General features: G+C 38.4%; 1 protein-coding gene across 1 annotated transcript; it reads left to right on the plus strand.

Annotated features, from left to right (window-relative positions):
• The first annotated feature begins 53,774 nt into the window (after positions 1–53,774).
• On the plus strand, positions 53,775–57,246 carry LOC144708863 (dynamin). The gene is made up of 7 exons (XM_078582311.1): positions 53,775–54,090; positions 54,897–54,985; positions 55,068–55,143; positions 55,625–55,674; positions 55,759–56,064; positions 56,659–56,697; positions 56,951–57,246. Exons 1-7 carry the CDS (start codon positions 53,952–53,954, stop codon positions 57,104–57,106), a joined length of 855 nt encoding a protein of 284 aa, XP_078438437.1. The 5' UTR covers positions 53,775–53,951; the 3' UTR covers positions 57,107–57,246.
• The last annotated feature ends 3,702 nt before the right edge of the window (positions 57,247–60,948 follow it).

Genomic DNA, 60,948 nt, shown 5'->3' on the forward strand with positions numbered 1-60,948 from the left:
GTAGAAACCGGATCAGTTACAAAAAACTGTAATGGGTGGTTTTGAAAACTGATGGTCATAGGAGGCCTATAAATTTCTTGGTTATGGTCCCTGGATTATGCAAGGACGTGAGACCCTCCAGCCCCCATCTGCTTGAAGAGGAATTCAGTCTCCCCTGCATTGATCCAGAAGATTCACTCCAATCCATTACAAAATTGACTTTGGGCTCGAGAATAATTTTTTATCAATCAAAACTTTTATGTCACCCACTATTTTTAAATGCTAATAAACGCAGCAGTTCTGGGTCGTAATAATATATATATATATAGAGAGAGAGAGATATATATATATATAAAGAGGCACATTGTCAACGCTGAATCCAAAAAATTGCCGTTTAAAGAGGGAACTATTTGCTCCAAGTGGCTTCTCATGAAATTGATGGATGCAGTTCAAGTGATCGGAAATGCTTAACCACCTTCCCTCTCTCTCCTCTCTCTCATTCCCCTTTTTTGACTTTTCTTCCCCCTCTCTCACGTTCTTTTCTCTCTACTCACTCAACTTCTTTCTTTGACTTTTCTTCTCCACTTCTCCTCTTTCTTTCTATCCTTTCTCTCACCCTCTTAACTGTCCAACTATCCTTTCTTTCTGTCCTTCTCTAATTTTATTTCTCTCTCTTTTCAACAACTTCGGAATCGACTTTTCTCCAACCTCTCTCCTTCAACTTTCCCCACAACTTCCTCTAAGTGAACCACCATTCTCCCTACCACTTTCTCTTAAACCACCATTTCGAATTGACAATTTTTTTTCTGTGTAACTGCATATTTCTTTTCCTTTAAAAGGGCAATGAGCCTGCTTTTATGAACACATTTGCTTGATAATTATTGTGAAGTTGTTTGTGAGAAAAGAGTGATTCCACGGTGATTTTCTGGCGATACGGTAATGGAGCGTCAATGGAATGATTACATCAGCTTCTCTTCTTCGACATCCTCAATTCCTCTTGAGTTCCTTCTTTCCCTTCGCCATACTTTATCATCTCCATCATTTCCCTATCATCTTATTCCCATCGTCCCCATCATTGTACCATCCCTTCATCTCACCTCATCATCCCTATCTAGTTCTCATTTTCTCCCTTCTTCTTAACTTTATTAATTCCTACTTCATATCCCATCTAAGTTGTAAATCACTCTCCACACTTCATCTCCACCTCTTTCACATTACACATCAACATCCTCTCGTGCTGATCAAATCTCACATTTCCTTTTATCCACTTTTCCACACATCCCCCTCTCTTTATTTGCACCCCCGTGGAGCTGCAAATCAACGTCAATCAAGGCCATTCGACAACTGAACATTCAAGCTATTATCTCCTATCTCTAAGAATCATTGTGTATCCTTAACTTTTAGATAATTGTGGTTCATCATAATGGTTAATTTGCTCTAAGTGATTATTTACTTTAAAGTTATTGCGTGCTAAACTTTGATCGTCTATTTCAGATCTCTTATTCCCATTAAGCTAGGAATATCACTAGCATTACCGCATTCTATTTTGTTAAATTATTTTTCCATTGACATCATAGAAACTCAAAAAATGAGGTAGGAAGGGAATAAGATAAGTTGTGTCATCTCCAAGGAAACATATGGCTTTAAGATATTTGCCTAGAATTTCTATGATTTATAAGAGAAACTCTATGCTAGACTTAAATATGTATGTTTCAAGGCCGACTTCTGAAGCTCTTGTTCTCCACATTTGTGCTTTAAAGGTATTAGGGTCAAATCAATATACTCTAGATTAAACCAAATCAACCTTATAGAATGGCGTAAAGATGTGTGATGTCCCTCATGTGGAAGTCTTCCATTTGTAGGAATAGATGTCAGTTTGTTGAAACTTAAATGAGCAACATGTTGGGAGCAAACAGAATTGTGAGAACTGATGCGGCTATGTGGAACAAGATGACCCATGGACTGATGAAGAAAGTAAAGGAAGTGAGCGATGCCCAAAATAGGAAGGTGTGTAAGCAAAGGTATCATCAATGGAGGATCAATTTTTAAAGAACGCAAAGAGATTAGAGGCAAGAATTCAGATTCAAGGGAGAGTTTGTTAGGGATGCTGAATCACAAACTTACCTGTGTCGGTTGAGGATTCACCGATTCATTTTGCCGACATATTTTACCGACATAAGTTTTTTTATTTAATATTTTTGTTAGTCAGTTCATATCCTTATAAATAGAAAAGAAGATGTAACATAATAGTGACTCCCCAATCTATGTTTATCTTTTATTAGAATGGTTGTGCTCTATAGGTTTGTGTGGAGCCTCTCTATCTCAATGGGAAGTCCACGAGACATTCACAGCTCTAGTGTATCTTGTTTGAATAATATCCCAGTGCATACTTCCTCTGTTTTTTAATCATCATATTGGACATGGGAGTTAATCAAGAGGTTTATAATACCTTGCGCCATAAAAATCTCATCCTCTGATTGTCTATTTTTTAGAAGTCACATCTCAATATAATGTAAGAATTTCATGATTTGACTTATACAATTGATCAGGAATGTAACATTCTTGATCTTCAAGATATGAAGATCTGAATGTGTCTTTATCTTCCTGAATACCATAATCGTTCTAATATGCTCCTAAAAATCTCTTGATAAGCCTAAAAATGCACGTAAATATGTCATTGATTTTGGGTTTAGACGTATACAATAAAATTTATAATTTCACTTAATTACTAAATATGGAATATAGAGCAAGTAAGGAGTCGAACCACAGGAAGGCAACAATTAAGAATTTTTATCCAATTTTAAAGAATCAATTCAAAAAATGAATTAATTTTGCAATTAATAAATCTTAATTATCCTCAATAATATTCTTTAATTAATCAAAATTAAGTAAAACTTAATTTTGATTTTTAATATTTCGGTCAAAAAATTCAAGATAAGAATATTTTAATTTAAGCTCAGATTAATTCAGATTGTTAATTCCCCAATTATTATAAAATTTTAAAACAATTTTTATGAATTAAAATTGGGAATTAAATAATCAAGAAAGGGATTTTTAAATTGGACTTCAAGATGGATGAATTTTTTATTCAAATTTTATTTTTAGGTTTTTTATATGTTGAATTAAATTTATAAACAATAAAATCTAGAGAGAGAGAAACTAGACATATTAACCTAGAGAGAGAAAGTGATGAATTTGGGGAAAAGATGAAATTCGACCCTAAATTAAAAATCTAATGAAGCAAAAATGTTTTAAATTGATGTAGAATTAAGGATCAAAAATCATATCTTTAATCGGAATCAAAATGAAGTGCTAATTTCATTCAAAACAAACTTCTAGGGCATGTCCATTTCGCCCATGCCTTGGCGTTTTAGAATTGTTCAAGAAGAAGATTGAAATACAAATCAGAGACTTACAAATTTGAGTTCAGAAGCGAAATCTGTCGACTTCAAGAATCCCTCCTGTGTCCTTCCTGGACAATTGCTTGGGGGAGAGCATCCAAAAGTGTTTTTTGCCCTTTTCAGACCTCCAGTAAAGATCCAACCATCTGGATTATAGAGGGAGAAAAGACAATCCTACCCTCAAAATTTCAGCCCAATCGGACGTCTAGATCTTAAGATATCAAGGTTTTAGTGATGATAAATCTAGGCCGTTGGATCGTTTTATCTCTCCTCCAAGAAGCTTGGAAACGGCATTTTCTGATTGGTTGCCATATTCTTTCTCATTTTCTGCTTCCTCGGATCGCATTTTGAGGCTTCGTTGTCTGCGTTGGCCGCCCGTAATGATTGGAGATTGATTAGCCTTTTTCAATGGCTATAGAGAAGCCACGTCACCCTGTATATATAAAAAAAATAAAAAAAACAAGGCCAGCCGCAATTGTTTTACCCACGTGCGCCGTAGCCGCAATGTTTGACTTTTCTTTTTTATATATAAAAGAAGGGCTGTGAGATTACCTTAAAATAATAAGAAAAAACTCTCACTCTCTCTTAAAATATATTTAAATCGTATACCCGTGATGTTTGACTATTCTTCTCTCTCTATTTAAATATATTTAAATTGTATAGCCGCAATGTTAGACTATTCTTCTCTCTCTTTTTAAATATATTTAAATCGTATAGCCTCAATGTTTGACTATTCTTCTCTTTTATTATTAATAATAATTATCCACTCATTCGCCCGAATTTCGGGTGAATGATTGTGGATGCCCTTTAATATATAAAAAATATAGTATAAAATTCCAAATAAATTAAATATGTATTATTTAAACATATAAAAATCATTTCTTGGCTATATAATGGTCAAAACATTAAATAAAAATATGGAAAAATTCCAGAAAATCATGAAAACACTTATCAACCTTAAGCCAAGTATTTAAAGCCCTGTAAAAAATATTTCTTCACTAAAATGAGGTTAAATTTGATGTGATAAATGATAAAAAATCAGAAAAATAATAAAATGAAAGTGTGACTAATTTATTTTTATTTTAATATGATAACATGCAAATATAGTCATTAAAATACATAAATATAATGTAAAACTCATTAATTAATCATGTTAATTTGCAAGTTATCATCTCTCTCATAAATAGGTTTGCCACATCATTCACATCATCTTCACGCTCATCCTCATACTATTTGTTTTTTTCAATACACGGATATTCACCTGGTAAAGTTGATCCCATCTTGTTAACATGTTTAACTTAAATTTCCTTACCAGTTACTCGTGTCTCCATCATTGTATTCTCAATCCAATAATAAACTAAGATAATAGGATGAAACATATATTATCCTTGAACAGTCCCAACTAGAGTATTGATCAAGTGTAATGATTTTCCAGCAATAATAGACGCAGTCAACACTTTGACTCAGGAATCGCTCCATGTTGCAAATAGGGTGGTTGAGGAATAGGAGAGAGGTGTTTGCGAGGTAAGCTAGACAAAAGGATTATGGAAGAAGAAGATGAAGCGTGGACAGTACAAAGGTCACAGCTTGCTAGGATGACAGTGTCAAGCTTGAAGAGGACGGGGGGAAGAGAGTTCATGACTGAGAAGGAGAGAGTATATATGTATATATATATATGGAGAGAGAGAGAGAGTGAGAAAGAGAGAGAGTGTGTGAGAGAGAGTGAGAGAAAGAGAAAGAGAGAAAGCGAGAAAGAGAGAGAGAGTAACTGCTAGGGCTGCTTATATCTCAATTCCTCACAAGCTGGAAGGCTTCATAGGTCTTCGTTCTGGCATGTTTCTTGGCATATCATCTACATTTTATCTGACTTCAATTCATATTTATACTTCTCTTTATATTACAAGGCTAGAAGGCGGCAAGCTGAATGCGGAGTGTATAATAAGCTCATTTTTTGGGTGTCAGTAATTGGTGCGTTAATGAGACATTCGATATTTTTTTTATTTAACCATAAGCACTTGATACAAATTATCTTAGTAAGGGTTCCATCCACAAAAGCAAGGTTTAATCAATCTGACTGTGCTACGGTCAATAAAAAAGTAATAATGTGATAAAATTAAGTAAGAGATAAAGAAGAGGAAATAGAGAGAATGTTGAAATTACCAAGAATATCTTAATCTTCTTCCAAGTATCAGGACAGTATATATCCACATTCAAGGAATATAATAGTTTGTGTATAGGAAAATAATATTTAGCTAATTATTGAATAAAAAGATACTGACCAATATTTTTTTATTTGTACACTTAAATCCTATCAATGATAGTTACTCAAATATTCGTTCAATCTAGAACCCATACATTTTTCCTCAATCATAATGACTGATAAACACAAATGAATAAAAATAGGTAACAAAAACTGAATATAAAATATTTTTGAACAGTAGTGTTTATCTCAAGCCAATCATTGATGGGCAACACTCAAATATGATTTACAATTGATAAACACTCCTCATATCGGGGTTTGGACCCAATACAGAGAGGAACTCCTGATACTTGATTATACCTTCCGAAGGATACCCCCCTATCTGCCTTGAGCTCCACATCTCTAGGAGTTTTGATTGACATGATTTAATGACGCTAAATTTCCATGTTCATTCATTTGGTACAATGGCGTAATGAGACCTCTTCTGATTCGCCTGCCTTTCCTTGTACCTGCATACAAACATGAAAAGATCAATCTGCTGAGATGTGCGATCAGCACATGTGAACTCTATTCAGAAAGGTGTATCAATGTGAGTTCATTTCAATGAATTCTATTGAAGTATTAAAGTAAGCTAAAAAAATTCTAAAAATGAAATTAACCACTAATTTATGATAAGATGCATCTTAAAATAAATAATACATCCAATTCAATGTAATTTTATCCTTTGATTTGTGATCTGGAACTGTGGTCTTGCTTGTGGTCACGTTGGTTGGCTTATAAATCTCTTTCGTTTTTGTCTGGGTGAATAAGATTGTGACTGCAGTCGCTGATGCTGCTGCGTTCCTACCATCTGTTTTATTTTTGTCGCAAGTTTTAATCCTTAAAACCTGCACTTGATTTTGAGCGTTTAAACAAACGAATAAATCCTCATGTCTTGACCTAAAAGGTTAAGCGTTGCCATTGAAAACATAATTTATTTCTTAAAATTGATATATTATTAAAATCATGAATGGTCTTGCTCTAAGGTTAAATAAACACCATATAACTGTGATGGCAGGTCTAAAACCTGAGTGAACTTTGTTAAAGAGGCATAAATGCATTCTTGGATCTTCACTGCTGAAGGTTCAGAATGACTTTCTCCCCTGTTCAACATAAAGCTAACAATGAGATAGCAAGCATTTAAAAACAAGATGACAAACAAACAGTAATGAAGGATAAAAATATCTTTTAGATTAAAAGGTTCAGATTTCGGCAATATATCAATTTAATTATGCAGAGATAAAAATATGTTGAGATTAAGATAATGATAGAGGGATAATAAACCTTGACCTAAATATATAGAAATACATATAGAATAAAAAATGAACAACATCATTCCAATACACACTGACCAGATAGATATGAATACTGAATAAATTAATAAACAAATCCTGATCAAGAATGATGTAGAAATGCATGAATGAACTAAAAATCCAACATTAAAATAAAGTTTTCAGAGATCTAAATGAATCAGATTAATCGAATGAAAAAATGGAGAACTGTCATTCAAGTTTTCAGAGATCTAAATAGAAAGAAAATTTCAAATAGGAAAAAAAAGTCCAACTCAGAGCAATCGAAATATACATAAATCATACAAACTGTTAAATGTTTTTCTAAGATTCTGATCTGTAAAAATAGATTCTTAGACATGAGGAGTTGGGGAAACTCATTGAAATTTTGATCGATTCAACTAAATATAGACAAAGATGGGACATATTTAGAGCTTAAAGTAAAGCAAAGGTTGGAGAGCAGGACCAAACCTTCGAGAATAGTAACAGATATCGACAGTGAATAGTTTGGAAAACTGAATGGTAATAAATGGAGGCACTCCATAAACTATATTGTCTTCTTCTTTTCACTTTTTTATATATCATCTTTATTTATGTGTATGGATTCCCCTTTAATTAAGCCATTCATATTTATAATGTTTTTTTAATTGAAGCTTATTAAATGGTTGGATACACAAATATTATATCATGTTTAATATATGAATTCATGATATGTGTCTAAAAAAAATGTAATTAGAAGGCCACTAAGCTGTGATAAACTTTATTATGATTCTAGCTTACTCCTGACATTGACCTTAGGATGTTGACACCATCTAGGTATGGTAGTTCCCTTTTAACATCTTTCACCCTATCTTTTATATTATTACAAAAGAAAAAAAACACTATCCATGAGATCAAGAAAAAACTGTAAAGAACAATTCATACATAAAAATTTTAATGCACAAAAAAATTATGATGCAAAAAATCAAACTTCACAGTGACAATCAATTCAAACACTATTTGTTCTAAATAAGATTTTGCAAAATAGAGATTAATAATGATCACACTAGTCTGTGTATCCTAGTTATTTAATAAATGTATACATAATTTCTTGTACCATAAATGAAATTATGTATTAGCTGTTGAATTTATCATGTACTTAACCATATTATATGAAGCTTTTGGGACTTTTCTACTTATATTTCTTGACTTATTTCCACTCAATCTTATTATCAATGTAAATAGTCCATTCATACATGTGCCTACATTTCAAAGAATTAATTTGGAAGTTAGATGGGATTGAGCATTCATGTGACTTTCAAAGGCATTGGGCCAAGTTACTATAATCTCAGTTATGGGCTTAACAGAGTAATTAGAGGCGGATGGGCCGAATCTTATATCCCTCTAGAATTCCCTATGACTCCCTTTTTAAAATGAATCATACAATTGAAATGGTAGAGATTGATAAGTTCAAAATCAACCAATGAGAAAAGTTAAACTTATTGAAACAAATAAAATGGTCCATACCCTATTTATATTTCAGTTCTGATGGCACGGAGCAGCCAGAGTTCCGAGAAGCATCTTTGGAGACGTCAACAACATCACCAGCATCACCGCTGGTTTGTGTTCAACCCGACTGGCACGCCAAAGCGACCGTGAAGGCGCTCGAGTTCAAATATCCCGGGTGAAGGCACATTCGTACCTACCGATTCCACTTGGTTTTATTCCACTTATTCGTTCTTCAATTTCTTTCAGTTTACGTCACCATTTTCTCATGTGCATACCCCCCTCTTACTTCGTTTTAGGATGGGGTTGGAGCTTGAGCACTTGGGCCCCTCCCCATCCCTCATTCCCTTCCTTTTATTTTATTTTCTTGTAATTGGGAACCCACTCTATAAGGGGCCCCTTAGCGGATCAGTCCTTCCCCTGCCCCTCCTTTGTGTCCTCTAGGAGCCCATTTACCCCTCCTTTATCAGGGAACAAGGGTGCTCTAAGAGGAGGCAGACTTGTTTTATCTAAGAATTTGTGTAGTTGAAGAAGAGTGCAGGTCCGGCCTCCAAGAATAAGAAGAAAGAGGAGGCTGTTGGGAAGTTGGCATGATCAGAAGAGGCGGTTCTAGGAGGAGAAGGAGAATGCATTGGACTCCCACGGCATTGCCCTGCCTCCCTCTCCTTGACCGTGACTCTTCCTCCATCCCATCTGTGCAACGTGTGCGGTCGTGACTGGAATCATTTCGGCTGTCAACACAGTATCCCTATCTGAACACCAACAGCAAACTCCCGCCTTGACCAGTTCTCACCCCTTCCGAGACGCACGACCGACCATGGGTCGGGGGAGACAACAGGATGGAGTCGACTGTTCGTGCGACGACCAGGTTGTGAAGGTTGTTGATCGCAGACGTGAAGCGTGATTTCTTCAATTGACTCAACACCGATCATGAGGACCCGTGGCCAAAAGCCTGATCTGAAAGAAACTGAAGAGAAGATCGAGAGACGTAGAGGACTTGAAGCAGATAAAAGAGAGAATGTATGATCATTAAATGATAGAAGAGAAAGAAGAGGAACGAGAAGAGAATCCCTTAACTATCAGTGAGGTCGAGTGTCGAATTTATAGAGAAGAGGAGTAGAGGAGATTTAATGTGGGATAAGTAATGATGGCATAGCGCACATCATCGTGAAGACATGTATCGAGGGGCAGGCATCATGATGTGCACTTTGTGTCTTGCCACCTGCCATGTCTTCTGCAAGGTTAGCAGATATTAATAGCCTTTGGAGTCTTTTGCAGAGCTGCGGCATGTACGGATGGTGGCATTCCAACATTCCAACGTACTGGCCTGCGTACGACCGCCGTTAGGATAGTCTCTCAAGACAGATAATCTTGACAAAATCCTTCTATCGACAGATTGTGTTTATGGGAAGTGTGTACTGCTGGGGACATCATTATGGTGGTGTCAGTGTGTTGTGTCAGTGTGTGGTGTCATTGTGTGGTGCTCTGGGCCGACTGGCAGAAGCTTCTGGAACATGTGCTTTAAGAGCCCCCCCGCAAAACGAACGTGGGAAGCACATTGAGTTTTGATCTGATGCAATGAAATCGGTTCTTCCAAGTGACTTAATCAAAAGATATGCACGTTGATCATGCGTAAATAAGAAAGAGACTCTAGGTACACCAGAAGAGACACGTTCGCGAACAAAATGAAAAGCAATTTCGATATTTTTTGTACGCGAATGAAAAACAGGAGTCTTTGTAGGTTATGTGATTCCAAGATTATCACACCATAGTGTGGGAGCTGAGCCAGGATGAAAAGAAATTTCATGAAGTAAAGATTCAATCCAAATTAGTTCAGTGGTCCCATTGGCAACAGACTTATATTCAGTTTCAGTACTCAAAAGAGAAATTGAAGTCTACTTCTTAGACGACCAGCTGACAAGGTTGGGTCCAAAGTATACTAAATAACCTTGTTGTGAGCGCCGGTTAGTGGAATCGCCAGCCCAGTCAGAGTCAAAGAAGAGATTGATACTCATATTTGTAGACCGAGTGAAATTAAGAGAAAAGTCAATAGTACCTTTTAAATACATGATAAGATGTTTTACAGCATCCCAGTGTACACCCGTTGGAGCATGCAAGTGTTGACATGCTCAGTTTACCGATTAGGTAATATCAGGGCGAGTAAGAGTAAGATATTGAAAGCTATCGACTATTTTTCTATATATGGTTGGATCAGGTGAAACTAAATTTTGACAAGAGGAGTTCGACGCACTAGATGGTGTGGACGTTGGTTTACATGTATCCATTTTAGAAGTAGTTAGTTTGATTAAGATATTTAGATTGCGATAGCTGAATTCCTGTTGGAGTTTTGATTAGTTCAATTCCGAGAAAATACTGAGCTGGGCCTAAATGACGAACAGGAAAAGTTACTTTACGAGCATTTATTATTGTAGAAACCTCGTTAGAATTTGATCTTAAGATTAAAATACCATCGACATAGACAAGGAGAAATAAATGCGAATGTGAGAAATTTTTTATAAAAAAAGCGATGTGTCGGTTTTAGAACTTAGAAAATTTAATTGATGTATGAAATTTGAAAGTTTTTGGTGCCACTTTCAAGCTGCTTGTTTAAGTCATAGATAGATTTCTTTAAGATACATACATGATTAGGATACGAGGAATTAACAAATCCTGGAGGTTGTTTCATATAAATTGTTTCACTAAGATCCCCATGTAAGAATGCATTGGAAATGTCTAGTTGTTGTATACACCAATTATTAGAGATAGCTATGGACAATAAAAGACGAATCATAGTCATTTTTACTACTGGACTAAAAGTATCATGATAGTGTATACCTTGAGATTGACTGAAACCTTGAGCAACTAATCTAGCTTTATACCTTTCAACCGTACCATTCACGTTGAGTTTAGTTTTGAATACCCATTTGGAGCCAACAATATTTGCACCTTGAGGTGGTATTATGAGGAGCCACGTCTGGTTGCGGTTTAATGCACTCATTTCATCTTCCATTGCCTTTTTCTAGACTGGTATCCTCAGCGCCTGCAAGAAATTAGAGGGTTCAAGTAAAGACAATGAGATGGAATTTGAACTCACCTGTGCATGATGGCACTAAGCCTTGAAAGAAGTCATTTTTACTACTTTGTAGCATGTGGAAGTTCCAATAGATCATAGATATGCCACATTTTTTGAGGTGGAAAGGACTGGTTCATTGGACTGGCAGATGTGGGTTCATTGCTATGTTCGGGTTGCTGTGAGGTGGTGGTGTAGAGGGTGAAGAGGCAGGAGCATGGGTTTCCTGTACTATAGTAGTAGATGTAGATGAATTTGTATAACCAGATGTATGAGTTGAGTGATGTTCGCTAGGAGGATTGTTAAGTTTATTTATTGTGGTATATTCAACAAGTGATGATCCTAATATTCCATCTGACAAGCGAGCAGTCTGGAATGAAGGTGAAAATGGAAAAACCGATTCATCAAATATAATGCCGATGCATGCGGAGAGAAAGACACATATATCCTTTATGCAGCAAACTAAAACCAACGAAAATGCATCGTTCAGAACGAGATGATTATTTTTTTTTAGCATAAGGACGGAGACTTGGAAAACAAAGCATGCCAAAGACTCTTAAAAACCTATAGTCAGGTACTGTAGAAAGTAACACTTGAAAAGGTGATTTTATGCCCAACAAAGGTGAAATCATGCGATTAATGAGATATGTTGCAGTTGCAACAGCTTCATCCCATAATTTATCTGGCATGCAGGCTTTTTGTAGCATGCAGGGTGTGGTCTCAATAATATGGGGATGTTTCCGTTCCGCTGTCCCATTTTGCTCAAGCGTATGAGGACAGGAAACTTCATATTTTATACCACAAGATTGAAAATATTTATGAAGGGGTTGATACTCACCGCCCCAATCAGGCCGAAGTACCTTTATTTTGCTAGAGGATTGGCGCTCTACCAACTACTGAAACTGGATGAAAGTAGAAAGAATATCGCTTTTGGCCTTAAGTGGGTACAGTCAGGTGTACCTGCTGTATTCATCAATGAAAGTGACGTAATACCAGTACCTAATATATGACTTAATCGGCAAAGGACCCCAAAGGTCTGAATGGATTTTATGAAGAGGTAAAATTGAAGAGTTTTTAGAGACTGAAAATAGAAGTTTACAAGCCTTGCCTAAGCAGCATGCTGAACAAGAAGATAAAGCTAATGTTTGTGATAAAGGAAGACCAAAATGTTTAAAAGTCTGTCTTAGAGTACGAAATGCAGGGTGTCCCTGACGAAGATGCCACACGTCGTCAGTCTCCATGCACCAAAACATGCCTTCGCTTCATCAGGTTCAATACAGTAGAGGCCTTCACGCACCCGTCCAGTGAGAAAAAGATCCCCCGTCATGCGATCCTTTACATAACATACATGAGGATGAAATTCAATGTAAACTTGATTATCATCAGTTAGTTTTTGGATAGACAAAAGATTTTTTGAAATATGAGGAACATGAAGAACATTATGAGGATGAAGAAAACTATTATTATGTAGAGAAATGGAAGACAATTCAACCAAGGAGATAGCCAAACCTGTTCCGTCACCTATGTAGAGTCGGTCTGTGCCAGTGTATGGAGCTAGTCCTTAGAGATTATGCACGTCTGTCGTGACATGATGTGTTGCCCCGCTATCAGGATACCATGTTATATTATGTTGGAGGGTAACTAGAGAAGGAACAAATGGGCACCCTTGATTTCCATGATGAACAATGTACCCTTATGGGAAGTAACTTGGTGTTGATCTAGTATGAGGAATTCTTGGAATGTGCTGCGATCGACTTTGCAAGATGGATCAACACTCAGGTGCACAATGACCTTGTTTGAGGCATAACTGACATCTGGGAATGAATCTTCCACCATGTCCATTGCGTCCATGTCCATCTCCAGGCCTTCTAGAGTACCGATACCCTCGAGTATGAAATTAAGGAGTGTAATAGCTGGAGTTTGAGTTCGAGGCTTGACTTATATGAGTTCTTCAGACTTAATTGGCCATAGGTACAGTCGCTGAATCCAAAGGGTCATCATCACTATCAAACTTGTCCAACGCTACTTCAGAGAGGAGAGCAGCCACGGTGTCATCAAATGAAAGATTTTCATTGGCGTTGTTATGACGGTGCAGAAGGAGGAAATTTGGATCCAAGCCCACATGGAAAACCAAATTTTGCAGTGCGCTCAGCAACAAACTTACCAACATTGGTTAGTTCAGAAACTAACTTTAGAAACTCAGATTTATATTCATCAAGCAATCGGTTCCCTTTATTAAACGAATGGAACCGAGTAGCTATTTCCATTATGTGGGATTCCAATGCAGACGAAAGTTCTGATGCAGGTTTTTCCTAAGCATCGCGAGCTGTAAGACAGCCAGTGACTATAGGAAGCAGTTCAGCAGACATGGACAAAATGATAGTCGAAAGTACCTGTTGCTCATTATGCTTCCAAGGTGTATTTTCATTGTCTGTGTCGGTCTCTTCAGGAGGAGGTGGATAAATCAGGTATTGACCAAGGCCTTATGAGTTGATGAATAAATAGTTACTTTTTGACAATTTAATTGTCATTCATGGAGGCGGAGGGGCAAGACACAAAGTGTCCATCTGCTTGCAAGCTGGAGAAGATGGCTCCTATATCCAAAGATGATGGCTTAAAGCCAGATGTTTCCTCAGATATGACACAACTTATATTATTGACTCCCTAGTTCATTTTTAGAGTTTCTATTACATCATTCTTTTTACGAGGGTATCTACAATCTGACTTTATGATATTCCTATAAATTTATGTTAGATTCCTATAAATTGTTTATTGAATAAATCTCTAATTCTAAACTGGGCAAGAAGTACAACCTGGAACCTGCACCAACTGACAACTTTTGTAAATGGTTTTTTGTCCAGCTGAGTGGGGATCTGATCGGTTCATAAACTAGTTTGATGTTCCCACGGCACAAAAAGATTTGTCTTTCTCATATACTCAGTAATTGATAATGTCTTTCTCAATTAACTACGTGAATTTGATAAATTAATGCATATATATATTTAATCTTGTGTTCCTTGAGGATAATCCAAATTTGGTTTAATCCTATAAAGGGGTCTAAGTTATTGGAAAAAAATTTACCAAATAAAATTTGGTAATACTTATGATATTCTAGCATAATAGGAATAAGAGATTTGAAACATGTGATCAAAATTTAGCAGACGATAACTTTAAACTAAATAATCACTTAGAGAATATTAACCATTATCATGAACCACAATTATCTCAAAAGATGTAGCTTAATAGGAATAAGAGATTTGAAACATGTGATCAAAATTTAGCACATTATAACTCTAAACTAAATAATCACTTAGAGAATATTAACCATTATCATGAACCAAAATTATCTCCAAGTTAAGGTGACACAACGTCTCTTAGAGATAAGAGCAAATAGCTTGAATGTTGAGGTATTGAATGGCCTTGATTGACATTGATCTGCAGCTCCATGTGGGTGCAAGTAAAAAGAGATGGATGTGTGGGAAAGTGGATAAAAGGAAATGTGAGAGGATGTTGATGTCTAATGTGAAACAGGTGGAGAAGAAGTGTGGGATGATGAGGTGAGATGAGGGAATGGTTCAATGATGGGAACGAAAGGAGTAGGATAATAGGGAATTGATGGAGATGACAAATTATGGAGAAAGGGAAAGAAGGAACCCAAGAGGAATTGACGATTTTGAAGAAGAGAAGACGTTGTAATCGTTCCATTGATGCTCCATTGCCGTTCTCGTCAGAAAATCACTACGGAATCACTCTTTTCTCACACAAAACTTCACAATAACTCTCAAGAAAACGTGTTCATACAAGTAGGCTCATGGCCCTTTTAAAGGAAACTAAACACGCAGGTACAAAGAAAATAAACTGTCAATTCAAAATGGAGGTTTAAGAGAAAGTGGTAAGGAGAATGTTGGTTCACGTAGAGGTAGTCGGAAAAGGTGAGGGAGAGAGTTTGGAGAAAAGTCAGTTCAGAAGTTATAGAAAAGAGAGAGGGAAATCTCTACTATTATCATAGGAATTGGTGTACCCTTCTAGCCTCTCATTGGCTGAAAAGGGAGTGAGAGAGAAGGGAGAGTGAGAGAGAAGAGGGGGCCCGCTCGCAGTTGGCGACAAGCAGAGAAGAGGGGAGCAAAAAAGGTCGAGACGCGTACAGGAAGGGAGGATACCACACCGGTTGCCCCACAACAGGTTCGCATCCGGCCACTACATCGCACAGAGGAAGCTCAGCTGGGGCTATTTCTCCATCGTTTGGCTTGCTTACGAACTCCGCACCAGCGTACGCTCCCTGTTATTCATCCTCTTCGTCCTATTTTTTATTCTTTTAGAATTGTTTGAGGTGGCCAAAATTGTCATTTTCCCCCCACTTTTCTGGTTTAATCTGGATCAGTAACTCTTTATTCACTAATTTGGTGTAATTGGCGATCAGAAGGGCATCATCTTGACGTTCTTCACAGAGATGGGTAGGTGCCAAATGAATACACTATTAACATGGTGATGTGCAGTCTCTGTAATTCCCAGAGACTTGACAAGGCCATGGATTTGTTCTAAGAGATGAAGACGAAGGGGATGATGCTGATGGATATGATCGTTTTACACGTTGATGACGGCCATAGCAAGAAAGGGTTGATGGAATCAGCTATTGATCTCATGGATGCCATGATCAGGCAGGGACTATGCCCCAATCAGGTGAATTTCAACACCCTAATTCATGTATTTTGCAGGGATGAGAGATTAATGGAGGCGAACAAGGTGTTCAGAAGGATGAAGGCTGATAAGAACAGTGCAAACACTCTAACCTACAACACTACGATACACGGTTACAGCCAGATTGGAGATGAGATAGGTTTAACCTTGCGAGAAGAGATGGTAAGAGCTAATATTTCAGGTGATATCATCACCTACATTGCGCTGATTTTGGGGCTGTGCAAGGAGAGGAGAATGAAGAAGGCAGAGGCTTCGTTAAGAGAGTTAGAGAGAGAGAGAGTTTATCTCAAAATGCCTCTACCTTCTCTTCATTGATTACAAGACGATGTACGATGTAGAACTCTGAGAGGGCATTTCAGACTTTCATGATTATGCAAAAGAGTGTTCATCAACTTTATTCTGAAATCTTTCATCGGCCCATATCTACGTTTTGCAAGAATCATGATTTCAAAGGAGTAGTGGAATCGCTGGGAGAGATGGTGCAGACATCAATTCGACCCCAGGAAAGCATGATGGTTTTTGTAGCCCAAAGGCCCATTTACTAAGGCTCATTTTCAACTTGTGGCCCAAGAAAGAGATTCTTCTAGAACTAACATGATGTGCAGAAATATACCTAGAGCCCCTCAAAATCTTCTTACATCATTTCTCTGACAAGATCTTCTGACAGGATTTTCTCTAACAAGATCTTGTGACAGGATTTTCTCTAACAAGATCTTCTGACAGGATCTTCTGACAAGATTTTCTCTAACAAAATCTTCTGACAAGATCTTCTGACAAGATTTTCTCTAACAAGATCTTGTGACAAGATCTTTTGACAAGATCTTTTGACAAGATTTTCTCTAACAAGATCTCCAAACAGAATCCTCAGCCAGACTCTTCTACTACCAGGATCTCTGCTCTAACTTGTCAGAGCTGCATATCTTTTGTTTTGTCCCATGAGGATCTTCTTGAGCCACACAAATATCTTTTGACTGCTTCTATAAGCTCCATGATCTGCAGGATATCTCTAATCAGGCCTATCAAGCTGCTTATCCTTTGTTTTAGCTTGTCAGAATTGCTTTCTCAAAGTTTTGACTTGTATTGTCATGGTTACAGTCATTATGGATGACCCTGCACTTCTTGTGGCCTATATAAGGCCCCCATGTACCCCTGAATGAAAATTATTGAAATCTATTGTCTTGTTGAAACTATTGTTTCTCCCCTCTGAGTGTTCTCTTTGTTAGAGATTGCTTGTGTGCTTGTGGATTCATGTACAACACCTTGTAGACTCAAGGGTTGGAGAAGTTAGTTCTGTGGATTCAGGACTTAGCTCCTCCAAGTAGGGAAAGGCTTCTGGACTCAAGTCATGTTCCTACATCATTTGTGTACTAAGGCTGTGTCACTAGTGGAAGTTATTGAATGGCTCCAGCGTCGATCAAAGATTGGTCAGCAGATAGTCATTCTGGAAGAAGTTAGAAAGCATTTCCAGGTTTCTTAAAGGCAAAGTAATAAACTTCCAGGAACACTATTGTCCATTAGGATTATTTTTAACCTGTCCAAGTGATTTAATTGCACACTCTATTAAAGGTACATCGTGATGGAGTTCTCATATTTATGAATGCTGCTCAATATAATGTCAAGATAAGTTCTTTGGTGTTTCCCATTGTGCTTCTAATGCATTCCAGAATTGACTTTTTTGTCGGGAGATCAGGCAATCTATTCAGTGCCCTGATTGCAAGGTGATAAGAAGCTAGATGTTCTTATCAGGAAAGAGAGAGGAAGGATAATTGTAGGAATGGGCTCATGAGAAATGTTATCGCCTCAAGCGAGAAAGAGGCAGAGTGGACATTGCCTGAAGAGAGGATGTGGCGGTGGGAAAGGATTCGCCAGGATGACGTGAGAGCAACTTTTAGGCTGCCCTCTTAGAGGAAAGTTTTTCCTATTAAAAGGAAAACATTTTGATAAAGTCCTGTCAATACTTTTCACAGAATATACATTCCATGGAAAAGTTATAAGTACCCCCTTGTGAATACATTTGATTGACCTTTGTATGAATGAAAAATGAGGTTTTCCTGACACGATTAGCTGTACCCTACTATGATGTAATATGATGAGCGTGTCGGGATCGGACGGCTCGTATTACGTCATAGGCTAAAGATGAGTTAATTCATAATTTTTTTATGGAAATGAATGCACGTCGATAAAACACTTAATGAGCAAGGGAGGCGTCACCGAAGAGGTAGGAGGATCAACGTCATCCAATAAGGAAGATATTGATCGGATTAGACTCCTGATGACCCTTGGGACCAACTACGACGTATAAGGAATGAGGAGCGTTTAGCGGCCCAGAGATGTCCAGCGTCTAGAATCAACGATTAATCTTACCGCAAGAAATTCCTATCGCTCAACAAGGTGGCTATCGTATAACGACTGTTGGAATAACCCAGGGCAGAGGAAGAGATAGCGGGCGACGACACTGGAAGACGTAATAATACTGGAATAATGGAGAGGAGACGAATAAGTACCTGAGTCATTGTCCACGAAATGAGGCAGGACTCAGAGCTGCTTGATCGTCGACGAATCCTCGTAATGGCGCTAGTCGGTGGAGGAGATTGTAGCTCGGTTGCAGGAGAGATGGTGGACAGCCGCTGCTTCAAAGAGCGGGCGGATCGTTGGTGGGCGGCGAGAGCGATCGGCAGGGCCGGAGGCTCACCATGAACAGCGGCGCGCTGGCTGGAGAGATAGGCGACGGAGTTTCCGCAGGCGCGGGCGTGAGTGAGCACGCGAAGGCACGGCGTGGGCGCAGGCACTCGTGAGAGCCTGGTGCGGCCGCGCGCGCGGGCACAGCGAGTGAGCAGACTCACGTGCGGGTCCTGCGCGGGCACGCGTGTAGGCACGGCACGCACGTGGTGCGGGTCTGGCACAGGGCCCACGCGGGCGTGCGCGGGGCGCGCGCGTGGACGCGCGCCAACCGGGGCGAGGCAGCACGCTGGGGTGGTGCGCAGGGCACGGGCAAACAGGGGCACACGCGGGCGCGTGTAGACGAGGGGCCGCGCGGGGACACAGACGGAGCAGGGCATTGACAAGGACATTGAGACACATCGTCACGGAGTGATCTCGACGTGACGGCGCGGGCCCTAATCATGGAGTAATCTCAATGTGGGCAAGGTTAGCCACTCCTCTCGATGATCTAATTCCTATCTACGATAAGGTGGAGACACAAGTTGGAACTTTTCTTCAACAAATGACTCTACCCTTACTTGGGCATGCTATCCCCTCATATAATGAGGATAGGTGCCAAGTGAGATCGTGGAGAGGACGAACCATCGTGAGACGTGGTTTGGCCTCTCTTTAGCATTTACAATCAAAAGAAAAAATAAGGCAGACGAGGTCCAAAACACCGGCCCAGTCCGTAAAATCCAAGAACGAAAACAAAGCAAAGACAGAACAAATAAAAGACAAGGATAAGATGCTTACGCGGAGTACTTAAACCCCGGGTGGCGAGCGTCGGCGCGAGCAGCTCGGAGTGGCTGGAGTCGTCCCGTCGTGGCGTCCACAGGATGGTCCCCCATCATACTATCCTTATGGAAATACTGACTTGGGATGAAGAATCTCCTCTTGATAAGGATTCCCATGCAGCCAAAACCCAAAGAGATCTGAATTTTAGACCCCTTATGTGCAAGTTGGAAAAATCCATTTTTGAAAGACAATTTTATTATTTAGTGGGTGCGAAGCTGCAGATCGTGGTGAATTTCTGAGGATCTGATCTTTTATGTGATAGATTTTGATTCGTTGTAGTTTCATCGATTTACTTCATTAAGAGGCTATGATTCTTTGCTGATGTTTGCTAAAAGCTATAGCTAATAGCAAGGGTGCTACTCCTCCTCTTTAAGCAGGATGGTGTGCTTCAACATTTTCTGATACAGGATGGTGTGACTGTCCCAAAAAATTACCTTTTTAACAGGTTTTGAACTTGCAACGTGGTCACACTGAATGAACAGGTTGACCCATCACACAGATGAATCATTTATTTAATTGTTTTGAAATTTTCAATCGGCAATCACATGCCCATGATGTGGGCACAAACAGTTTTTCTAAAGCGTAAGCGTTTCTTTAAATAGGGGATATGCCATTTCATAAAAAATTTGGTACATACGTAAAATGTTTAAAATTTTAAGTAAATGGGTTCAATAATTAAGGATGATGCATCGTAGTTCAAAGGCTTCAAAAACCGGTTCGATTGAAAACCCCAAGCAAGCATTTCCAGCAGGTTCCCTTAGTAAAATTAGAAAAGGAAGAGAATGGTGGAATAGTCAACGATAGTGGACAGTTAAGAAAGTGACATAAAGGATAGAGAGAAAGAGAAGTGGAGAACAAAAGTCAAATAAAGGAGTTGAGTGAGGAGAGAGAAAATAACGTGACAGAGGGAGAAGAAAGTTAAAGAAGGGGGCTGAGAGAGGGGAGAGAGAGGGAAGGTGGTTAAGAATTCCTCCGATCAATATCACAATAAGCCACTTGGAGCAAACAGTGCCCTCTTTAAATGGCAATTTTATGGATTCAGCCTTGATATACTATATATACTACATATTACGTACACTTTTTATATACATATTATATATTAGGACCCATAATTGCTGCGTTTATTTGCATTGTAAATAATGGGTGACATTAAAGTTTTGATTTGTATAAGGGTAAATAGCACAGTACATCCCAAACCATGTCCAAAATCTGCGAGTTAACCTAAACTTTTTTTTTGGCATGGTATATCCCAAACTCGCTAAGTTGATGGCGACATATTCCGGTGACGACGTGGAATCCATCGTGCCTGCCAGGTGGATCTCCAGCCAGATTTTGACCTGGCAGAACCCACCTGGCAGCCACGCTGGATTCCACGTCATCACCGGGATATGTCGACCTGCCAAGGGTTTTCCCATAAGAGAGAGAGAGAGAGAGGCATTCTAGAGAGAGAAGAGAGAGAGAGGCGTGCTAAAGAGAGGAGAGGAGAGAGAGAGGTTCTAGAGAGAGAAAGGTTCTAGAGAGAGAAAGAGATGTGTTCTAGAGAGAGAGACGTGCTAGAGAGAGAAGGAGAGAGAGGTTCTCAAGAGAGAAAGAGAGGTGTTCTATAGAGAGAGAAAGGGAGAGAAAGTGCTTCTCTCTCTATAGAATGCCTCTCTCTCTAGAACACCTCTCTTTCTCTCTCTCTCCTCTCTCTCTCTCTTTCTCTCTCTCTAGAATGCCTCTCTCTCTCTCTCTTTAAGTTAAACCCTTGGCAAGTCCACATATCCGGGTGACGTGGAATCCAGCGTTGCTGCCAGGTGGGTTCCGCCAGGTCAAAATCTGGCCGGAGATCCACTTGGCAGCCACGATGGATTCCACATCATCACCGGGATATGTCGCCGTCAACTTAGCGAGTTTGGGATATACCGTGCCAAAAAAAAGTTTAGGTTAACTCGCAGATTTTGGACATGGTTTGGGATGTACCGTGCTATTTAACCTTTGTATAATCATTATTAGAAGACCTCTTTAATGCTACGACGGATAGTAATTAAGGGATGATGGGGTCAGATGATAGTAACGACAGAAATTTAAAAGAAATAGAGATATATTTATGTTTAAAGATAGTGAAACAACCTCCATTCTTTATTTCTAGGCTTTTCGAAATGTTTTTTTCCAATTATTAGTTAGTCATCACTCTCTTTCTCCCTTCTATTGTTCTGTTCGTGTCTCTTAGCTCTCTAAACACGAATTCTTACTCGATAAACTTGCAGGTAGTTTCACCTCCTCATTTAATGTTTCTGCGGACCACCCCACCTACTACACTGACCCTGGCTTTCCTTTCTTGCGCGCCGAAAGGATCAATAATTTAATTGGATGACAGCTAAGCCCACAAATGTGAAGCCTCATTCCGGCATAAGAACTCTCCCGCAGATACTGCTTTCTAACGAACTGCTTTGTAAGGATCAATAATCATTCTGAGTTTTTCTGCATGGAGACCTGGGCAATAGGGTTCTTTGTCTCGTGCATTACACTGGCTATCTTTCTTATACAAAGGCCACGAACACGACAAAGTTTGCCGCCAGGGCCGTCATCCATTACCATTATAGCTCATCTCCTCTGGTTTTCAAGGACGGTGTCCGAGTTTGAATTCTATCTCAAGAACATATGGGCCAAGTACGGGCCCCTCGCGACTGTCAAACTTGGCCCTTTCGCCATGGTTATGGTTGCCGACAGGCATCTCGCCCACAAGATGCTCATCGGCCATGGCGCCATCTTCGCAGACAGGCCGCCACCGCCTCTCACAGTTGAATCAATCATGGGCCGCTTTCGCAACATAGCAATTGCAGGCTATGGCCCCTCATGGCGGGTCTTCAGGCGAAACTTAGCCGGAGTGAGTACCCTGCCCATCGCCAAGAACGCCAGGGCTCTCCAGTGGTCTGTACAGATCATGATTGAAAAACTCCGAGGAGCCCAATCTGAGTCCCCCGGTCACGCTGTTCAGGTCAGGGAGATCTTTCTGTTAAGGAGTCAGCACCAGAGACCCCGTGCGCCAACTCGGCGAGCCAACGGAACTGCAAGTCTGTGCGCCGTCTCATCGAGTCAACGGATCTGCAAGCCAGCCAACAGTTAGGATCATAATCCGGATTAGATAGTAAAAATCAATACATATTGTATACTCGTTAGAGATCTAGATGTTAGGATTAAATATAAGATCACATAGAGGGCTAGGATTAAATCTAGAGTAGGATTATAACGGCCAGGATCTAAAGGGACCACAGCACCGATCGAATGACTTCGATCGGTGCACCCCTTAGTTATAACGATTGGGATATAATCAATCCAACGCTACCAAGGAATAACAACGATCAACTCTGTCTCTCTTCTTGACTTGTCATCTCCTCTTTCTCCTTTCTCTCTTCTTCTCCTTCTATCTACTTCTTCTATCCTTCTATGGAAGATTTCTTCACATGGTATCAGAGCCAAGCGGTCAGAATATGGAAGAAGAAAGGCTCGCCTCCTCCATCACCGCGGTGCCGTATGCTGCATCTGCAATATCGGCAATAGGGCATGTGCCCATAGTCATTTCGCCTGGCACAACAGTTGCCATCAAGCTGGACTCCACCAACTTTCAGATGTGGAAAAATGTCGTCCAACCTCTCCTAAACGGGTATGGTTTAGACAAGTTTATTTATGGAGCAATTTCTCCACCCTTTTCTGTTACAGATTCTCAGGGAAACATTTCTGCCAATCCTGAGTATGAGAAGTGGTGGAGGATTGATCAGCAAGTCCTCGGATTCCTCCAATCCACCATCTCCGAATCTGTCCTTCCCTATGTTATCAAAACAAAATCTGCAAAACAAGCATGGAAAGCTCTGGAGAAAAAGTTTGCTACAAGAAGTCAATCAAGAATTATCGAATTGAACAGGCAGTTTGCAAACATTGAAAAAGGTACATTGTCAATTGATGATTACATCAAGAATTTCAGGTCAATTGTAGAAGCTCTAGATATTGTTGGGCAACCAATCAACGAAGCCGCCCAGATCTACACACTCCTCAGAGGACTTCCCACTGAATATTCATCTTTCGTCGTTAGCATCAATGCTAACCTCGATCACCTAAGCCTCGAGCAGATCGTTACGAATCTGAAGGCACACGACGACTATCTGAATCATCACAACAAAGGAAGTGGAAACGCAACTCCTCTGATGGCCAACAATGCACAAAAACAGTCCTTCAAAGGTGGCGATCAAGGGCGTGGAGTCAGAAATGAGAATTGGCAAAGCAATCAGAAGAATTCAACCGATCAAGATCGGAACTCGCGGTCTGAGAACTGGCGTCAACAGCTGGGCTCTAACAGATAACGAGGACGAAACCAGAACTACCAGCCTCGCTGTCAGATATGTACACAATACGGACACAGAGCCAGAGAATGCCAGGAGTTCCTCAGACTATCAAATGCTCAGCACGCTCGGCCAAGAAATCCTCAAGCCTATTCTGCTGAACATGGAGCTAGAGCTGGAGCTCCTGGCGAGGATCGACAAGGATGGTACCCCGATAGTGGGGCAACCCATCATGTTACTGCTGATTCAAGCAATCTTCATCAAACCCAGAGCTATCAAGGGCATGACCAACTCCACATAGGTAATGGAGCAGGTTTGCACATCTTAGCCATTGGCAATTCTAAGATCACAACATCAGATAGAACTTTATTTTTAAAAAGTGCACTGCATGTTCCATCTATAACCAAAAATCTCCTCTCTATTCAAAAACTTACAGCAGATAACAATGTTTTCGTAGAATTTCATAAATCCTTTTGTCTTGTGAAGGACAAAGCAACCAACAAAATTATCCTTCGAGGAACCATTAGAAATGGGCTCTACTACTTGGACAGGCTCAATTCTAAGGAAGCCTATGTTGGAGAAAGAGCCTCAGAAGAAATCTGGCATTGGAGATTAGGACATCCCCAACTCAAGACTCTAAAGTTTCTGATTAACAAATATGGACTCCCACTCCTTCATCGTCAAAAATTACTTGTTTGTGATTCTTGTAATGCCTCCAAGTCACATAGATTACCCTTCTCTTTGAGCTTTCACAAATCAACCAAGTGTCCTGAGCTTTTGCATTCAGATCTATGGGGACCATCTCCGGTCATATCTCACTCTGGCTTCTCTTACTATGTTGTATTTGTGGATGACTACAGCAAATACACATGGCTCTACCCTCTTAAGAAGAAAAGTGATCTTCTGAGTGTTTTTGAGTCATTTCAAAAACAAGTAGAAAATAAAATTTCTTCCAAAATAAAATATGTTCAATCTGATTGGGGAGGGGAGTATCAAGCTCTTCACTCATATCTCAAAACCCAAGGGATTGTTCATAGAGTTTCCTGCCCTCGCACTCCCGAGCAAAATGGGACTGCTGAACGAAAACACAGACATCTGATTGAAACTGCCCTGTCTCTTCTTCATCAAGCCAAAATGCCTCAGAAATTTTGGGATGAAGCTGTAGTCACAGCCGCTTTTCTCATTAATCGCTTAAACACTCCCATTCTGCAAAACAAAACACCTTATGAAATGATGTTTAATCAAAAACCTGACTATGCCATGCTTAAAACCTTTGGATGTTTATGTTACCCATTTACTCGTCCTTATGCTAAAAACAAACTGGAGTCCAGATCAGAAAAGTGTGTTTTCCTCGGATACAGCGCACTACATCTTGGATATAGATGCCTGTCTCTCCATTCAGTTAAAATGTTTATCTCTCGTCATGTTATATTTTTTGAAGAGTCTTTTCCCTTTTCACTAACCAGTTCGAGTCACCAAGACACATGAATCCTAGGATCATTTCATACAGCTCAAAATTATCATTCCCCTTCGATTCCTGTTTCTACAGCAGACCCCGTGTTGCCTGAAACAGTCAACAATACCAGCTCCCATGAAACCACTGTAGACACCCAACTAACTGAAGATCACTCACCTTCTGATGAAATGCACGTTCCATCAATACAAACAACAAGCTTCCCCTCTACTCAGAATTTCGATCCACTTCATCCTTTGGACTCCGAAATACCCATTCTAAATACATTTGATTATTCTCCAGAACCTAGAGATATTTTGAAAACTAGACCTCTAGTCGATGTTTATCATCAAGACATCATATCCGAACAAACACAACGGCGCATGTCCTTCACTACAGTGAAAGATCCACTACCTCTTTGTCTCTCTGTCATTTTATCTCGACCTGATGAAGCTAAGTCCTACAGCACTGCTACACTAAATCACAACTGGATGACTGCTATACATCAGGAAATGCAAGCTCTCATGAAAAATGAAACTTGGGAGCTCGTCCCAAGAAATCCAAATTACCACGTTATAGGATGCAAGTGGGTCTATAGGTTGAAGTACAAACCCAATGGGCATATTGACAGATACAAAGCTCATCTTGTAGCTAAAGGCTACAATCAGCAGGAAGGGTTCGACTTCTTCAAAACCTTCAGTCCCGTCATCAAACATACTACAATTAGACTTTTACTCTCCATTGGTATAAGCTGTAATTGGCTCATACACCAGTTAGATGTCTCAAATGCCTTCTTGCATGGGGACCTAACTGAAACCATCTTCATGGAGCAACCCCCTGGATTCAAAAGCTCCACATTTCCTCATCATGTATGTAAACTGCGTAAATCAATATACTGTTTGAAACAATCCCCTAGAACTTGGTTCACCAAATTAACTTCCTTTCTTACCACTCTAGGATTCACTGGATCTAAAACTGACACCTCCTTATTCTTTAAATTGTCTTTCCCAAAACCAATATTCATTCTAATATATGTTGATGGCATTCTTCTCATTTCACCCTGTTCTACCACAATCAGCTCTCTAGTGTATAAGCTACAACAAAGCTTTGCAGTGAAAGATTTAGGTCCTGCATGCCACTTTCTTGGAATTGAATTAATTAAACTACCCTCGGGCTATCTTTTGTCTCAGTCCAAATACTTAACTCAAATACTTTATGACGCCAACATGGAGAATTGCAAGCCCGCGCTCATTCCCTGCAGTCTGGCTATAACCGACTCTTCCTCTGATTCCTCCACCTTCCCTGATCCTACACTGTACCGTAAAATTCTCGTCTCCCTTCAATACCTTACCTTAACAAGGCCTGATATTTCCTTTGACGTTAACAAAGCCTGTCAGAGAATGCACACTCCCACACTTAATGACTGGAAAATTCTAAAACATCTCCTTCGATATCTTAAAGGTACTATTTTACATGGATTATTTATTAACCGTAACTCAAGTCTTTCGATAAGTGCATACAGTGACGCAGATTGGGCAGGCGACCAAACAGACCGAAGGTCAACTGGAGGATTCCTTGTATATCTCGGCAAAAATTTAATATCATGGAGCTCCAAGAAGCAACAAACAGTCGCTCGATCCAGCACAGAAGCTGAGTATAAAGCCCTCACCAATGCTGCAGATGAAATTATATGGATTCAATCACTTCTGCGAGAACTCAAACTCAACAACAACACTGCCCCTACTTTGTGGTGTGACAACATTGGAGCCACTTACCTTGCAGCCAACCCCGTCTTTCACGCAAGAACCAAGCACATTGAGATAGATTTTCACTTCGTTCGGGAGCAAGTTGCAGCTAAAGCTCTCTCTATTCGCTTAGTCAACAGTGACGGACAGTTAGCTGACATCCTCACCAAGTCCCTGTCTTCTCCAAGGTTCAATGCTCTTCATGACAAGCTCAACGTGTCGGCATCTGTCTGCTCGTCTGCGCCAGTTCCTCTCCCGCTGAGCTTGAGGGGGGGTGTTAAGGAGTCAGCACCAGAGACCCCGTGCGCCAACTCAGCGAGCCAACAGAACTGCAAGTCCGTGCGCCGTCTCACCGAGTCAACGGATCTGCAAGCCAGCCAACAGTTAGGATCATAATCCAGATTAGATAGTAAAAATCAATACATATTGTATACTCGTTACAGATCTAGATGTTAGCATTAAATATAAGATCACATAGAGGGCTACGATTAAATCTAGAGTAGGATTATAATGGCCAGGATCTAAAGGGACCACAGCACCGATCGAACGACTGCGATCGGATCACCCCTTAGTTATAACGGCTGGGATATAATCAATCCAACGCCATAACGGATGGGGCACACTGCACCGATCGGACGACTGCGATCGGTGCACCCATTGGGTTATAACGGCTGGGATTAAGTCTCAGTTTAAACATAATATATCCGTTGTAAACTGTTACAACGGATACATTCGAATAACAGAATTTACTATTATTTACCATCTATTCAAACTATAAATACCAACCGATGTTCACTTAATTTCTTTGCGGGAATAACAACGATCAACTCTGTCTCTCTTCTTGACTTGTCATCTCCTCTTTCTCCTTTCTCTCTTCTTCTCCTTCTATCTACTTCTTCTATCCTTCTCCGGAAGATTTCTTCACACTTTCAACACTCGCTAATCTTCTTTACGTTTGTTTTATGCTTTGGCGAGAAGCCGGATGCGGAAGCCATGAGAAGAATAGAGGACGTGGTGAGGGGTTTTTTGCGTTTCGCCTCCGGGCTCAACTTGTTAACCATGGTTGACAAGTTCTACGCATATCTCTTCAAGGAGAGCTACAATGACCCGGGCCAATATTGGCTGCTGCTGAAGGATACCTTCCTTCCTCTGATAAGATGTCATTTAGAGAAAAAAGAAGCCGGGCTCTTGGGGGAGAACAATCTAGGCGTCTGCTACCTAGATCGCCTTGTCGACCTCTGCATTGAAGACAAAAAAGTCTAACTGAGCACGAGATTCTTGTGTTAGATTAATTTCTTAATCTATGGACAATTATATATATGTATGTATATAATTGCATATTGTTAAGCTATCGGTTATAAATCCCACTTTATATGTGATTCACTTAATGATGGGATTAAGACATTTATAACAATAAGTGTGTTAATTAATTGTGTAGAGGCTAAGCCTGTCTTAATTATAATGATGGGATTAATTAAGATAGGCTTAAGAGGCTTAAGTATCTCCTCTTCATATAAATAGGGGCCAGGTCCTTGGGTCATAGGGCAATTGACTTTTCTCTTGAGCATCCCATTACTCAGAGAGACTTCAGGAAGTCATCCGGTATTGATCCAAAAGGCCTCCCCTCAAGCTTGTTCTATTCAACTAGAGAAGACGCGATGGATCGAAGTATGTTTTACATTGATTTACATTCATGTACGATCTTCATCATCATGGAGAATCGATGCAAGACTCCTGCGGATCTAACAAGTGGTATCAGAGCCAGGTTGCATATGTTCTTAAGGGATGAACAAATTTTTATCGTATGTGTTGCATGTTCATATTCATGCAAAACTCGTTCATCGTACATTCAGATTTGATATTTATGATTATTTTCATCAATAAGATGAGATAAATTTTTCCATACTTACATTTTGAGAATGATGACAAATGCATGATTCTTCATCTTGTTCTTCGAGACTTGTTCTTCAAGAACAGCTCTGTTCTTCAAGCTTTATTCTTTATCTTGCCCTTTAGAAAGAACTATAAAATTTTTAAATTTTTCTTTTCTTTTTTCTGATCGAGTGACCCGCCTGGGAGGCGGTTGACCGCCCAAAGGCGGTCGGCCTCTGAGGCGATTTACCGCCGTAAGGCGGTCGGCCCTGAGGCAATGACCGCCCGTGAGGCGGTCACCCTCCAGAGGCGGTGACCGCTCTTGAGGCTGTCACTTACTGCCTCAAGGGCGGGGCCATTAAGGCCCCGCAGGACCCGAAATGGGTGGCCCATATTGGGCCGCCCAAGGGCCCCGCGGGGAGCCCTAACGGGCGGCCCATTTCGGGCGACCCAGGCCCCCCCCCAAGGAGCCCTAACGGGCGGCCCATTTCGGGCCGCCCAGGGCCCTCGCGGGAGCCCTAATGGGCGGCCCATTTCGGGCCACCCAAGGGCCCCGAGGGTCCGTTAAAGGGCAGCCCATTTCGGGCTGCCCAGGGCCCCCGAAGGCCCCATAAAGGGCAGCCCATTTCGGGCCGCCCATGGGGCCCCACGGGGACCCATAACGGGCAGCCCATTTTGGGCTGCCCAGGGCCCCCCAAGAGTCCCTTAAAGGGCAGCCCATTTCAGGCCGCCCATGGGGCCCGGTAGGGACCTATAATGGGCAGCCAGTTTTGGGCTGCCTAGGGCCCCCGAAAGCCCCTTAAAGGGCGGCCCATTTTGGCCGCCCAAGGGGCCCCGCGGGACCTTTTACGGGCAGCCCAAAAATCAGCTGCCCAAAGGGCTCACAAAACCCCATTTTGGGCCGACAAGGGGCCCCTAGGGACCCCTAATGGGAGATCCATTTAATGGGCGGCCCAATACCCGCGAAATCAATGATATAGATGGCCCAATTTTTGACTGCCCCGGCTTTTGTGAGATATTTATGGGATACTAAAGAAGTCATACCAAGGCTATAATAGTCCATATTAGGGCTCTATGAGATAGAAATATCAAAGTGTTGAAAGACCGATTAAACCAAGTTTAATGGATTTTCACCACTAGCTGGCTCAAGAAGGTCCAAAAATGCATTGGTCTATGTTAGTTGAATGCAAGACTCACAGCTTATGATTGGCATTTGGACTTGAAAACACCCACCATCATGGATAATCAAAGGTATTCATAACAGCAGTCAAGTACATGCAAATTCAGTACATTGTCCACTGTAATGAGTGGACAAAGTGGGCTCTTTACGGAAACAATATCCTGCCAAAGTGGGCTCTTTTGTGGAAATCATTTACTCTACACATTGGATGTAGTGTACATGTGTCAAATGTCTGTACTAGCTGGCCCAAAGGACAGTAAATACTGGACGAGACTTTGTACGCTCGTGATAAATGATATGAGATAAATATTCAGTTATTTTTCTTGTGATTGGTTAGTCGGTCCAAAGACAGACTTGCTAGTTAACGGGAATTTTTTTGTCTATGTTATTATTCACAACAAGATGTCAATTGTAGTTAATGTTATTGTCCAAAGATGATACATTAATGTTGCGCCTGATGTCTTGCAATGGGTTTGTACTTTATTTGCAATTCATTTCCTTATGTGAGCTATTTGTCCTATTCTACAGCGATTGCACACGAGTACATCACCGTACAAGGACATAAAATTCCCATCTTGAATCCCAATAACTTTTAGATGTGGAAGAAAGATGTAATGCTTGCCCTCGCATACTCAAATCTTGATTATGCCATGAGATCTGAAAAACCAGACGATGTAGATGAAGAAAACCTAGAGGCATGGGAAAGATCAAATCGGTTAAGTTTGATGACGATGCAACGTGTTGTGCCTGAATCTTATCAGGCAGATCTTATTCGAGAAGACATCACACCAACAGAATTTATGGTAGAAATTGAACAGAAGTTTGCAACTCATGAAGAATCTGAAATTCATGAACTATTACACAAGTTAATTTCCATGAAATTTCATGAAAAGGGTCACATTAGAGAACATGTTTTGGAAATGTCTGCTATAGCTACTAAAATCGGACAATTGGGCATGGATGTATCTGAAAAGATGCTCATGCACCTTGTGCTATATTCACTTCCTGCACCATATAAGCAATTCAAATTGGCATACAAGGTTCAGCGTGAAAAGATGAGTCTCAATGATTTCATTTCGCTCTGTGCTCAAGAACAGCAACAACTAATTACAGAGCGTCATGAAAGCACAAATTTGACAACAAATGCAAAGAGGAAAATAAGAAGCGGCCAAAACCAAAGCAAGCTGAAAATAGGCCACACCATAAGAAGCAACAGAAGCAGGACAAAGTTGTGACTTGTTTCCATTGCAGAAAGAGTGGGCATGTTAAAAAGAATTGCCCTAAGTTTCAAGCTTGGCGAGAAAAGAAAGGTAATCTGATCTCTCTAGTTTGTTCTGAAGTTGATCTTGCATCTGTGCCTTTAGACACGTGGTGGCTCGACTGTAGGGCTACTATTCATGTCAGTGTGTCTATGCACGGTTGCCTCCATTGCCAGAAACCGAGTTCCACTGAAAGCTTCATTTACACTGGGAATGGCAATTCAGTAGAAGTGGTGGCAATAGGGACGTTTAGGTTGCACTTAAAGTCTGGATGTTGTTTAGACTTGATAGAGACTTTTGTTGTACCGTCTTTTAGACGTAATTTAATTTGTGTATCTGTATTGGACAAATTCAGTTATACTTGTCTATTCGGAAATAGTAAAGTTAGTCTCTTTTATGAATCAAGTCTAATCGGCACCGGCTCTTTATCAAGTGATAGCAACCTTTATATACTTGATATGAACGTCCCATCCAATGAAATTTTGCATACTAGTGCAAAAGGGGCAAAGAGGAAGTTAACAAATAAGAATTCCATTTCATTATGGCACAAAAGACTTGGGCATATTTCTCATAAGAGAATCGATCGCCTTGTGTCAGATGGTATTCTGGATCCCTTTGATGATAAGAATCTCCACACTTGCATCAAGTGTATTAAGGGAAAACAAACAAAACCTAAGGGGAAAGGGGCCATTCGAGCTTCAGATGTTTTGGAATTGATCCATACAGATATATGTGGACCATTTCCTACCGCAACTAGAAATGGTCAACGCTACTTTATTACTTTCACAGATGATTATCCTCGATACGGCCACCTGTATCTCATTCATGAGAAATCAGAATCTCTGTAAATGTTTCAGAAATATAAAGCTGAAGTTGAAAATCAGCTAAATAAGCGAATTAAGACCATAAAATCCGATCGTGGAGGAGAATTTTATGGCCGATATGATGGTTCATGTGAACGATGTCCAGGCCCTTTTGCTAAATATCTATCAGAATGTGGTATTGTTCCTCAATACACCATGCCAGGTTCACCCCACATGAATGGTGTTGCCGAAAGGCAAAATAGAACACTCCAAGATATGGTTAGATGTATGCTTGCAGAATCGCCTCTTCCAATGAACCTCTGGGGTGAAGCACTCAAGACGGCTGCATATTTACTTAATCTGATTCCAACAAAGGAAACTAAGAAAACTCCATATGAGCTTTGGACAACTCGCAAACCAAGTTTGAAACATTTACACATTTGGGGTTGTCAAGCAGAAGCACGACCCTTATTGCCTAATGAACGGAATCTTGACTCCAGAACTATCACTTGCTATTTTATTGGATATTCTGAAATGTCTAGAGGTTTTAAATTTTACGACCCCACTACTAAAACCATTTTTGAGACGGGAAATGCTCATTTCTTTGAGGATGTTGAGTTTGCAAGGGGTGATAAAGTTCATGACATTGTCTTTAAGGAAGAATTAGAGGATGCCCCTTTAGTTATTGTTGATGACCAAGAAGATGAATTAATCACGCTTGGCCCATCAATAAAGGCATCACTAATTCAACATAATGCTTCATGCTCCTCTATTCTAGTTAAACAAACATCACAACCTCAAATACAAGTGCCCTTAAGAATATCCACTAGAGAAAGAAAATCTGCAATTCCGGATGACTATATTATTTTTCTCCAGGAACAGGAGGCTGATTTTGAGATCATGGAAGATGATCCTCTTAATATAAAACAGGCCATGCAGAATTTTAACTCTCAAAGGTGGATAGATGCCATGAACGAAGAAATAAAATCTATGGTTGACAATGACGTTTGGGATCTTGTCCCATTACCCGAAGGTAAGGAGCCCATTGGCTGCAAATGGATATTTAAAACCAAAAGGGATTCAAAGGGTAATATGGAAAGATATAAAGCACGTCTTGTTGCCAAAGGTTTTACTCAACGAGAAGGCATAGATTATAATGAGACTTTCTCTCCAGTTTCATCGAAAGACTCCTTTAGAATTATAATAGCACTTGTAGCGCATTTTAATCTTGAACTACACCAGATGGATGTCAAGACTGTGTTTCTTAACGGAGACATTAATGAGACCATATATATGGTTCAACCAGAAAAATTTGAGATCGGAGATCCAAAGTCAATGGTCTGCAAATTAAAGAAGTCCATCTACGGTCTAAAGCAAGCTTCTCGTCAATGGTATCAAAAATTTCATCGAATTATTGTCTCTTTCAGTTTTGAGGCAAATTTAGCAAATGAATGTGTGTACCATAAGTTTAGTGGGAGTAAATACATATTTCTCGTCCTATATGTCGATGACATATTACTTGCCACAAACGATACAAACCTACTTCATGACACGAAGAAATTTCTGTCGAGTCATTTTGAGATGAAGGATCTCGGTGAAGCCTCATATGTATTGGGCATTCAGATATATCGTGATCGCTCTCAAAATATCTTAGGTTTGTCTCAAAAGGGATATATTGAAAAAATCCTTAAACGATATGGCATGGAAGATTGTAAACCTCTAGACACTCCTATTGCTAAAGGAGACAAGTTCAGTCTTGATCAGTGTCCGAAGAACAATTTTGAAAGCCAGGAAATGCAAAAGATTCCTTATGCATCAGCTGTTGGGAGTCTTATGTATGCACAAGTTTGTACACGCCCAGATATTGCTCATGTTGTTGGTGTACTTGGCCGATATTTAAGTAATCCAAGTATGGATCATTGGAAAGCAACCAAGAGAGTCATGCGATACCTTCAGAGAACAAAAGGACATATGCTCACATACAAGAAATCAGATCAATTGGAGATCATTGGGTATTCCGATTCTGATTTTGCAGGATGCGTTGATAGCAGAAAGTCTACTTCAGGCTATATTTTTCTGTTAGCAGGAGGAGCTATATCGTGGAGAAGTGCGAAACAAGCATTTATAGCATCTTCTACTATGGCAGCAGAATATATAGCATGCAATGAAGCATCAAATCAAGGCAATTGGCCGAAGAATTTTGTCACAAGCTTGAGAATCGTTGATGGCATTGAAAGACCGCTAAAGCTCTATTGTGATAATCAATCAGCCGTTATGTTTGCCAATAACAACAGGAGCTTAACAAAGTCAAAACACATTGACATAAAGTTCCTTGTTGTGAAAGAAAAAGTTTAGACAGGGCAGTTGTCTATTGAGCATATTGGGACAAACTCCATGGTAGCGGATCCACTTACAAAAGGACTGCCGCCAAAGGTCTTTCATGAGCATGCTGCTCGTATGGGTTTAATACCTCATGAGGATGTGTAATTCAGTGGAAGTTTGTATTTTGATCTTCATTCAGTAATAGACATACTATGGAGTTTCTTTTTATGCATGAGTAATCTCCTAAATTTAAGTATGTCTGAACAAACTTCAGTTGATCTCCATTCAGAATCCGGAGGACTAAGTTGGAAATGTATACGTATGAATCACTTGTGGTGTAATTTCCATGCTACACATCCACACATGATCTATGTCATTCATTGAATTGGTGTATGTGATCATTGTTTGGGTTTAGTTACGATACTGTAACAAAAACCCCTTGGTTCTATGCCAGTTTGTGATGGACGAGATTGGTTGAAATGTCTTAGTAATGATAGCAAAAAAATTTTAGCTCCTACAGTGATAATATTCAATATCTCATGAACATATTTATATTGTCCAAGTGGGAGATTGTTAGATTAATTTCTTAATCTATGGACAATTATATATGTATGTATATAATTGCATATTGCTAAGCTATCAGTTATAAATCCCACTTTATATGTGATTCACTTAATGATGGGATTAAGACATTTATAACAATAAGTGTGTTAATTAATTGTGTAGAGGCTAAGCCTGTCTTAATTATAATGATGGGATTAATTAAGATAGGCTTAAGAGGCTTAAGTATCACCTCTTCATATAAATAGGGGCCAGGTCCTTGGGTCATAGGGCAATTGACTTTTCTCTTGAGCATCCCATTACTCAGAGAGACTTCAGGAAGTCATCCGGTATTGATCCAAAAGGCCTCCCCTCAAGCTTGTTCTATTCAACTAGAGAAGACACGATGGATCGAGGTATGTTTTACATTGATTTACATTCATGTACGATCTTCATCATCATGGAAAATCGATGCAAGACTCCTGCGGATCTAACATCTTGTCCTCTGTTCTGAGTTCTTTTTGGCTTCCATTGAAAACACCACGCATGCGCTGGAGTGGATCATGGCGAACCTTGTCAAGAACTCTGCCATACAGGAAAAGCTGGCAGAGGAAATCCTGAAAAAACCGATGGATGACGACCTCCAAAACATAGCGTACCTCAAGGCGGTGGTCTTTGAGGGGTTGCGGCGCCATCCTCCAACACATCTTCTAATTCCGCACGCAGTCTCTGAGGACGTGATGGTGAACGGGTACAGTTTTCCAAAGGGCACAGTTGTGAACTTTGGATGAACCTTGACGCGGATATGTGGCCGAATCCGCTGGAGTTTCGTCCGGAGAGGTTTCTCGCAGGAGGAGAAGGGGAAAGAGTGGATATTACTGGTAGAAACAAGATACAGATGATCTCGTTTGGAGTGGGCCAGAGGATGTGCCCGGGAATGGGCCTTGCACTGCTTATTCTTGAGTACTTAATTGGGAATCTCGTGCGAGAGTTCAGATGGGAAGCAACCTATGAAGGGGTCAACCTGTCAGAGAAACATGGCCTCGTAGTCTCCATGAAGAATCCCCTCCGAGCCTGTATTACCAGCCGTCGCACATCACCGACATCGTAGACGGCATAAAATTTTTACCCTCAGTAAAATTACAAAACATGGGAGCTTACCAAGCCACAGTACTCTCTTAAATAATTGATGTGTGCGTGTGATGACTGTTTTTTATGCTGAATTGATGTTTAATGCTATTGAATGATTCCATATTTAAATGACTTATCTGATACATAGTGGTATGTTATTGAGGGGAGATTATGGCAGTAGATCAGGAAGTTCAACGTAAACCTGTAAAGAGTCCTTGGGATGAACCTTTGACAGCTCCCAGATTTGTCCAACCTGACGTATTTTATTATCAGGTGGAAAGGAAGTACACAATCCCTGTTAGGTTGGAGAATGAAAGTGTCGGGTAAGGAAATGTATTGTAAACGTGTAAACGCTTAATTCAGGATTAGCTGTGAAAGCCACAAAATAATGCTACCTGGGTCCTTAAATATATGCTGATATTTCGTAGACATAGTTTTGGAGAGAAACTCAAACGTGGTATATAATGAAGAGATTTGTGGTGATCCAAATAAAACACAGTCACTAGGGACAGCAAAAAATGAAATATGTTCAAGTGACCAGGTCGACAAAAATGCAATTTCTTTACTGGAATAATATTTTTTAATCCAAGATGATGAAGTATTAAATTAGAATAGTTTTGAACCCGGAGGGTGCCCAAGGTTCATTAAATTATATCATAAAAAATTAAAGCAACTTAACGTCTATTTTCCATTTTATCTTTTATATCAAATGAGCTTTCTCTATAAGAAAACAAATGGGTCTGAGGAAGAAATTTTCCTTTTTCGAAGATGCTCAAAATTTTGGTTAATTTGAAGAGAACAATGTCTGAGGGGAGGGTAGTTGGGTTCTTGAAATGATGGTTAAATATTTAAAAATCATATTTTTCTATAAATGTCGAATATTATGTAGGAAATAAGATTTTTGTTTACACGTCGACATATTTTTGAGTTGAAAAAACTAGCATCTCCTCAGGCTTAGTTTGCTGATAAACTGGTGTGAGACATAAATGTAAGTTATTGCAAACGATATCCCTATATTCCAATTTTATTGAGTCATAGGGTTAATATCTGAATACAGGATGATTCAAAATCAATTTGCACAGGTTTTGATGAACTTACGCAGAACATGGCTGTGTCGTGGATTTTGGGCTATCGGCAACCTTGTCGCAAGATCATCTTTCAGAAACTTCTGTTAATGATTTCTATATTTTATTTTAACATAAAGGTTACTCTAATAACATCCAGAAAATATTATAGGTACTAGAACCGTGACATTCGATGCAAGATTAAATAAATTACAAATATATCAATACCCTGCCCTAAGATTCACATCCCTCGTGACCTTTATCTAAAGATTGTTTGGAGATTTCTGCTAATCATTTTTTGAATTTTAATTCAAAGTAAAGGTTAATTCAAAGATTGTTTGGAGCTGATAAATATATAAGCTCAATGATCGTGCAAATTAATTTGAGTAAAAAATAAATTACAAGGGAAGCAATATTATGACCCAAGATTGGTATCATCCATGACCTTGGTCTGAAGATCATCATAATATTTTATGTATTTTCATTTAAAGATATGAGTTATTCCTAACATTCAAACCAATACATACCTTCTAGGATTATGTCATTGGATGCACAATTAAGATGTGATGGGGGAACAAAGTACAATATTGGAAAATAGTAGATCAAATGAAATGGCAAACTTGCGAGATGATTCAAAGGGAGATTCACTTGTATGAAAGTCACAAATAAATACCTGCTTATTCTGTAGGTTCTCCAGCTTATGAGTACAATTTTTTCATAATTTTAAGCACTACTTTGAATGTTACACAAAAGAGAATCATTAAATATCCAGAAGTGCTCTAGCAAGATTTCATTTTAAAAATCCTGACTTCCACGCATCTTCGACCCATGGTGGTTGATCCCAATAAATATTAAATCTGCACCAACATAAAATAAGAGTTGATGATAACAAGAACAGAAGTCAATCAGGATATATGTAAAAGAAAGTTTTATTGAAACATCTTGTGATTTAGTGATTATTTAAATTATGTCTCTGAAACAGATTTAGTGATTATTTCTTATTTGATATCATTGAAAATAGATTTATTACTAAATAACCACAGTTATTTGATCATTTAGATTAACTAAGTATGAAAACTTTAACTGTATCCTATTGGACTTTGGAGATTTACGCAGTGAAGGCTTTGGCGTCTGAAGAAAAGAACACTTTCGAAGTCGACTCAAAGGAGATCAAGCATCGTCACTGTGAAAGACAGAGATGCACCATAATATTCTTTCTTGGTATCCTGAAATTCCTTCTTTCCAATGGTTTTCTTGGAGGCTGATAATTACAGTTAATATGGTATTTTTACTAGTAAATCAATGTATTTTATGTTCTTATTCTCATTAAAGTGATCATAAATATATGAGTTAAATACTAAATATATTATTTATATTTATATTTATATTTATATTTATATTTATATTTATATTTATATTTGTCTTATTTAATATTATTTTAACAGAATTTTTGAATTAATACTAAATAAATAAAATAACCTTTTAAATCCTAAAATATAGATATGAATTTTTTAATTAAAATTTTAATTTTCTTTCAAGAATTTTGTGCCATGATGCTAGCAATCCACTACAGGGATTAAAGGAGATAGAAAATCAGAGGATGATTTTTGATGGCTTAGATTTCTCCAAACTCAAATTATGATATCTGACAATCGAGAAGGATTTTAGGATTCAAACTTTGTTGGTAGTCCCATCTTCACTCTATAAATCCACCATTCCAATGAAAACATATATATATAACCCTCATCATAGAGAAAAAGGACCATTGGATTTTCCCCTAATTATGACTAGGACAGTCATTTGCACATTTAAAATGTTCATGTGATTCATCCTTTGTATTCTGAGGGTGAAGGTTTAAATCAAAACCCAAGAAACCAAATCACCACTTGGCCCATCGTCATACGGCAATAAGGTAAGCATAATCATGAATTTTTCTGACTTACGTCTTGGTGATTTTTCCTAGGGTCATCATTGCTGATAGCCTAGGTTTTGGTAACCCTGTACACCTCCACAACAGTCTACCAATCACCAAAAAGCATGCAACGCATCACAACAACAACCAACGGTGGAAAGTCTGCATCACTTGCCTTAGATATTCTGCTTGGGGTGTGTATTCCACCATCTCAATGGCTACCAGTGGCGATATTTTGTTAATATGCTCCATTGCCTTCCACACTCCACTGCTCTCAATAGTCACCTAGTGATCACAAAACGCCGGCTAACTTACTTTAATTAGAACTAATTAGGGTTTCTAATTAAATTTCCATAACGATGTCCAAAACTACTTTATAAAAATTTAGATAAACAAGGCAAAATAGGAAAAATAATTTCTTACCTTCCTATAATCCTTTTGAATTACAAGTCACTAGTTCAATTTCATTAGATTATATTTAATTATGAAAAATAAATAAAAGTGAAAATTCCAAATCAAAGCTAACATTCACATGTACAATACTTGCTCCACATGTATTCCATACTTCCTAGCCCTCAACTGATAAGGAAAATTATAAGCCTAGAATGACATTTCTAACATGAATTTCAAGTAAAACAATTAAAGAGGTTCCCAAGGAGAAAGTATCACTAAGTAACTGAATTAATATTAACTATTAATTATTTAATTTGACATTTTATAGTGCAGAAATGTGTCAAGAACTCACTTCCCAATGCCCCACGTAATTTGTTACTCGTGAGGACCTGAAAGGGAAAGGGTTCAATGATAAGAATAGGGGGAAGGTTGAGGGTCTCAACACATTGGCTGACTTCTGAATTTTCAAGGAAAGCCTTTCAAAGATGTGAGGAGGAAACAAGTTCATTCATCGTGTAGTTCCCTTAGCACAAAAGGCGGCAGATGTTTATAAGGCACACCCAACACCACATTATGTCCAGGAAAACACTCTACGAAAGCATATCAACTAAGAATCATGAGTTCAATCATATGACAACATGGTGAAAGTCGACAACTCACAAAGGAGAAAGCTATGATGCATCTCCTATACCTGATCACACTTATGTTTTAGGTTTTATGACCCTGATTTTTATGAAACAAATTATATTCATAACTTGGATTACCTAGTGATGGAAATATATGTGGCCGGAAAGCAAATCACACATTCCGCATCTTGTTCGATTTTCCTTGGTAGAACATATTCATTATAGTGCACGTGTGATGCTTATAATATAGTACATGAATACATGATTGGACTTAGTGAATTATGATGAGATCATAATACGGAGATCACTAGTCTTTAAGCATTTGTTCTAAACATTCCTATTCTAAGGATACGCGAGAAGGATATCGAAGTATCCAGAAAGAATAGCACTATCTAACCTCATTCATGTGATGAGTTGGCCGGTCTCATAGCCATTAGTGTGGAGACACTAAGTATAGATGGTGGGTGATCTTTAGTGGAAAGAGTTCACTGAATTGATCCGTACGAATCCCTGAATGGTATTATACCGAACTGTCAATCAGGTTGATTCACGTCACGGTCATGTAAGTGGTCCTTAGATCTGAGACACCAAAGATGTCTTGTGGACAGACGGTTTTACTTTGGCTATGGCCAACGAGTCTCTAATCATGGGATTCTAAATGGTCTTAGTTTGGGTACATCAAGAAGTTCACGAAGATGATTGGGTGGTCAAGATGGGATCGTCCACTGATGGGGGACCATCCAAAGGACGCCACGGCGGGATGAATCCAACCACACCGGGCTGCTCACGCCGATGCTCGCCATCCGGGGTTTAAGTACTTTGCGTAAGCATCTTATTTTCGTCTTTTATTTGTTTTGTGTTTGTGTTATTTTTGTTCTTGGATTTTACGGACTGGGTCAGTGTTTTGGGCCTCGTCCGCGTTATGTTTTCATTTGCTTGTAACCGTTAAAGAGAGGCCGAACCACGTCTCGTGACAGTTCACCCTCTCCACATTCTCGCTTGGCACCTATCCTCACTATATAAGGGGATAGCATGCTCAAGTGAAGGTAGGCAATTATTGAAGGAAAAATTCTCAAAGTTGTCTCCCTTATCGTAGTGATTTAGAGTGAAGAGAGGGGTGGCTATCCTCGCCCACGTCGAGATTACTCCGTGGATTAGAGCCCGCGCCGTCACGTCAAGACCACTCCGTGACGACGTGTTCCAACGTCCTCGTCGAGATTACTCCGAGAACGCCTAAAGATACAAGAGCCGCTAGTTTGTGAAACCAGGAGATTCCTTCGTCGAGATCACTCCGAGGGTGTCTTGAGGTTTCAAGAAAGGGCCAACATGTGGGAAGTCATCGCCGACCTTCCTCGTCGAGACCACTCTGGGTACATGCCGTCGACAATCCCTTCCAAGATAATACCAACCGCCGGCAAGAGCCCATTCTCAGATCAAGAAACCACCTTCTTGGGATTCTTGATGGTACACCTTCAAGAAACCCGTCCTTGGAGCTGCGGCAAGATCCCACCAGCCGCCGCCGATCGCCCTGCATAGGCCGCGCACAGGCACCCTACCCGTGCTCTCATCCCTGCCCTCCCCTTGCACGCCTCCACTAGGCCGGCTCCGCGCGATGCCCAGCTCTCTGCGCCGCCTCTGCCCTTGCATGCCGCCCAACACCGCGAGTGGTCCCGGTGCCCGCGCTCCACCGCCCAGTGCTTGCGCACGCCCCCAGCGCCGCATGCGCCCCAACCCCGCGCGCCCGTGCCCGTCGCCGCGCCCACACTCGTCATCCGCACCTGCGCGCCCGGCACCCGCACGCGTCCCAGCCTCACGCACGCGCCCCCGCGCGGCCCATCGCCCGTGCCCGATGTCTCGCGCCCATGCACACGGCCCCGGTGCCCGTACACGCCTGGCCCCGTGCGCGGCCCTGCACCCGCGCCCTCCTTCCAGTATTTGCGTGCGCCCTAGTGTCCGCACGCGCTCCAGATCTCACGTGTGGCCCCGCGTCGTGAGCGCTCCCGCCTGTCGTCCGCGTGTGCCCGCCCCCTCACTCCCGCCGCGCGCCCGCCCGCGATTCCCCGTTTGCGAGCCGCCGCTCACCTGTGTGTCGGTCCGTCCCCGTCGTCCATCCTGAACATGTACTACGCCGTGGATTATCGATTATTAGGTACCTATTCGTCTCCCCTCCATTCATTCCAGTATTATTACCTGCCTCTAGTGCCGTCTTCCACTATCTCTCCCTCTGCCTTGGTTTGCTCTGATAAGTGCTATAGGATAGCCACCGTGTCCAGTGATAGGACTTCTTGCGGTAGGAGGTTACTCGTTGAACCTTAGACTTGGGACAACTCCGGGCCGTCAAACGCCCCTCACCCCTAGACGTCGTAGTTGGTCTCGCAGGGTCATTGGGAGTCTCATATGATCAATATCTCCTCCGTGGACGTCATAGTCCATCGATCCTCATTGGAAGTCGTCTAGTATTGCTCGGCAAGGGTTCTACAAATTGGCATTCATCTCATACAGCTAAATACAAGTTCAACCCAATATCATCCCTGTGACGTAATACGAGCTGTCCGATCCCGGCACACCCGTCGTATTTTATCATCCACCCTCGATATAAGAGGTGACAGCTCAAGGAAGATGATGCAATGAAGTCCTTAGCCAAGGCAATGAAACATCGGAGAGGAGTTCTCCAATGATTTCTGAATGCATCAGTACTAACTCGGATGACCGATTAGGGTTTGACAGTTAACCATGCCCTTAGTCTTCCAAGGAGCGTCAAGTGGATGAGGGACTATAAATACACGATAATCGATGACGAATATGTTCCATGAAGTGAGTCGATACATACTCCTCTGTATCTTCTAGAACACGAGGTGTAGCTTGGCACCCCACGTGTTGGAGACTCGACCTATCGATTGGGTTAAATCAATCCGGCATTAATTAATCTATTTGATGATATAGTTAATTAATTTGTAAGGCCAATAAAGGTTATTGGGGCACTAGAGTCGTTAACTAGACTGATACATGGGACTAGAGGGTCACACACAAATGGTATTTTGGACGTAGACTTAAGTTTTAGGGGCTTTTATGAAAAATACCCACTTAGTATAAATAGGGGAAGGCCCTGAACCAGATTCACCCAGGCTAGAATTGTTCAGGGGTCTTTCCCCTTCTTCTCCCTTCTCCCCACAACCCCTCCCCATCCCCGATGTGATAGGAAAAGCATAACAACGACAGTGGAGGTAGAACGGGGCTCGTCAACAAGGAGGAGATTCAACGTGCCGAGGATCGCGTGGATATGTCTAGAGACAGCACACTTGAGCAGCTCAACTCGTCTCACTCCAGGATCCAAGATCACGAATGCAATCTGTGCAAAGGTACTTTGTTTCATGATACTAATGATGTCGTTCGATTCTGTTCAAATCTTCCGCTGTGGAATATTTTAATGTATTCATCCATATCAAGGCCTCTAGAACCCAACACCTAGAATGGAATCAAAATGAAATCTACAAAATGAATGATCAAATCACTTGGAAAATTTTGCGTTTGTGTTCAGGCAGGAAGGTTGAGGGTCTTCCCTTATGTATAATGTGAAAATATTTTTTTCAAAAAATCACAATAACCTTTATCGACCTTCCAAGTCAATAAACTACATCATCCAATAGATATACTAATGTTGACTAATTTAAACAAACTGATCAGTCAAGTATCTAGCTTGTGGGGTGACAAGCTACATCTCATGGTTTAGAAGATATTTGTGTCAAATAACTCATGGACCTTGTCTATCATCAGCTCAATGTACGTTTAGTCCCTCTTCTGCTTGACTCTCTTATGATAAGTTAGGGTGTGGTCAGCAATCAAACCATAATCAGTCATCTGAGGTAATATTGATGCATTAGAAAATCATTATAGAAGTCTTCATTTCTATAGTCTTATGTCATATTGATGCATTAGAAAACCATAATCAGTCTTATGCTATAGTCCAATACCTTGGCTACAGACTTCATTGCATCATCTTCCTTGAGATGTCTCCTCTTATACTAAAGATAGATGATCTCATCTTCATCATTGAATCATCTTTGTGAAATTCTAGTTGTATACGAACTGAGATTTTTTAGAATTACTTGATTAAGAACATGTGGTTCATCGTCAAAGTACAATCATTAATCCACAAGATATCTTTAGCATCTCATATATAAGTCTACTTTCCCAACTTTGACACAAACCAACCTGATTACGCATTTGGTAAAATACCATTCAGATAGTTGTATTGATTATTTTAGTGAACTCTCTCCCCTTAAGAGCACTTACTATATATCATCGTCAAAGTACAACCATCCACAAGATGTATTTAGAATCTCAAATGTAAGTCTACCTACCCAACTATGACACAAACCAACCTGATTGCGCATTTGGTAAATACCATTCAGATATTTGCATTAATTAGTTCAGTGACCTCTTTCCCCTAAAGAGCACATACTATATATCGTTAGAGTCTTGACACTAATAGGTATGGAACTAGATATATCATTCGTGTGAGATTAGATAGTGATTTCTTATCTGGAAATTTTGATGTTCTTTCCAAGTATCCTTTAAATGGGAACATTGAAAACACATGCTTGAAGAGAAGTAATTTATGTATCTCATCATAATGCACTTTGTCAGATTATATATTCATAGACTTCATTATTAGCATCACACATGGACTACAATGATTTTATTGTATTAACAATAATGATTGAGTGGAATGTGTGATTTTCTATCTGACCACATATATTTCCGTCAATAGGATCATTAGAATCAGAATATGACTTCCACATCAAGAGCTAAACCTAATTTATATTAACTAGATTCATGGCATTCATGGGATCTATCGACCTTCCATGAGTATTGAAGATACCATTTGTTCATGTTGCTTAATGATTCACACATATATTAATTTCATGTTCCAATGATGGGATGCTTAAATTGTGTAGGGACATGACCAATACCTTACCTTTCAAGTGTAAGGAATGCAAACCCCATGAGATGTTGAGGTTAAAGAGATCTATCATGAATCTTGAATGCATAGTTGGCCGACGAGTTACCCAAGAGAATCCAGGAGATCAGTGGCCCATTGAATATAATCCCTCCTAAAAAACTCTATTCAGCCTCCACGTTCATCATTATGCCATCATGATTGCATCAAGAATGGGGAGGATCCACAGGGGGAAGGGAGAACAAGGCAAAGATCCCTTATTAGAGTTTGTATGGAGGACAAAAAAATGATTTATTTTGATCTTTCAGCTCCATGTATCATTATAGTTGAAAACTCTCACGGCATAATAACCTTTTATTGCTCTTATAACAGAGTTAACTCACCATATAGATTAATTAATGGCAGGTTTCTTTAAACCACTCAATAGGAGGAGTTTGCAAACGATGGGATGCCAAGCTAGACCTATCATCAGTTTCTATGTACTTATAGTCCATCATTTTCTGGATGATCCTAGGGTGACTTAAGCTATGGTCAATTATCAAACTCTGAGTAGTCATTTGAGTTGGTGCTCATGCATTGAATATAATCATATGGGTATTTTCTAATATTCCATTGCTTTTTCCAACGACTTCATTGCATCATCTTCCTTTAGTTTTATATCAAGGGTAGAGAATCCTTCATGTGTCTTTGTGATAGTAGAGTCTGTGAATTTAAACAATGAATCTGAGTGATTTTACATTTTAAATAATAAATATGAGTGATTTTCACCTAGTGGTCCTTTCTTCCCTTCTAAACTTAAACAATATATCTGCACTTCAACAATTGGGCTATAAATAGAAAATGTAATAAGAAGAAACTTGAAAACTTAGAAAAAATATAGAACTGAAATAAGCCTTTCCTCTCGAACAATCTTGCTAGTTGATAAGTCATAACTTAGTGGCTTGTCGCCGTAATATAATTTGTAAACATTATTGATAAACATTATTAATAATTAAATTACTTGATAAAAATTATTTCTAACACTATTGCAACATAAAAATTTTAAAATAATTCTAGTAAGAGGTTATATCGCAGGGAGGCAGAACTTTAATTATTTAATATTTCTAGACGTAGAGATGAAATGATATTTTAATAAATAAAAATATATCTTTAGGATATTTATTTGGTTTTATTAGAAACTGAATATGAGAATAAAGGGAAGATAAATATTAAAAATATTTATACACTTTTTGTTAAATTTAAAAGAACATGTATATATATGTTTTGTATCTTTCCTAATCTTTTTATAAAATACATCTAAGAGGAGATGAATAGAAATGATAATGTTATTTTATATATTTTTCCAAATTTTATTAACATTAAAAATATTATAACTATGGAATATCGCATTTAAAGAATCATATTTTTATTTAATTTTGAAGTCATATAAAAAAGAAAATTTTCCTTTGAAGTTGTTGATGGTGGTATGCGCAAACTCATGGGTGTGGGTGCCAGGTCAATGGGTACTCCAAGGTTACAGATCACTATTGAGGAACATTTTTTAGCCAAACTTGTGCTGGGTGTACAAACAAATGGGACTGGATGCTACCAAAGGAGACTATTTTTTTAAACGGATTTGAACCAGATTTGAATAGAGATGAAATAGGATACCATATTGGAAGTGTAAAAGGATCATTTTTAATGGATTTAAAGATGTATAAAATAGCAGTTGTATATGAAATTTTAAAAAAATAAAATATTTAATTTGGGAATGAGAAAGTAGGAGGAACCGCAAGACAGAAACATTATATAAATTTAATAAAAGGTGAGGAAATGGATGGGGACGATGTTGAAACATTGGATCTATGTTCTTTTACTTTTGATTCTCGTGTCTTGACCCATTTTTGTTCCTCAGCTTGGATCCTTACATTTTCCAGGATCATGCATTTTTTCTATGATAAAATGAAGAGAAAAGGCTGAGCACATATTTCAAACAGGCTTAACTATGATGATTTTCCTCCTTGCTAGTCATTGCTAGAGCCTGTTTATAAAGAGATAGAGGGAGAGGGGATTAAAATATTTATACATGGGGTGTGTGATAAGTCCAAATGTAGGGGTTTTATGTCGTTGTTTTAGTTCAGACTTAACCAAAAATATTTGTGAAATTTTCCACTTAAATACTCTATAATTAATATAGTTCAAGTAAAAGGGTTGATCCACAGAGAGGCAGAAATTTAATTTCAGAAATTTTCTCAAGCTCAAAATGAGAGAAATGAGTTTAAAAGAGAGAAAATTAATTTCTGGGATTTTTAATGATTCCTTTAATTTCCTATTATTTAAATTGAAGCAGAAATGCAATCAAAATCACTAAAAATATTTTACACAAATTTTACTAATTTTATTTAACACCATAAATATAAAATAAATATTTTAGAATTTTCTGGAATTTGACTTAGACCAAAGATCACTAGAAATATTTAAAACAAGAGTTAAAGATTTTCTTAGAAATTTGTTTAGATGTTAAAATCACTAGGAATTGATATTTAGGGATTTTTCTAAATTTTTGAAATTTTAAATACAGAAAATATTTTTCTTGATTTTTCCTATTTTTCCTATTTTTAATCATTTTTAAATGCTAAAAAAATAGAGTGGCGGCGGAGTGGCGGCGGTGGATCCAATGGGCCGCGGGTTAGTCCTATTGGGCTTGACCCCAATTGGGTCAAGATTTGGCCAATTTGGCTAAGCCCTGCACAGGGAACTCCTGTGCCCTGCAGTCGCGCCAAGACCAGTGGGCAGATGGGTGTTTCTGTTGCACAAGTTCTATACACACGCCGCACAGCACCGCACTGTAGTAGCGGCAGAAGGGGAAAATGAGTTTTTTAAAAGGATTAATTTAGTGGGATTTTCTTGGGATTCGAATTGGGGACTTCTGGAGGATCTAGAGAGAGATAGAAATGGGTTTTAGAGAGCGAAATAGACTACTCTAGAGAGAGAATGTCAAAATGAGGAGATTGAGAGAAAACGAAGAAGGGGTGAAGAAAGTGTTTGAGAGGGAATTTGAAAGTGCAAATGAAGGAGATTTTTTATGAAATTTTGAGGGATGAACTATTTATACGGATTCATTTCTAGATATACATAGGGAGATATTTCATAGAGATAAAGAAACAGTTTTAGAGAGAGAGAGAAAAGGTCAAAATGAGGAGATAGAAAAATAAAATGAAGAAGGGGTAGAGGGAGTTTGAGATGGAATTTGAAGGTGCAAATGAAGTAAATTTTTCATGAACTTTTTAGGGTATGAACTTGGGATATGGATGAAGGTCTAGCGAGATAAAGGATCGGTTCTAGAGAGACAAAGTAGGGAAAATGAGTGTTTAGAGTGAGAAAGTGATGGATGTTAAGGGTAAATGGATAGATAATAATGGGGAAATAGAAATCTAACTTCATAAAACCTCGATGCAAGCTTAATGAACCCTCAATTCTTTCTCTCCAGTCTGGATCATTATATTTTTCCAATATCAAGCGTTTTTCAATGCAAACAAGAGTTGAGATTGAGTGAAAACTTCATGGAACTTACATCAAGCAGGTTGAGCAACCTGGATTCTGAAATATGCCTTGTCCTTTTGGCCAGACACTTTCTGGAGCTCCTCCAGAATGGGGGAAAATGAGGGAGAAAATTGTATTTATACGTTGTGAGAATTATTCAAATACCCCTTTGGGCATTTTCTTTTCCATTTTCTTGTCATTTTCCCTCTTTTTCTTCATTGATTGAGAGCTTCCCCTAGTGATATTTAGCTTAGTTCCTTTTAAGGCTTTTGAGAGCCCAATGGGCATGCCAGATTGTGGCCTATCTCCCTTAGACCTCTCTTTCTAAGGCCCACAACAGCTTTTAAACCTTTCAAGCCCCTTTTGAGAATCATTTAACTCTCAAAAATTCTCCAACTCTTTAAGAATTACCATCTTCTCATTCCTGTAAATTTCTTCACATGTGAAACTACAGAATAATCATCATTAGTACAATTTCTTGACTTGAAAGAAGTCAAGGAACTTAGTCAAAAATAATCATAATGTGCAAGAATTAGAACTTATAGCTAGTGCATAAATATTTAGTTAATTCAAGTGATAACATGATAAATTCCAAACTAATAATACCAAAAAAATCTATAATATATGTAAATACACATGCATTTATCATGTTATCAGTGTGGTATGTCATACCCCTTTTCTTATTTTCTCTTCATTTCAATCATTTATCTTTTATGATTGGTTGAATTGAATGTATAAATCACTTCCATTTCAATTTTAAACTCCTCTTTAAAAAGGAAGTCATAGGGAATTATGGAGGGATAAAATATGTGACCCATCCCCCTCTAATTACTCCTTGAAGCCCATAACTGAGATTGTAGTAACTTGTCCCTGATGCCTCTAAGTCACATGAAATGCTCAAGCACATTGAACGTCCAAATTAATTCTTTGAAATATATGCACTCATAATAATGGGATATTTACATTAAAATTAAAATTGAGTGGAAATAAATTGATAAAGATAAGTAGAAAAGGCCCAAAATATTCATATAATAGGGTTAATTACATGATAAATTCAATAGTTAATACTTAAGTTCATTCAATATGTGAAATTAGATGTACATTCATTAAATAACTAGGATACTGATAACTTGCAAATTAACATGATTAATTAATGAATTTTACATTATATTTATGTGTTTTAATGACTATATTTGCATGTTATCATATTAAAATAAATATAAATCACTTACACTTTCATTTTTTTATTATTTCTGATTTTTTATCATTTATCACATGGAATTTAACCTCATTTTAGTGAAGAAATATTTTTGCACGGCTTTAAATACTTGGCTAAAGGTTGGTAAGTGTTTTTCTGATTTTTATGGAATTTTCCCATATTTTTATATAAATTTTTGACCATTATATAGCCAAGAAATGATTTTTATATATTTAAATAATACATATTTAATTTATTTGGCATTTTATAATGTATTATATATATTAAAGGGCATCCACATCATTCGCCCGAAATTTGGGCGAATGAGTGGATAATTATTATTAAATAATAAGAGAGAGAAAGAGATTAGTTTTTTTAATACGCCCACCGACATGCACGTGCGCAGCGTGCATGCAGCGTCGAGTTGCCGCGTGCATTTAACGCACGCGGCAACCAACACACATGATTCAAAAGAAAAAAATCAAATATCGCAGCTATTTTTGTCTTCTTTTGCGTACTTTACAAAAGAAAAAAATAATAATAAATGAAACAAGGCGACATGGCCTCTTTCTGACCATTTAAAAGGGTTTCAAATACCCAATGATTGCTCACAGACGTGGACATCGACGATGAAAATGTCAAAAAATTGCGGCGACTTTTGTTTTTTTTTATTTACAGGGTGACGTGGCTTCTTTGTAGCCGTTCAAAGAGAAGCATTATTCTCCAATCATTGCGGGCGGTGGATGCACACCACGACGTGTCAGAGCACGATACGAGAAGGCGGAAAATGAGAAAAAATATGCGGACCAATAGAAAAATGCCACTTCCAAACTTCTTGGAGGAGAGAGAAATAAATCCAACGACTTAGATTAATCCTCACTGAAACTTTGATATCTTGAGATCTAGACGTCCGATTGGGCTGAAATTTTGAGGGTAGGTTCGTATTTTCTCCCTCTACAATCCAGAGAGTTGGATCTTTAAATGGAGGTCTGAAAATGGGCGAAAATTACTTTTTGAAGTTCTCTCCAAGGAATTGGCCAGGAAGGACAGAAGGAATGCTTTGGAAGTCAACAATTCTTGATTCTGCACTCAAAGTTGTAAGTTTCTGATTTATACTTCAATCTTCTTCTTGAACGATTCTAAAACGCCAAGGCATCGGCAAAATGTACATGCCCTAGAAGTTGGTTTTGAATAAAATTAGCACTGCATTTTGATTCTTATTCAAGATATGAGTTTTTGTCCTTAATTCTACATCAATTTAGAACATTTCTGCTTCATTAAAATTTTAATTTAGGGTCCGATTTCATCTTTTCCCTAAATTCTTCATTTTCTCTCTCTAGGTTAATTTGTCTATTTTCTCTCTCTAGATTTCGATTTTTATTGTTTAGGAATTTAATTTAATATGTAAAAAAACTAAAAATAAAATTTGATTCAAAAATTTATCCATCTTGAAGTCCAATTTAAAAATCCCTTTCTTGATCATTTAAATTCCCAATATTAATTCATAAAAATTATTTTTAATTTTTTTAATAATTGGGAAAATAATAATCTAAATTAATCTGATCTTAAAATTGAAATTATCCTATCCTGAGTGTGTTAACCGAAAATATTTAAAATAAAATTTAAGTTTTTACTTAATTTTGTTTGATTAAAACATAATTAAATATAATTAAGGTTTATAAATTTCAAAATTAATTCATCTTTGAATTAATTCATTGAAATTGGATAAAAATTCTTATTTGTTGCCTCCCTGTGGTTCGACCCCTTGCTTGCTCTATATTCTCTATATTTAGTGATTAAGGGAAATTATAAAATTTTATTGTATAAGTCGAAACGTCAAATAAACGACAAAATTATGTGCATTCTTAGGCTTATCAGATACATAAAAACTAGTGGGATCATCATTATTCTCTATGGACTCAAGTCTTATTTAGAGCAAATATTGTTTGAATTGATGTTCACCGACAAATTTGATTTGCCACATGATAATTGTTTTGTGAATTTGAAATTTTATGTATGAATGGGTATTTATAGTTTGTTCTTGATCTCATGGATAGGGAAATTTTTTTCTTCTGTAATATATGGGGGACAGAAATTAAAATGGAACTACCAGACCTAGATGGAGTCAACATCCTAAGGTGAATGACAGGAGTAAGATAGAATTGTAACAAAGTTTATTACAGGTCAGTGGCCTTCTCATTACATTAGTTCATTTATGTACATCTCATGAATTCATATATTCAACATGCTATAATAGTTTTATATCGAACTTTTTAGTAAGCTTCAATTAAAAAAACATTCTATATGAATGGCTTAATCTTAAGGTGCATCCATATACATAAATAAAGATGATGTATACATGAGTGAAAAGAAGAAAACATTATATAGTTTTTGGAGCGCTTCCTTTTCTTCTTATCATTTCAGCAGTCCAAACTACTCATTATGAGGATTTATTACGAGTCTCACAGATCTGGTCCTGCTCTCCAACCTTTGCTTATCTTCAAGCTCTAAAGATCTCCCATCTTTGTCTATCTTAAGTTTAATCAATCACTGTCTCAATGAGTTTTCCCCCATTCCTCATTGCTATGTATCTATTTTTATGGATCAGAATCTCAGACAATTTTTTAGCCATTTGTATCATTTATGTATCTACCAAGATTGCTCAGAGTTGGACCGTTTTTACCTCGTTTATATTCTCTTTCAATTCAGATCTCTTAGAATTGTAAGACAGTTTTCCTGTTTTCTCTCATCTGATTAATCTGATTCATTTCCTATAGCATTTTTTATTTCTTGCTTTAAATGTTTGCTGTTTAGCTCATTCATTCATTTCTGCATCATTCTTGATCAAGGTTTGGTTATTCATTCATTCAGTATTTCTATTTATCTGATCAGTGTGTATTGGAATGATGTTGTTTATTTTTTGTTATTCTATGCGTATTTCTATAGATTTAAATCAAGGTCTCTTACATCTCTCTCAGTATCTTAATCTCTACATATTTTCATACCTGCGTACTTAAATTGATATACAGCCCAGCTCTGAAACTTTTTATCTAAAAGATACTTTTAACCTTCATTATTGTTTGCTTGTCGTCTAGTTTCGAATGCTTCTAGGAGGGGCTTGTTTTCAATTCTAATTTGATACACTTTGAGAAACTATATAGGGTCAGCTAATGTTCTTTTTCTGGATATGAGATTTACCCTTTAGAAATTTCAGGATATAGAAGTAACCTTGTCTTTAAAAATACATTCTTAAACATTTCAGTTAACTCTCAGATATCCTAAACTTACCTAGGTATTGCTCCAAACATTTATAACTTAGTTTTTTGCATTTAGAAGAGGTTTGTTATTAGCATTCAGTGATGGGTTAGTTAAATTGATTTCAAAACATTGTACACCGAAGTAGTGTGTTCTATCGAGTCAATTTAGGCATCAAGACTTTTGCTAAAAATTTATAATCATTTTGTTACACGGATATAGCATCTAGATACAATGCATCAAAATGCACTGTATACCTATAATTAGCAGCTTTTATTATGACTTTTGATCGGAATTCACTCTACAAAACTGAAATACCAAGTCTAAGTAGAAATGCTTGTCTTGTGTTCTGAGTGATTGCTATGAATGAGTTCATGAGGCAATTGTCAAGATAAGAGTAGATAGATATGCATAACAATTGACTTATTGAAAATTCAATTACAAAAAACAGATCAGCAATCAGTTGATTTGATGTATATTTCAAGAATTTTAGTGAAGCATTAGATTTCTGATCATTCCCTACGTGGGTTGTGTTGTTTAATTACTTCATATGATAATCGCGTACAATCGACCATTTCATGACAATTTTTTATCGATTTCTTGAAGTCAGCGTGGCCCATCTGCGATTTAGGCAAAAACCCGATAAACCCACATCAGAAATACTGTCTTGGATTGGTACAACTTCTTCGAAACCATTCAACATTCATCCGCTGGACTGTAAGTTCTGGGAAAGAATCCATGGCTTCCGGTGTGAGCAACGAGGGCGTCAAGTCTTGGAAGATGGAGAATCCCTTTAGCTTTAGGGTTCTTCAGATATTTACCGGCTTCGGAATCGGCTGCGGAGTTGGCATTGGTGTTGGCAAGCCCATTTACATGGGTAAGGTATCCTTCTGTTCCCTCGCGGCTTCTTATTTCCAATCCGACAAAGCTCTTAACGCGTGAAACATCTGGATTAAAAGACTAATTTTTCAGCAAAATTTCAACCCATTTGTTATGTTTTCCTAAATCGTTCACCGGATGGTTATAATTGTTGCGGATTCCCATCCTTAAATGCAGGCTTTAGTTTGATGTCGCTTACAATATCTTTGATCTGGCATTTTATGAAGCCGTTGAGCTCTTCTTTGGAAATTCCCGTTTGAAATGAACAAGAAATCTAAGATATTTCATTTTTTTGACATTAATCGTTTATCATCGGTTTTAGGAAGACTATTTACGTGGGTAATATATCATTTGTTCTCTCTCGTCTTCCTATTGCCAATCAGAGTAAGTTCTTGACGCATAAATATCTGGGTATTTACTTATTTTCCTCAACTCCGGCTGTTGATTTTCACGTTATAATGGATTATGGTGCTATTTTTCGGTGAATTTATTATGCACTTGTTTAGGGTTTTGTTAATCGTTGACCGAAGTATTATAACTCTTGAAAATTCGCATCCTAGAATGCAGATTAAGTTTGATGTCGCTTACAGTTTATTTTATTTGCAATTAATGAAGCCTTTTACCTATTGTTTGTAAATTCCCGGTTGATATGAACGAGAAACCTAAGCTTTTTTTTTCTATTTCATGTCTTGAAGACGAATCGTTGATGGACCTTATGATGTGGAAAACATAATCATTCACTTGGTATCATCTGAATTTGGAATTCTGTGTTTTTCTTTTTTTTTGGTTTGCGTGCAACATCAGGTTCAATCCCGGCATTCCAGCAAGTTCTGTCTGCTACCCAAGGCGCAATGGATGTTTTCTCTGGTGCTGGGAGACATGTAAATACCAATGTGTGTTCTTATAACTTTGAAATACATTTTACTCTGTATTCTAAAACAAGACATTTGTTTCTTAAAAAAAGTTTCATTTCAGCTGAGGCGAGTGGGGATTAAAAATATAGAGGCTGGAATTGGCTGTGGAGTCGGAATTGGCCATGGTTTCGGAGTAGGTATGAAATACGATTATAATTCCTTATTTTCTATTGCGAATTTGAGTCATTTAATTCGAGAAAATGTGCAGTAATCGTTTCAATGCCTCTAATTTTCAAATTTAAGGTTGCCATCAAAAATTTATCCAAATTCTCTACTGACAATAGAAAATATGTTTTTTTCGCATTTCAAAAAAAAAAGAAAATAGGTTTTTTCTCTCTCTCTCTTTAATGAAGTTATATGGTTTGGCGTCAAGATGATGATTACAAGTAAATGATGATGATGATGATGATGATGAATTAATCTGAGTGTCATAATACATCTAAAACACCGTAGGACAAACCCGACATCATCTTGTCATTTATCCCCAATCAAAAACGGATGAAGATGACAAATTTATCACAGCGCCAACCCAAGTTCATACATTGTTATTTAACTGCTCTTGTATCCAATATACTATATCTCCTTTAAATTTTAAAATTTAGAATGGCACTATCTCAGGGATCACACTGAAGCCTGGAGCAGCTCATAAGCTTCAAGCATTTGTTGGAGTACGTCATCTGTTCAAATTACAAGTCCTCTTATTCTTCCTTTTTTTAATATTCTGGTGGTGAATCATCTGTTCATTCTTCCAGCTCTTGATAGAAAAGGTTATCTCGAAAACTGGGCCAATACCCGGACTCCCTCTACCCCAGTCTCCTAATAATAGCACAGAAGCAGTGACTGCATGCTCAGCTGCAAACTCAAGAACACTATCTGGAAATGTCTCGCAACTTACCACTGATCCCTTGAAAGTTCCATCCTCGAGCAAGGAAGGAAGCGAGAAGTTTCGCCGGATGACTTCGGAAACACCTGTAGAAACTCGCACTGAAAGGGTTGTGAAGAGCTTTTTAGATAATCCAGTTTTCAGGAGTGACGAAGAAGCGCAGGTTGATGATCTGGTAATTTTATTTCTTTGATGATGGCTCTATATTAATCTTAATTACTGGGCTAGTCTTTTCTAGCATTGCTGCTGGTATGTACTATCAAATCTATGCCTTTGCTTAAGCGGCTTTTTATTAATGTTGTTTTTTGGAGCTTATGAGGACAGAAATATGAGTCAAGTTTCTTTCGGGGTTTTGTTCACTCGTAAAATCCGCCATTGTGATTTCTTTTACATATTTAAACACTCTAGGAGTCGTGATGTTCGGTTTTCATCATTTTGTTAGCTTTATATGGCATATCTGGTGGAGCTAGGGAAAATAGTCGGGTTCTAAATGGAAGCTCCAATATACATTATTTTGATTTTATTGAGCCCAGTAGCAGCAGTTGCCTTCGATATTTTTGCGTACTTGGGTAGTTATTCTATTTTATTATTCTCAAATTTGTTGATTTTTTTCCATTTAGTATGATTTTTGCTTACTTGGGGCGTTAATTTATCTTTTTGTTCTCAAGTTTATCGTTATTTTCTCTAATTTAGTAATATAAATTGGACTATTTTTTCCATCAAATGACGCTCTTGTACTCTCTGTGATCTCTTACATTTTTTTGTGTAGGCCAGAAAATTGCGATCTGAAAATAACATCCTACAACTGGTAAGAATGATTATTTTATCGTACCATTTTTCTTTCACAAAATTGCATAGTATGTAGTATCAGATATAATATTTGTATTGACTGTGACATCCAATAAGAATGTGACTCCACTATTTTCATTGTCTGTACTATGCTATTAATGTAAATAGAGTCATCAATCGTAAATTTTTACATGCTTAATAAACTCACTTGCATTTACGTAAACTGAATTTTGATTTGATGGAATTGATCAGTTTGTTTTTCACATATTTAGCTGCTGCAGCACCAGAAAATCATTGACGAGCTTATAGAAGAGAACGAAAACCTACGGCGGATACTAGTCGAGGACCTGAGAGTTTCTCCCAGCAAGGTTAGAGGCCATGGTGATTACTCAGAGCTTTTAGAACGCCGAAGAGGGAGAAGAAGATAGGGAAAAATCCAGCCTCGATTAATTAGGATTATTTTTATTTCTTTGTTGATTGGCGCTTATCTTGATAAGCCAGTCCTTTTTTATTAATGTAACAGAAACATAAGCTAAAAAATTTACTTTATGGAAACGATTTTCTCAAATTGTCTTTGTTGAATGAGACACAGAAGCACCCCACTAAATTTTACTTGATCACATCCGATGTACCAAATCATACTTTCATTGAGATACCATGTATAATTTTACATGTTTACCCGGTCAGCCTTGTTAGTTGACCATGCAAAGACAAAACTTATTGGGAAAAAGGTTAATGAGAAAAGTGCAACAGTCGATTATAATTTGTAAAATATTTCGAAGAATGTCCTCCAGGGAACTCGAATAGATTAATTACTACTGCTGTAAATTTATAATTAGCCTGCCGGGCTGGTAGTTGTCCTGCATGTCCTTGTTCATCTTGTTGGCATTTGGGGTTCCTCCTGATTCTGCACGCACAAAAAACAAATTAATGATTTTTATCAAGGATTCTCCTAAAGTTAAAGGGATCAAGGTTTCCTATTATTCCAATGTGTAATATACAAAATTTTATTGTAATTTCAATGAGCATCTTTAGTTTTCACCCCTCACTCATCTGGGCTGCTACTAGCAATGCTAAATGAGTGGTATTTTAATAAAAATGATGACAGTCAAACCAACATAAGGGCCACTGGGAGGTTTCATCTGCTTCATGGTAGTTTGATCCAAACTCCAAAGTTTTCTCTCCCTTTCTGGAGTTGTATTTCCTGCAGGCAAACATTCTGAGATGAGCTAGTTACCAGAAAATTTTATCAAAAAAATTCCATAAAATTTGAGGTAGTTAACCCATTACTGTAAGCTAATTGAAATTCCATCAATTTTCATAAATAAGAATTCCATGTGAGTAATCCTTGCTTCGACCATAGGAAAAGGTTCAGACCAGCTTCTCCCACTTTCACTTGTCGTGTCATGGTCCATTGGAAATGGGAATGATGTGGTCAAAATTTTGTTCTCCGAGAAAGAATAGTGCCTCGGAATAATCAGATTTTCAAGGAAATGAGATTTGAAAATTAATTAAGATGGATCTATCTTACATGAAATTGATGAGGCACACTACAAATATGAGTCTTGGTCATGTATCATCTCCACTAGGTTAGATTAAATGAGGCTTAGTCAAGAAGAGCCAGAAGTTCACTCACTTAAAGGTATCAAATTAATTAAATACGCCCCTAACACATCACATTTGCTAAGTTTCCTTTATACCGGAAAACTCAAAACCCTTGTAGATAATAGCCTACAAACCACCTCTTTATCCACTTATAAAATCGCATGTCAAGCCTGGAGCTGCTAAAGTTTTATATCTACACCTAAGACCATTCATGGTGTTGGCAGAAGCGACCTAAGAAAAAGGTTGTGTGTAAATAACTTTATTATATAATAGTAGAAAGGGGAACGAGAGAGTTATGTTAAAAATTAAAAAAAAATTTAAAATACCAAAAGGAAGTGCATAGTTAAAACCTGAAAAGTGTATAAAATTTTAGTCCATTTCTCCAAAACCTGAAAAATCTTCTATAACTCGAAGATACAATTTAAAATCACATTTGTCCGCTTCTTCTTGGTGCTCTTCATCCTTGTCTCTATCAGCCTTATTGTTATCCTTATAACCCCAGCAGTGTAATGACGTCAGCATCACTATCATATCCACCTTCGCGGATGATATCTAGTCTATTATTATTTCCCTCTCTATAGATAAAACTTCCTATGAGGTGTTCTCATGGCCCAAATTCAAAGGTAATCACTCGCAATACATACACTATTTCGAAAAAAATGTCATTTCTTCATCCAGCAATGCATATGGCCATTTTTAGTGCATTCTTCCTTGAAGTAGTTGTATCTTTCATCTTCGGACGCTTGCTTATTAAGCTTCTCTGACTGCTCATTTGTCCTGGAATGGTAGTACATAGAGAGAGAGTTAGGAAAATGGGATGTATTACTTATAACCCAATGTGAAATATTATTGTCATAGATGTCATCTTGGGTGTCTTAAATTTATGTAGATGTCTGCCCAAGTGCACCAAAATGCTCACGAAAAGTGACCTCTTGTAACTAGGGAACATCAAAGTCTGATCTTAGTCTCGGTTTTAGCAAAAAACCTAAATGTAGACTTGAAGTTTGTCTGGTCTTAGTCAAATGAAGGACTCATTTGGTCCAGTCAGGTTGAGTATTCAGTCTCAAATTCATAGTTTTAATTGAAATGTAAGAGCTAAAAGTCAAGATTAAAAACTAAACCTAGAATTTTTCTCATGAAACCACAAAAATAAACGAAAAACCTAACATGAATTTCCATCACAAGGAATAATGTGTCATAAAATATATTAATTCAATCTTTGAAAAAATATCACATTTCAATGGATTCAACTAATATTTGTCTTCCTTTCAAGTGAGTTAAAGTCCTCAAGCTGGATAAAAATAGTATATTATAGTGTACTGTAATAGGGAGGGAAATAGATAGATATGGATAGAGGGAGAGAGTCAGACGGAACGAGAGAGAGTTATTGATGAGGTGACACTTGAAGAGAAAGAGATAATTAGAGAGGGGAGTCACTGAGATTGACAGAGATAAAACTAGAGAGGGAAATTAGTATAGTTGGAGAGGGGGAGGGATTGAAAGGGAAAAATAAAGAGTTACAGGGAAAGAGATACAGCTAGAGAGGGGGAAAGAATAGATGGACAGAGAGAGAGAGAGAGCAATTGAGAGAGGGAGTGAGTGTAGGTGAAAGAGAGTGGAGATTTGAGGGAGAGAATGAGAGGGAAATATATAGAGGTATACAGGAAAGAGAGTAAGAAGGAAAGAGAAAAAGATAGAACAGAGAGTGCTAGGGAAATACAGATATTAAGAGAAGGAGAGTGAAACATAGAGAGGTGGGTAGATGGAGAGAGTGAGAGGGAAGGAAATAGAGTTAGAGAGAGGAAGAGAGGGAGAGAGAGAGAGAGAGAGAGAGAGAGAGATGGACAGAGAGAGGGAGAGAAAAAAAGATATTGTGAGAGAGAAAGAGATACAGAAAGTGAGAGAGAGAGTATATTATATAACTTTATAAAATGTAATAATTGTGTACTTATGGTCTTTGACGCTACTTAAGCTGTGAGGAGGTCTCATGGACCTTTATGTTCGTAAAAAGAATTGTGGGGGGGGGGGGGGGGGGGGGGGGGGGGGGCGCGGGCGCATTTGTATACCAATTTCTGAATATGTAAATAATTATATGTGTGTGTGTGTTATTAAGATAATTGAAGGATCCCAATTAATGTAATTCACTTATGATAATGGAGGGACAAAGACATTTCTAAATTATTACAGTTATTAAATTAATTGTGCAGTGGTTAACGGGAAAGGCTATATTTTTTTTTTTTTATGTTATCTTTGCTAACACTCCCCTCAAGCGAGAGGATGTATGTTCTTCATTCCCAGCTTGTTGATAATCTCAATTTTAGGGGTTTAATTCACCATTGGTAATTGAGATTATTCAATAAAAATTATATTTAACCGTACTTAAGAATATTTAGTTAGCGATGAGTACGGATCGTGTCCACAGTGAAAGATGATTAAGAAATTAATTTCTTATGATAGTGATGATTAATGAGAGAAGCGATGAAGACGAGAGTAGAGGATATGAGCTAGTTATATCGAGTAAAAGGATGTAAGTTATATGTTAATATAATGAGTAATCTAATGTTAAGGATACGCTGATGGTCGAGTGTGTAAACGATGATAGTGGTTGAATGTAGACGGTGTGATGGAGAGGATAGAGAGACGAGATAATGAGGACATAAGTAAG

This window comes from Wolffia australiana, chromosome 10, assembly GCF_029677425.1.
Source record: "Wolffia australiana isolate 7733 chromosome 10, ASM2967742v1".
Lineage (NCBI taxonomy): Eukaryota > Viridiplantae > Streptophyta > Magnoliopsida > Alismatales > Araceae > Wolffia > Wolffia australiana.

Excerpts from the sequence above, each read along its gene's own strand:
- LOC144708863 (XM_078582311.1), top strand. The coding sequence starts at position 53,952 with ATGGCTTCCGGTGTGAGCAACGAGGGCGTCAAGTCTTGGAAGATGGAG. Across the intron at positions 54,091-54,896 it reads TGGCAAGCCCATTTACATGG|GTTCAATCCCGGCATTCCAG; the intron begins GTAAGGTATCCT and ends GTGCAACATCAG. Across the intron at positions 55,675-55,758 it reads AGCTTCAAGCATTTGTTGGA|CTCTTGATAGAAAAGGTTAT; the intron begins GTACGTCATCTG and ends TCATTCTTCCAG.